Raw genomic sequence first — 72,089 nt, 5'->3', positions numbered from 1 at the left:
AGGAAAGAAATAGTGCCTGTACATTATAACTATTGTCTGTGAAAATGAGGATACAGAAGGAAGCTAGGTATTTAGGGGTGGGACCACGAGGAAAGGAAGCAGAACCAGGAACCCAACTAGGGAGAGTTACTAAGGCACCCCAACTGGGTGGGGAAGGAAGGGCACTCAGGAGAGAAGCATGAACTTAAAAATGAATGGATATTGCTAAGACAGGCAGCATGCAGATAGCCAACCACAAGGCATGAAAGCACATAAACCAATCCAAAGGATGTTGTTAAGGCAGAACTCTTTGAAAAGACCAATTAGGAGCTAGCGAGACTACCCACCCCACAAATTAAAAGGCACTCACTTTCTCTCACGCTCTCTCGCTTCTCCCTGACACAGTGGGTTCCTGATGTTGGTTCCTGTGGCTGGGGAGCACAACCCTGCGCCCACACGGCTTATGACCATGTGGGCCTCCGCACATGGACTATTAGACTTTAAGTAGCTTGGATACTAAACTGCTCCTGACCATAACGTGGAAAGGAAGCTCCGGACACTGGGCTGCTCCATCTCCCACTTTCCTTCAATAGAAACTGGTTACTCAAGGTTGTGAATAACAGGAGATGGAAATCATTATGGACCATCCCAGAGGGTGCCTAACCCTAACCCCAGTTATGTGCATTCATGTTAAGTTGCTTTGGGTACTTTTTATATTACAAAAGACTTTTGAAATATGTCATTTAATTATGATTTTAAACTGAAAGTAATGGCTATCACACATGTTCTGCAGTTTTATCTTTTCCAAATATATGTCCTTCAACTATATATTCTTACTAGCTTTAGAAAGTTTCTTAAGTTGAAAATAATGAGTATAATTACTTAAATTTTTATAGTAACTATTTTTATCATTTTTACCATGGAAAAATTGAGGTTAAAAAAAAAAAGAATCTGACAAACATAACAGTGTAAATTCTGGAGCTAATGAAATACTTAGCACTGAAGTTATGTAGCATATGGTTATCCTAGTCACAAACAGAAAAATGTGTCTGTATGTGCCAGTTCTTAATTACCAGATCATTAACACTCAGGTGTCAATTGCTGGTGGCAAAGGCAATACCCAAATGGCCTAGTTTCTGTCATGCACAGTGTAATTAAATTGACCTCAAGTACTAAAGCTTGCAGGTTGCTTGATACTATTTGGACACTAATTTCAGGCACTGTTCAAAATAGAGTAATATGATGAATAAGCCAATGCAATGAGAGAAAAGCACTATCAGGTTTTAAATTATATTTTCATTTATAATTATAAGCTTAAAGACAATAATCTACATGAAATACAAAAGTGTGTGTCACATATTTGATTTTAACATCGTTGATCTAAAATTTTATTAGTCTCACCCTGGCCAGGTGGCTCAGTTGGTTGGAGTGTTGCCCCTTACACCCCAAAAAGTTGCGGGTTCAATTCCCAACCAGGGCAAATACCCAGAGTGCAAGATTAATGTCAGGGTCAGAGTGCATATGGGAAGCAACTGATTGATATTTCTTTCTCTCTCTCTCTCCCTCTCCCTTCCTCTCTTTATAAAAGCAATAATTTAATCCTTGGATGAGGATTAAAAATAAATAAATATATAAACAAAATTTTGTTACTATCAAGATAAGGATGAAGTTGTTACAAAGCAAAAGTGAATAAATTACTGTAATAGTTGCAGTTGAGGAAATTGGAACTACATATATTTTGTGATTTTATTTATTAACCAGAGGCCTGGTACACGAATTCGCGCATGGGTGGGGTCTGGCTGGCCTGCCCTGATGGGGGCTGATTGGGCCAGGCTTGCAGGGGAGAGGGGACCTGGGAGGTTGCCTGGCCAGTCCTGCAGTGCACATCATAGCAACCTATCGTTCCAGTCATTTCGGTTGCTTGAGATACATATATATATATATATATATATATATATATATATACACACATATATATATATATATACACACACACACACACACACACACACACACTAGGGGCCCGATGCACAAAATTTGTGCACTGGGGAGGGGTCCCTCAGCCCAGCCTGCTCCCTCTCACATACTGGGAGCCCTCAGGGGATGGTACACTGATGGCTTAGGCCTGCTCCCCGTTGGGAGTAGACCTAAGCCGCAGTCTGGCCTCCCTTTGCGGGAGGCGACCGGGCTGATCAGGAGAAGGCGCCAGCCCCATCACCCCGCTGCTGCAGCCACTGCCAGTCACCTCAGCGGTCAAGGTATTTTCATCAACACGGACTCCAGTCCCTTCACCATGAAAATATGACAACTTTCTTTAAGCATTTTCAGGATGTGCCTTTCATAGGATATGACATTTCTTTCCTTATTTTTCTTTTTATCCTCACCAGAGGATATGTTTCCATTGATTTTTTTCCCCTTCCCTCCGATCTGAGGTTCGGCCCCTGCCCAAGCCTAAAGCCTCCACCCCAGGCTTTAGGCTTGGGAAGGGGTCCCCCCTGATTGCAGACTCAGCCCCTTCCCAAGCCTAAAGCCTCCATCCAATGGCTGGCTGAGAGTGACCTGGGTGCCGAGGAGGCTCCCGGGACCCAGGTATGTATGCAAATTAACCGCCATCTTTGTGGGGTTAATTTGAATACTCACTCTGATTGGCTGTGGGCGTAGCAGAGGTATGGTCAGTTTACATGTTTATTATTATGTAAGATACACACATACTAGCAATAATCTCACAAACTCTCATTAATCTAAGAACAGATTTCTTCATAACATTTTTATTTGGACTTTGCTCATTATGTCCAAAGCTCATTTTCCAGCTTCTAAAGTGAAAGAGAAGGTAAATTCATAAATTGACCTTCACTTTTCTTAAAACTTGACTAAAATTAAAAAAATTAAAAAGGGGAAAGCTCTTTGGAAGACAAATAAACAAGTATGGAAACAACTGTGACAACTTTTTAGAAGTTGGAAGTAGATCAATAAGCTCTAATTGACTTAATATTTAACCCTTAGGTAGGAGTTAAGAGTATGAAGAAGAAACCTGATTTGTCCCACAGAAAATTCCAAAGGTTCAGGAACTGATAAAACTTAGTTCTGAAGTGGAAGTAAATACAAAAGTAAAAAGAAGGGTCAAAAATGTCATTAGGAAGCAATTAGACTTGCAAGTTGTTCTAATCAACTGTGTGCATGTAGGTGATCCGTTAGACATGTAGTTGATCAGGTAATCAGGATTCTCTGGTTAGAAATTAGAAGATATTAACATACAGATGCCTAGGTTGGAACACAGTAGGTACTGTTTGATCTGAGATCAACATACCAAGAAAAAGCTTTGGATCCTGAGTCTCCCAGCTATCTTTCCCCAGTTAGCTCTCAGAACGCAAATGCCCAGGCTTATATTTCCAGGAAGAAGATCCAAAGATACTTCTCTTGGTATCTAACTAGCACCAGAAGAAAAATATACCTAACATATTAACATTGGGTATTCCTTAATGAAATAGTTCAGCCAGATCACTATAGAGACAAAGACTCTCAATAAGCCCTTTACACAAGCACAGAACTTCCTTTCAACATTTTAGAGTACTGTTCTTAATTAGGAGCCGACAACTATCACTAACTGCTTGGGACAGCCACACGGATGTGATTTTTAATTATACACCCTAGGAGGAGCCTGGGGATGAATCATTGTGAGGTTTGCAGAAAAGGAGATCACAACCCAAGAGAGAATTAAACATGGCACCCAAGTCACCTAATAAGAGTTGTTCTGGCAAGGGTAGCTGGGGTACCAGTTGTGTAACTGTTGGCCATTGAACCTTGAGTCATGGAAGCAGCACTCCACAAGCTCAACACAGTTGCCAAGTCCCCTTTCTGCAGGTGGAGTTACACCTGGACCCTCTGACATATCCCACCTGCAAGGAGGATATTGCCTTTCCTTTTCTTAGTCCCTTGGCAGATACCACAGTGCAAGAGGAGGTCACCCATCTCTCAGATCCCTTGACAATCTGGAGAGCCCCTTGGGAGCAACTGAGCTTTGAACATTAATGTGAGTTTATACACTTACTGGATCATATTGATTGCCGCCATTAGGTATGATGGAGCTCACTAGAATGTTGCTCTTTTTCATTCCTTAATGATATCTCTGATAAATGGCAAGACTAAGGGTCAGCACACATTAGACAGACATCTTAGCATTTTGTACATTTTTTTTTATATTTTATTGATATTTTACAGAGAGGAAGGGAGAGGGATAGAGAGCTAGAAACATCGATGAGAGAGAAACATCAACCAGCTGCCTCCTGCACACTTCCCACTGGGGATGTGCCCACAACCAAGGTACATGCCCTTGACCGGAATCGAACCATTTTGTACATTTTAATAAACTCTCGGTGTGCTGTGTAAGATTGACTCCTTTGAGGTAAAGGACTCTCAGAATCTCTGGCCGCACATAAACCTAAAATATAAATTCAGGCAACAGATGGCACTACTAGGGTCACATTCCTTATCCCCCTCAGATTTCCAGAGATTATTCATAGTGACCAAAGCACTCACTTCACTTCTCAAAATAGACAATGGTAGGGTCAGGAAGAAGGCATTTAGTTAACAGATGGTTGATTTCATCTCTCTGTCTAGTGTCAGATGTGTGTTCTCCATTCAGAACATAGGATGGAAATCTCTTTGTCACCAACAGAGTGAATGGTTAACAATAAAAATAACCTTTTTCTTACCTTCTTATTTTTCTTTCAGTATTTGACTAAATTGATTGAAGTAAATTGAGCTAAATTCGGTGAATTTATTAGGTGGGATGATGGTAAGATGATTTTGTGAAGTCAGGTAACTCAGACCTATTCTTGGTGAAGCAGCAGGTTAAGTACGATTTCTCTGAGGAATGTACTCATATTTGTTTGGCTCTAGTTTTGCTTATTCACTGCCAACATAAAATGTTGTTAAGAGGAATAAAAATGCATACATTACAACAACATTTCATTCTAAATTTAAAGTATGGAAGGACATTCCGAGCTGTCATTAGTATCTTAGGCCAAATCTCATGCTGCCCATACAAGAGAATCATCCTATGGACAAACACGTGGCATAGAGAGAGCATTGAAATTTAAAAATATAAAGTTAAGTTCTAGATGCTATGACTTATTTGTATATTTTTAAGTATAGTTACTCCTAGGATTTCAACTTAAAATAAGACACAGAGACTAGAAATGTGAGCCTGGGACAAGTTGAAAATTCAGAGTCAAGAGAAAGGGTTTGGGTAAATGTTAGGTTTATGCTTAGGTTCTTCCATCATCTGTCTGTATTCATCTAATTCTTCACAGGTAAGATTAGGACCAGAATATTTTCAAAGCCCTGTTCTGTACTAAATTTTTATTATTCTGTGGGTCCACCTTAAAGGCAGCAACATAGAAATAAGATTTATTGCTAATAAAGTTTAGATGGTAGTTGATAAATACAGGTCTAACAACATGAAGGTATTAGGATTTTTTAAAAATTATTTGCTGAAAACATATTTTGAACTCAGTTAGAAAGGGAAGGTAAATAATTTTTTACAACGTATCTTTTAATTATTTTTATTTACATTTCTTTCTCTTCATTATGTAGTACCATGTATGTGTCACAAAAAAAGGTAGAGGGTTTAACTTAATATGTCCTTTTTAAATTGGTCAAGACCAATTTTGGCATATAGACTAGTGAAAGCTTCACAATGAAAAAACACTTTTAAAATATTTATAACTTACATACTACATATTTATAAAATTAATTCCAAATAATTAATAAAAATTAAATGGTAATAATCATCAATTATTACAGAGAATAAAGTGGAATACAGTGGAGAGACTCTTAATTAACATAAGAAAAAAATCTAAAATTCTCTGTAAATGTTAAGAGATGTATAATGAAGTTCATGTCCCACTTGGATAGCAAGCATAGTAAACTTGAGTGATAAAGAGAAAATTAGCAAACCCTTCTACAAATAAAGTTACCTTCCTCACAAACTTTCCCCCTTTTTTTATGTTGTCTTATTAAAGGCAACAGGATCCACTCAGACAAACCACAAATCCCTCATGGTAATTTCTCTCTGTCTTTGTCATCAGTCTAATCCAGGGGTGGGGAACGTCTGCCCTGCTGGCCTGTGTAAAGGCTTCAAAATCATTTGGTCGGGCCCAGCCAAGGCATTAGAGGTGACTTAATGAAATGTTTGACCAAATATAGCAGGCTAATTTTTAAGTTGACAATTTTGTATGACCTTCGAATGATATTATAAATATCTAAATGGCCTTTGGCAATAAAAAGGTTCCCTACCCCTGGGGAGAGGAAACATATTCTATTTGTCTTCTGAAATGTCTCTCCATTTTGTCTCTCCTCCTCTATTGTTACTAACCCAATCTGTAAGTTCATTTTGCTCCTTTGCTACCTAGCTAGAGATGTACAGCAACTTGGTGTCTTTCCTTATGTCAATTTCTCTTCTTTCTTTTTTTAAGTTTATGAGTTATCTTACTAAATCTATATTAGATAATGCGTAGATATTTGCAACATGTATTTTCACATTTTAATCGTTATATCTAACACTGGAAAAGCCTCTTCTAGGAAGAGTGTTAAAATAAATATTACATTTAAACTAACTGTGCTATACCTAAACTTTAAAAATACCCAATACAACTTGTTCACTCCATGTAACTGATTTGCAGTTGGAATCTTGCTTCCCACCTCAGTAACAATGCCCTTCACTAATCATAACAGTACTGTGACCTTGTCATAAAGCTTGATGACATGTTATGCTAATGTCAGGTAATTCCACATGATCTGTTAAGGATACTGCCAATTTCCCCCCCTTTCTGGTCCCTATAACTGCAAGTACATTATCCTAGGATCATTGAGACACCTTTGAAATCAATATTATTTGCAAACACTAGCATATAAATCCATACAGCTTTGTCAAAGAAATATTAGAAATAAAGCAAATTTCTATGAAGACACCCCAATGAGTGAGTTTGGTATTACTATATTTTTAAATGAAATGCACATATCTCTTTTCTTTTTAACTCCTTCCTAGGAAATACTGTATCATTTACTTCATTCTTCATATTCTAACTAGAATTAACTGAATTCTTTTATTTTTATTAATTTTCTCCTCACTTTAACTTACGTAGGGTTATGACTTCATGGACCTCAAAAATCAAAACTGCTTCTCAGTCTTTTAAAACTTATTGAAGTATGAAGGAAGATAGCAATTGTATTCTTTTCTCTCTCTTATTCCTCACTCTCTTTAATATGACTTTACTTGGAATATTTTATTATAGCAATTATGTTGTCTCTTTGTAGTCTATGCAGCCCAGTAATAAATGAGGATAGTTTTCACACAATGTCAAAAGAAATTGATCACTGATTGTCTAAATGTAGAAAAGCCCAAGCCAGCTTATTGATGATCAAATATTATTACCTTCTATCTAGGCACTTTCATATTCTAAACACTAATTAATAGGAAGCCACAGAATGTGTTTACCTATGAGACTATTCTTTCTCTTCAATTATTTCTCTACATGAGTCTCTCGTGTCAATTAATACCTGTAACCATCTCACCATCTCACTCTCTCTCTCTCTCTCTCTCTCTCTCTCTCTCTCTCTCTCTCTCTCCTCTCATCAATTTTGAGAGAAATGTATTACCAGAAAACTTGGGAATTGATTATTTACTTCATTATTAATTAGTAAATATAACTAAGAATAAGAGAACTATTTTAGAATAAAATTCAGAATTTCAGGTGTAGGCAGTTCAAATATCAATTGATTTTCCCCTTTGTCATTTTTAAGAGAGGAGTTAGTCTCACTGATAAGAGGAGGGAAGGGTTGGTGATTGTGTTCCAGTTCAGGGGATAGCAATGCTAAATGTTCCTCACTCCCAGGAAGATTGGTTGAGATGTTACCTAATGATTACCAACAGCTGTCAAAGAGGACAGAAGTAAAAAGAAAACAAAAAGTATCTTTATCCAACCAATATTCTCAATAGAAATTTTTACATCCTATCTAATAAAAGAGTAATATGCAAATTAACCATCACTCCACAACAAAATGGTGGCGCCCATAGCCACAAGATGGTGGCACCCAGTCCTCTCAGCCCCACTGGAGTCCCCCATTCTCAGGGAGGGCTGCAGCTGAGAGCCTGCAGAGTAAGCGGCCTGGCGGAATGCTGCCCAGAGGCCCTCCTGACCCTTTATAAAAAATAAAAACAAATTCACTCCCCACGGCCGGATCCCCTGCCAGCGGCAGCAGCCTGGGCTGGGGTCTCAGCCTGGCAGGGGCGCACACCCCCAGGGCACAATCGTCTCCCAACGGCGGCAGCCTGGGGTCTCAACCATGGATTCACACCAGCCAGGCAGATATGGAGGAATCTTAAATGTTTCTTTTTAAAAAATATATATATTTTATTGATTTTTTACAGAGAGGAAGGGAAAGGGATAGAGAGCTAGAAACATCGATGAGAGAGAAACATCGATCAGCTGCTTCCTGCACACTCCCGACTGGGTATATGCCCCCAACCAAGGTACATGCCCTTGACCAGAATCGAACCTGGGACCCTTGAGTCTGCAGGCTGATGCTCCATCCACTGAGCCAAACCAGTTAGGTCTGTCCAATATGCTAAAGAAAAAACCCTATCTAATAAAGAAGGAATATCCAGGGGAGGGCATTTGGGGGTGACCAGGTTGTCAGGGGAGGGCAGTTGGGGATGATCGGGCTGGCAGGGGAGCAGTTAGGCATCGATCAGGCTGGCAGAGGAGTGGCTAGGGGGTGATCAGGCTGGCAGGCAGAAGCAGTTAGGGGCAATCAGGCAGGCAGGCGAGCAGTTGGGAGCCAGCAGTCCTGGATTGTGAAAGGGATGTCCGACTGCCTGTTTAGGCCTGATCCTACTGGGATTGGGCCTAAACAGGCAGTCGGACATCCCTCAAGGGGTCCCAGATTGGAGAGGGTGCAGGTTGGGCTGAGGGACACCCCCCACAGTGCAGGAATTTCATGCACCGGGCCTCTAGTAAATTAATAAATGTCCTTTAAAATATAAATGCTCCCTAGAAACACTAACTTAGTCACAGATTAATATGAACTAACTCATTTTAGCTAATGAATTTAAAATTTAGATTTCAAGATGAAGAAATAAAACTTTCAATTAATTAAAGAGAAAAGAGAAAAACATTTTAAATTTTTGAACAGTCAAAGGGACGGCTCTAGAGAACAAGGTCTGATCTGCTGAGCTAAGAAATGAGAATATCAAGAATTCTGCAATTAGAATCATTTTTAAAAATCTAATTCTATTGAGCAGATACAGAATACTGCCCAAACTCAATTTTATAATGTCATATGCAAAAAAAATATGTTTCTGTCAAATATGCACTAATTCCAACTAACATTTATTTGCATGGGAATGGGAAGATATTCAGAAAGCACATTGGGGTCAAAGGAAAAATTCAGATCAATATGTCCTAGTGCAATCATACATGTACATGTTTCAATAGTAGGGAAAGAGGGGAGATGAGGGAGATGACTAGAACTCAGTGACTGTGAGTTGTTTCTCGGACTCCACACCAATAGTAAGTAGAGAAGCAAAGGTGAACTAAGCTGATCAGTGCATACCAATGTCAAGCCTATCATTTTCGGATCAGCCCTGCTTACAGACAACTCTAAAGCAGTCTGCAATTTTGAAAAAAAATTTTTTCTATTTGTAGACCATTTCCCATACTTCCGGTAACCAAGGATAGTGGTAAAGTCATGGCAAATAATATTAATAATATAATATACCACTTATTGTGTGTTAGCATTGTGTTATGCATTTCATGTGAATCAGTTCACCTAATTCCCACAAGCATTCTACAAGTGCACTTCTCCATATTTTACAAATGTAAAGATTCAGATTCAGATGAGAAGTGACTTTTTGAAAAGATCTTTCCTGTCTTTCCACAGCATTAAATAAGTTTAATTTGAAATAGAGATCATATGGTGCCATGCTTTTCAAACATTTGGGGAAATGATTCACAGTAAGAAATATATTTCACGTTGTGACCTATTTGACACATGTATCTGAAAAAAGCTTTATTTGCTTCTACCATAAATTATGTTTTAATATAATTTTATTCTACATTTTTTTTCTTTTGCTTTTAGGTTATTTTCTTGAAGTGTTAATTTGTTCTCATGATCCTCCTGTTAGGTTTGACCACAAATTTTGATCACTTAATTATTTTATAATGTGTTATTTAATATTTTTCTATAATTTCTTTAGTTCCCAAAGCAAGCTAGAATTTTCCTGAAGGAAGATATTATTATGCATTATTACATTCCATCGCTGTTTGACTTTAATACATTTGTAATCTGATAAAATTTAATTGTACCTTTGAAAATTCAAAATCTTGGTTAATTAGAAGAGTTCATGATGATTCCCAATAAGAGTAAATGTAAGGGGCAGGAGGTACAGGTCTACCGGGGAACCAAAGCGACTTATAATTATAACCATTAATGTGTCATTGAGAACTATCATATCTGATTGTTATTTTCCACCTTAACGTTGGCTTTACTGGTATTAGTTGTTCAAAACAAGAGAAATACCTAGTCTTCTCCTTTGTTGCTTTATAAAGTTAACCTCTATCCAGATATGTGTAGTTTGAACTTAAGGAAGTCAGTTTTACAAACCATGCATGGGATTGAAAAGCACAATATTTCTTCTGTTGCCTTTCAGCTATTTCAGAATGTAAATTAATATAAGTTCATTTAGATTATTTTTACATTTAAAAAACCTACAGTATACCTTAATTTATATTTTTTCTCAGGAAAATAATACCCATATAAATTTTATTTTTTCCCATCAACTAAGTATGAAATAATTTGTTTCTAAAATTTTAGATAAAATGTTTTTTTCTTTTATTTCTTGAAGGCACTCATATTCTAGGTACAACCTCTGCATTAATCCTTGTAGACCCTCTGTCTACAAGTCAAAAAAGTTAAAAGGAAAATATAACATCAAGTGTGATATATATGTTTAAAATATTCATTGTGGGTATCATGAGAACCATATGGAACTAAATGCCTACTTTCAAAGCTATAAATATAGTGAAATCCTTTAAACCTAACATATGTTGCTTCAAATGAGACTCAGTTTTGAACAGATGTCCCCTTAGACCTGTTTATTAAAACTAAAATTACTATATCAGCATAAGTTGTTTTTAAACATTGGGCCATATTTTGCCACTGATTTTTATTCTAAGATCCCACCGACGTCAGTGGAAGATCCATGCATGGAAAATTGGTATAATATGTATCCTAGTTTTATTTATTTCATATGTATACAGCAGTATAAAATAATATATTACATTTACACTCATTTTACTTATGTATTATTAAGCATTCACAGTAACAAACACTATAGTTAAGATTTAAACTCATCTTTTGTTATAATACCCTGTTTTCACTCACAGATAACTGTCTCAAAAATGTGTTTAGAGCAGAAATTCCCTGCATACTTTCAGCTCAAGGATGAATGGATGAATTGGACGTCTGAGTTCTATCGTTCAGAAGCTTTTGAGTCTCATGTGAAAATTTAAAAACATTTTGCATCGTTAATGCAATCTTTTCACGCAACTCAAAAACATCTGGAGTGTAAAACTTCAAACTTCGCATGTGACAAGTTTTCAAGAAATAAAAGCCAGTTTTCTAACTTTACAAATACTTAAAAATAACAGTGATTAGAAATACATGCATGCACACTAAAGGTATTAGAATTTTAGTCATATTATTGCCTGCAATACTACCGGCACCCATCTACCTGCATTCTCACAGAATGCTATCGTCTAAAATCTACTCCAATTTTAGAATTTAAAAAAAAGTACTCTACTGAACAGTACTTTCACAAATTACTGTCTAAGGATTTTGTTTGACTTGGCAGAGGGCTATTCCTTAAGTGTTAACAATATATAAAATAATTTTACTACTCCATGGCATGAAAATATGGAATTTTGTCATTTTCTGTTTTTCCTTGTTAAAAATGAACATAAAAAGGATGTTAAGTGCAAAGCCTTTATCACTACAAAACTGGAGTTGAAAAAGATAAAGAAATTGCAATATGAAATATATAATATTTTTAGAAAAATCATCAAGTATACCAATGTTTAAAGTATTTTTTTAGTTCCTCGGATATTAAAGGAAACATAGAAATATGAGGGGGAGAGAAAAATCACGTGCAGTGACAAATATCTGTGTTATTTGTAATCAGTAACTTGAATAATTTTTTATATCCTGCTTAGTAATATTTGAAAAATTTTGACTTAGTAATTGTTTTAAGGATGAACTTTACTTCAGTAAGTAACTTTTGCAAGGTAAAAAGATTCAATATAATGCACAGTTATTGAAGGTGTTTTGTTTTTTTTAAATCTTCTTATTGGAGAAGCAGGAGGATGTTTCTATTATAAAAGATCTGACAGTAAATTATAACACTACTAGGAAATAAAACAGGAGAATGAGTAATTAAGATATTGAACTCTTCTATATTTCTTAATTTGCAATGTTTGATAAAGGCATTGCATTTAATATCTTCATAAAATAAAATATACATATTTCCTTAATACTCCCCCAAAGAGATGATTCACTTTTAATGAAACAGACATCACTATATCTGTAAAGTAATTCTGTTGTGATATTTAAATATTTGACTTAAAATGATTTCACATAATTATATTCACAGTTAAAAATTAGAATTTTACATGTGGCTGAAATATTTCTAGAAATTGTCATTTGACATACCATTGAAACATTAAGACACTGTTTCCACAGGAAAATGTTTTGACTTTTTACTACTCTAAAACTATGTTAACAAGGAGTAAATATCATAATTATTCTTTTCTGAAATAAATTATTGATGAAATACTGTGTTATAATTTGGATGTTATTTATTTGATATATATATAAAATTATGAAAATTTGATATTAGGATGACTAGAGTAAATAGAAAAACTATTGTACAGTTCTTTGCATGTGAATCTAATAAATGCTTATTTGGAAACCTTAAATTATTGGTTGGTTGCATTTTCTATTAAATAGTCCCTTTCATTAATATGTGACATTTTAGCCAATGTACTAAAATCATACCTTATTCTGTTGTAATTTCTGACTTATTCCAGATGTAGTATTTGATTAATAACCTAATCAGTTAGAATGTCATGTTTAAATAATTCTATTTGTCTCACAATTAGGTAAAAGTTTTGTTGTTTTTGTTTCTGTAGCTTTATAATAAAATGAAAATTAGTATTACTGATTAATATGATATATTTAAAAACTAATGCACAAATATATGATATAAAAAGCTGGTTCAAAGGATATTACATACAATGATAGAAAGGGCTAAATAATTAAAGAAAAAAATAAGTCAAATGAATTAATATAGCCATTATATATGAAGTGAGTATAACCTTATTTTCAATGCACATAATAAGGCAGGTGGATTTGGGTTTTCCACATAATTGTAAAATGATAAATGAAAGTTTTTAATTAAAATAGGGTGATTCAACAAAAAAATCATTTTCTTTTTAAAAAAGCAATTGTAACAAACACACTTTTTTAAGTTAAATTATATAGAAACATATTCTTACTAAAATAGTCCATCATTCCAAATATTAATGTAGTAATGCCAAATTTTTGATAAATTTTTACTGCTGCACTTAGTGATGAATATATGTGCTTTTTGTGTCATATATGATGAAATAACTTTATATTTTTAAAGGGTCCCGAAAAGACTGGAACAATGCACACATTATTTTGTTATATAATCTGATTGTGATTGACATAAATATCTAATTCAATGACAAACAAATAAGTGATACTAAGATATCACTCAACTATTCACATCAAGGACCTATGAACATATGTATGCTTTTTAATGTTAAATCTAATGAAAATATTCTCATTTAACTGACATAAAATGAGTTGGAAAACATTTATGTATACATTAACATAGCATAGCTCAAATTATCATTGAAAATAAGATTAGTTAAAAATTAAGGGAAATGTTTCAAAGAGGGCCTGTAATTTAGATTGGGCAAAGCTTTAGCTATAATGTTGAAGGTTGTGTGTGTGTGTGTGTGTGTGTGTGTGTGTTTAATGAGAATCTGTGACAATTCTGTTCTTTGTTTAGAAGATTATCTCACATCCTCTAATTTTTCTCATTCTCAATTGTATTTTAATAAGCAATAAACAGTAGAAAAAAGTGATATATGTAAAGGAAAAATGTATCCTACTGAATTTAGTAATTAACCTTTTTGACATAAAGTAAAAGGCAAGCTTCAGTTTTCAAGGCTGACACATGAAGAATTTTCTCATTAATACAACACTGACTACACTTAAGCTATAAAATTTTCACACGTAGGATAATACTGAAACAATAATGTACCACGTTTCTATCTCCAAATTTATTAAATTTGCTTTAAATTTAGAGATTCTTTATATGTTATAGTTATTCATGACCAGTTCAGAGATTTATATATCTCTTTATGTTCTTATAGAGTTATAAATAGATTTTATATGCATGTGTTATTTGAAGTCACAAAACTATGCAAAACTATGTAAAATAAAATTCTGCGTGAGTTCTATGATTGAGGACTTCTTAAAATAGTAATCTTCAATAACATATTTTACACCACAAAATGTACAGACACCCAGTGTTTTTCTTCTAACAACAGATACAGATGAATGTATAGAGTCTTTATAAAAGTTTTAAATGATTCTAAATTCAAAGCCATAGAAATAGAATCGAAATAATGTAGATTGTTAGGTATTTTGATAGTACATGTTCAGTGCTTCTCTGATAACATCGACAGCTATATCTTTGGCATTGAAAATTCAGTACAAGTTCTAGACAAAATTTTTGTAGCTTAGAGCTTCTTTTTCTTTTAAACAAGGAAAAACAGGATTGAATAAGATGAAAACTGGGAGGAAACTACTAATGCTTATTTTTTTCTTAGTAAGTTCATCTTTGGGACCCTGAATTACCTTTTTTTACTTTATTGTATGATGTGGACTGTATGAATCCATTTAAAAACCAACTGAGTTGTACCACATTTTAGGAAAATTATATAATATAATATATATATTTTATATTTATTTAGAAGCTTTGAAATAGTACAGTAAACACTTTGCAACACGGTGTATAAACTACAGAATGTCTTTGATAATTTGTGGGTCTTCAGAATACAACATTTTTTGTAACCCACAGGTGAAAAGAACATAATCACAATCTTTCTTGTAAAGTTGGAATAGTTTGGGGAACACTTGATCACACAAAAATAATATAAAACAGTCAAGTTTAAAACAGTGATATTGCATTTATAATGCACAAATTTCCTTTATCCTTATGACTGGCTTCTCGTGGTGAATATAAACATCTAAAGGGCTCAGTGACATTTGGAGAGAGTAAGATATATAGTGCTGTAAACAGGCACACACTGATCGGAGAGGCAAAATCAGTTGCCTAAAGTTTCTACAGTTCTGCACATTTCAACTCATTTCTCAGGCCTGCTGAGAGCAAGTAGGTCCTATGATTGGCCATGATGACTGCGGAGGCAATCTAATACTCAGTTACACACAACTAACTGGATGGCCAAGATAATGAAGTTGAAAAGTTGATGCTTTTGTTGGTCGACTTTGTGCAAATCATGCTGCTTCAGGGAAGTCCTGTAGAATTGACTAGCATATCCTTTTCCGTGCTGTGAAAAAGAAAAAAAAATACTCTAAGAAAATGAGCCTGACTTTGGGTGTTTAAAATTGAACATTACTGTAACAGACACAAATACAAGGGAAATGACTTGTATCCCCATAGGCAACCCCCCCAAATGTCAAAATATTTCAGTGTTACCTTGGTTTTCTAATGATTATAGTCTTTCTGTTGTTGGGCTTTCTGCAGATGACATTTGTAACATTTTTACAGATTGGTTTTGCATGGGGAATATATACTTTATAAACCAGCCACCAATTATGTGAGATTAACTTTTTAAAATCATGTATAAATCAACCCCCATTTCACTATTCGCACACAATCAGAATATTAAAAAATGTGTGGCTCTTATACTAGAATATTTATGAACAACTTGTTATATATATTATTTAATAAATTCTAAGTTATATATATTAAATCAATATATGATAGAAAATACTGTACTGAAAGTGTTTATGTAGTTAAAGAAGTAAAGAATGATTCATATGTTCTGGGTTTATTTTATATCATTTTTAAAATATATGAAAATCAAACCTTTTTATGGCCTACGATTTTTTTAAATACATAAACTTATTCCCTGAAATAAATCAGTTTTCTCATAATGAGGAAAAGGCAAAGGAGAGAAAAGGATATTATCAGATTTGATCCAGTCTTACAAAATGTATTATATTCAGACTCAATCATCCAGATTTTATGCTATTAAGTATTATATACACTTATAATGATAAAGGCTATTTTTCCCATCTATCCATAAACTCTGTCATATTTGACCATGAGCACAATGAGAAGAGTAACTTGCATCCTTTAGATCAGTATCTGGCTCATCATGGATGTGTAATAAAAATGCGCTGAAAATCAAGATGGTTCAATTGTGATAAAAATCACATATGTGTATATTTCCTTAAAAATTAATAACTTAACTAAATAGAATAACTGAATTGTTTTAATATGGTGAATTGTTGGCTTTTATATTTTTTAAAAATGTAAGCATATGCTGATCAGTGCAATTCCTTCGGAGAGGAATTGCACTGATAAAGGAATTTCCACTCATTTCAAGTAGATTATCTAATTATATATTTTCCTAATTTATTTCCCCTGCTTTTCTCATTTATTTTTACTCACAAACTCAGTTTCAAAACAGACTATCAAACATTGCTTCATCAGTTCACCTTTTAGCACAATGATAGCAATTAAAATTGTGGACGTCAGTCACCATCTTAGCCAGAAATTAAAGTGCAAATGAGGAGATAGATGCATGTCCTGTGTAATAACCAGTATTGAAAATAATCAGAACATATTTTGTTTTATATCACATAATATCATGAATTATAAAATGAGTTAGCTAAAACATGGGACCACATGTAGCTATTATAACTTACCTGGTCATAATGCTACATACAGAGAATATTCTACTAGCAAATAGGAACTTTTATAAAAGAATCTTTTAAAAGAATCAAATCCTATTTTTCAATGACCTTGAATTCAATTCCTTGTTTCATGATAAATGAGTAGAAAATGATTCAAATATATTTTGTTTATGTCAATCAGAATTGAAAATAATTTGATAAATTAGAATAGTAAGCCACCATAGAAATTCAGGTTTATAAAATAAACTGGAACCAATAATTACAGTGACAAATTAACTTGTACTCCAAACTGATCAATTGTGTGAGTGAAAGAGAACACTGTAACAATTATACAAGGTATAATCTTATACTTTCCTAGACAACCCAGGAAATATGGTCGTCCTAGAAAGAATATTGCTCTTTTCAAAATAAGTTAGAGCTATTACTTACAGGTTGAAGTTTTCCCTTTAAATAGTATGTGAGAAAATACTGATTTATAGGAAAAGTCATTTAGGTAGTTCAAGGAAAAAGGAACTAAATGAATACACTAAAAAGCTACATCTTGGTATAAATGCAGAAGTTAATCAACCTAACACAATTTTAAATCTGTAAAATATTTCTAATTAGGTGAAAAGATTACTTAGGAGAAAAGTTACTAGCATCTGTGTCATATGTACATTTGACTTAGAATACAAAAAGAAATTGTGTTACTAAAGTGGTTCACAATTATAAGAAGACAGAAGCTTAGCACATTATATTCAATATCTTAAATATAAACATAAGCTTAAATGGCATATATTAATGACTGCTTAGGGTTACTGTGTGCTGCTTTTATTCCAATAGTTGTCTGAAAAATATAATCACCTTTTATCAAATTTACCTCCTCCAACCACTTTGTTAATTCAGGAAGCTAAATCTAAACAGGTCAGTACAAATTAGAATGGGGAAGGTGATTTCCTTTTTACAGAAGCTGATTTGCCAAATGTGAAGTACTGTCAGATAAACTAGAGAAAATGAAATGTGATATTATTACTAAAGTCACATTCACACACATTTTCTTTCAAGGTTCTTAAGGAGTGAGTTAGAATATTGAGTAATCATTATTGTTTTGGGACTGTATGAGTTAATAATGGACAAGTAACACACAAATATTATTTTTTTAAATCAATGTTATTACATTTTAGAGTCCATGCCTCTGACAGTTATTCTACAGTTTTAGCTAAGATGACTATGCATTTGCTGAAGCATTTCAGGCTGTAAAGAGTGGGTCAAATATGTTGAGTCTCTCTGCTTTCTAATATATTCTATATGCTTTGGAATTAACAAAGTCTAATTGGAGAATTCACAAATGCATTTTCCCCTAGCTATTCATTAACATAAGTGGGGAATTGGTCACTTGATGTGGATGAAAGATTTTCTTTTTGGTCAAATCCAAAGTAATAAGAAAGAGACTGTTAGTATTCCTTTTTACCTCTGTTCATTCACTGCATTTATTCCTCATAGTGAGTCATATAAATGCTACACTTAAGACATTTATCTTACTATCTGAACTACAGATAAAAATCACTCTCTGTGGAAAAGAGATATTCAAATATATCCCTTCTTATAATTTAGCATATATATGTGTGTATATTTAGTATGTATATTACATATACATCTAACATTATATATAATTTTTAAGAAAGTTTCATGATGCATATGTTGCCTTATATTGAGGAATCCTCTTATTGCCTTTGATAATCTGTAAAGTATGATGTTAAATCATGGAACTTTTAAACATTCTGATGAATGACCAGAAGAATGACTGTAAACATGTATGTTGCAAAACAATTGTACAATTTTCAGTACTGATATCCTATTTATATCATGTATAGTAACATAATAGCCTGGAAAATATATTGAGATGACAATTTAATAATTTGAATATTCATATTCCTATGCTTGCATAGCAGGAAGCAAAAGAGCCTTTATACTTTTTGACAGTGTAAACTATAGAAGCTAAAGCAATAAATAAAGCTTGTGAAATGATCTAATCTATTTCTGCAACTGAAAGAAAGAACGGCCTTCAAACATCCCGGTGACTGAGACTCTCCAGCACAGTGAAACACTTCAGGGGCTGAGATCAGTAACGGACTCTGGAGCTCATCCACATTTTAATGAGCCTCACATCAGGACACTTCTTCATATCTAAGGCGAATCTGGCAAACACGAGTTTAAGCCCATTACCCCTTGGAGAAGTCAGAAACACCTGCTCTCTGTTCCCTGTGAAAAGCAGATCATAACTGAAAGACAGAAACATCACGGGGTTCCTTCTAAATAGAGGACCCACAGGTTTTTATAAATTCCTATATGTGTGTGTGTGTGTGTGTGTGTGTGTGTGTGTGTGTGTGTGTAATGGAAAACTACCTTTTCACAAAGGCAATGGTACATTTACAACTGGCTCACCAGGAAATATCTACTCTGAATTACTGTGGCCATGTCGACTGCCACAAATACTTTTAACAGTATAGTGTGATTAGAGTAACTCAATTTTGTTCAGTTTAAAATTATTTCTCTCTAAATAATTATATTAATTAAGAGTGCTTTGAACTCTACCACAAAAACCAGTGATAGTGTATCAACTCCTTTAATGAAACAATACATTTTGATTATTATCATTATCTGAATTGACTTGAGTAAGATTTCCAAAGACACAGAAATCATGTATTACTTCTCCATCGAGACATGAGAATTGGCAATATCTTTCTAAAACACTAAAAAACATTAAACTCTTAAATTATTGGTTTACAAAACTTGCTATGATATTTCACTTGTATAGAATTCTATATATTGAAGAGATCTATTATAAACATTTCTAGAAATGTTAAAAATTGTGCTTTAGAAGCTTAACATTTTCTTTTTCCTAAGGAGAAAAATAAATAATAGGATGTAGCCCTATCTAGAACACTTTGGCCACTATGCCAGGTTCTCTTTGATAAACATAACCTCCTTGCCTCATAGTATCTTAAAATCAAAATTGGAGACTGTATTAATTTTTAGATGCTCCACTCCTACTTTGGCATATATTTAGGAAATGAAACTCTAATATATATTGCTCTCCATGTTTATAATGCCATAGAAAAAAATTCTGAGATTCTGTACCATAATCCACTAAGCTCTGATTTGTTCCAAAACCATCTGAAATCACATCTTTCACATAGCAAAGGAGTACCCTTGTAATTTATTTTGGAGACAATTCATTGTAAGTATAATAAAGTTATATGTTACTTTACTAGTGACAAAGATACTTTTATTTAAGTTATTATCTAAGATTCTAAGAAGATAGCCCTATGTTCCTTATAATTGGTCCTTATTTTTTCCTTTGATAATTATGGAGCAAATAATATTTACTGATATTTAGATACTTGTATTTCAAGTATTTTACTTCAAAACAACATTATAAGGAGATCAAATTATTTACTTCCTGTAAGGTTGGAAGTAACATTAGTTTTCAAAGCAGAAGGCAAGGAAGATTCCTGAATGGGATTGGTTATTCCTATAAGTATAAGAATGTTGCATTTGGAACAAATGATATCATCATATCACAATATTAGACCAACTACTAGTTAACTAGTATTAAAACCAAACATGAATTCTAGCATTGAAAGATAAAAAACAAGAATAAATATGTAAAACCTTCATTTAAAAACTACATAGCCATGTATCTAATTTATTAACTACTAATAGCCTATTTAAACAGGGATAATGTTTCAAAATAATTTAACCAAAAGTTTAGATAATAAAGCCATGAAAACAAATGGGAAATCTTTTTGGTTGGTAAATAAAATACTTATAATTTATACGTTTATTTTCAAAAAAGACACATGAAACATAAACAACTTAGAAACTGTGTGCAAAAGCATGGCTATTTATTTCATATACTTGATCTGATTTCCCCGAACATACTACAGAAACTTCATGTCAAAACAAACAGATTTAAAACGGGAATTGCTGGCTCAGTGGATGCTGACATGCTGACACACTGAGAAGTAAAAGCTGACCACTGTTTTTCTGTATTGAGAAAAACACTCCCACACTAAAGCAGGTTAGAAACCGTGACTATACAGGCTTCAATAACACCTTGAGAAAGGTTGCCAGATAAAATACAGGATGGCCAGTTGCATTTGAATTTCAGGTAAATAACTGATTTGTTAGTATACATATGCCCCATGCAATATTTAGGTGTCATGTACTATATTTGTTAAAACTGGCCACCTGTCCTCAAGGCAACACCATAGGTGACATGCTAGTTACCACTGAGGCAAATGTTACCTGTTTTCTAGAAAAATGTTGCACTATATTTTCTAATAATTTTGTAACACTATAGTTTCTGTAATAAATGTCATGCATATTTCTACCAAAAATATTTTAAAATAAAATTTCAGAATTCAAAAGGAGATAAAGAAATAAAATTATCTAAAATATAAATTTATATTCAATGACTTATTGCTTAAATATCATACATGAATACATTTTTAATTGTTATTTAAATTATTTTTAAATTTTAACCTTGTTTGGAGTGAACTATTTGCTTTTGTGAGATAAATATAACATACTAGATAAAATGTTCACTCTTCTTTGCATAGTAAACATAATTTTAAATTATTTATTCTAAACTCTAACCCTACAAATACATTTTAATTTTAGTAATATCCTAGAGACCTCTTACCTTTCAATTTAATATAACATCTGATAATTAGAGATTGAGCACGGATAGGCAGTGAATCAAACTCAGTTTTAAAAACGATCACAAAAGTGCTAAATTGTTGAAATAAGATTATATCATACTGGTTAAAGTTTAAATTCACTTTAGTTATGTTCTAATTAAGTGGCGAGATTTAGAGCCTTAAATATTTCTATTACATTCCAGAATTTTAAACTTTGTGTTTGATTGGGTTCATCTTAATTACTGTAAACATTTAATCATATAATAAAATAAGAGTATTTGTTATGTTAGATATGAACTATCTATGAAAAATATAATAAGTCTAGGAAAAAGTTAAAATTTTAAGTAATCAACCTTTGTTGGGGCTAGTAAAAGATTCTGGTTAAATAGTATTGGCAATGTATTTTTTATATATAAAATACCTATATCATTGTCAAAATATGACAAAATACAAACCCACCTACATATATTATAATAAAGTTATCACCAAAATAATCAACATTTTATATCATTATTTTTTAAAGTATCTGAGATTCTCATTAGATACCATGAAGCCGTAAAAAAAAACATACATATCTAAGAAAAAACATTGAAAATAATGTATTGGATAATCACGATGAGTAAAAACCCCCTACTCTTAAAAACTTACAGGAAAAGCCCAGAAACCTAAAGGAAAATCAGATAAACTGCCCCTAGCTGTAGTTACCCTTATCAAAAACCTCCTGCCCATAATCAGTATCTACAATGATCCCTTTTATGTTCATGGTTAAGATTACCTTACACTTGCTTAAGGAGTTGTTAAAGCGAAAGTGATCAATTAGAAGAATAAAAGAACTAAGGCCAAGGTCAGAATAAAAAAAAACATAAAAATCATGGAAGGTTGAAAGATGATGAAATCAGGGTGGAGTATGTTAGGAGTAGAGATAGCTAGGTTTTGGGTGTTGTTTGTTTTGTTGTATCATTCAGAGATTACTATAATTATATTAGTTTAATAAAGAGAAAAAAAATGCACTTGCTTCCTTAGTTTCAGGATGTTTCATTTACTGACTCACTGATGTTGTCTATAAGCGTTTATGGGTGTTTACTTTTCTCCAGACAGCGTTCTGGGACTTGAGACTCTAAAATGAATACACAGGGATTCTCTCTAAAAGATTTAACAGTCCACCAGGCAAACAATAGTTTTACAAGATATTTTAAAACATCAATCCTGTATAAAAAACCTAAGAGAAGTTACCAGAAGAATGCCTATTATCTCTGTGTGGGGCGGATTCTCAAAGGTAAAAGGTACAGTCCTGAACGATGAGTGAGAGAGGGCCAAGCAGAGTGGTGAGGAGCGTTCCAGGGAGATCAGAATGTGTCCAAGTGCAAAGGCCTGGAACATGGGTGGATCAAGAAGCTTACAATTACTGAATGACATAAAGCAAAACTGTAGGCAGATTTTAAATTAAAAATAAAAACTTAAAACAAGTAAAAATGTAAACATTATTGTGGCACATGATTTCGAGAATGCCTCTCAAAAATTTTCAAGGGAATAATGAAGTCAAGTGTCTATAGATACAAATAAATACTCTAATTATTTGACGGAAAAGCCTGGTGCAAAATGAGTGGGGTCTTTGCTAATTCTGGTAATAAGCTAGGCGGAGGAACACGAGGGATAATGCACGTGAGTCTTCTCACAGAGCCCAGAGTGGTTCCAGGGTTTGTACTTTACCTATCTGGAAATAGTTTGCATTTCAACACCCTAAATCTTCCAAATTTAACAAGACCTTTTTCACTCAAAATGACTGCCTGGGTGTTTGTGGCTGATAATTCAATTCTAAGGATAATTGTGAAAGGAAAGAAAAAAAAGGGGTAAAATGAGCTGCTCAGGGAAGTGAGTGATTCTGTCCCATTATCTCAAGCCCTGGGTAGTGTCAACAGCATTAAAAACAAAAACAAAAACCTAGAGAAAAACATGGAACATTTTCCCTGCAAATTTTAACAAAGAAAAAATAAGGCAGATATTGATCATAAACTAATATTAAATTCATTGTATAACTGTGAAACTGAAACTACTTAAAACAATAAAATATTGCTTTCCTGTTAATTCTTTCATAGAGAGACATACAAATAAAACTCACCCTATGAAACATCTGGTCTGCAACTCACAGAAATGGTTAAGACACAGGGATGATTTTAATTATGGCATTCAAATAACATATTTTAAGTGATTAGAGGTCAGGTATATTTGATCAAGACTTTCCTATCCCAAAATGAATAACCCCTGCTATCTATCTATCTATCTATCTATCTATCTATCTACCTACCTATCATCTATCATCTGTCTTAATCTACTAGGATTTTCAGTTATCTTCATATCTCCTTTTACTTCCAAAGTTCTTAATTTAAAAAAGAAAGTACACTTTTTCCTTTTAAAACTAATTCCTTCCCAGCACATAAACTTTATTATTGTTGTTAGTAGTAATAATAGTAGTAGTAGTGGTGGTAGTAGAAGTAATAGTAATAGTGTTGGGAATACAATCTTCTCCTAATTATCCAGTCTCTAGATCTGAGAACCATTCTTGATAACTGCGTTCTTCACCTTTTTTTGCTATGCTTAGATTTCTAATACTATAGATATTTTTTCAAAATTTCTTTAATAATAACCCTTTAGTTTCATTGGGTACACAGGCCTTTATGACCACAAAGCTTGCCAACTGAAATACTTTACTAGTAAAACAAAAACAAAATTACAACCCCATACAACTAATACTTACTGATTTCTTTCTGAATAGCGCCCAAATTTGTTTAGCCTGGGATTCAAGTAGTGAATTGGTTACAAACGCTTACTCTCCGATGGCTTCAAATGAAAGCCTGGATCTCCCTTGCTAATCATGAGACCATGGGAAAGTTATCTATTTTCTTAATTCTATAATCTGTAAAATTTAGTAAGAATACCTATTTTGTTTGGTTATTGTAAGGTTTAAAAGGATTAGTATCTGAAAAGTTCTTAAATATTGCCAGATTCATAACAAGTTCTTAATTGTTGGTAATACCAACTATTTACTGCTGGTATTATTATTCAAAACATGTCTTAATCTATCCAAAACATAACTTGCAAACTTAAAGTTCCACTATTCCCCTTAAATTTGTTTTTATAGACTTGGCAACTTAGAATCTTCACCTCTCCATGTTAATTTTCTCTCTAATGCCATACTTCTGTTCAGGCAATGTTGTACCCATAGGGGGGCCTTCTTCTCCATCACTTAAAACTATGTAGCAGTGCTCCAATTTTGGCTTCAAAGTAGACTTTTATAAATTCTACCTTGATTGCCCTCTAATGGATCCTTCCCAAAGATAACCAGACACATCTTATTCTAGTAAAGTAAATATCTTATTCATTGAATGAGAAAAACTTAAAAGTACATGGAATCATTGAAAACTAGCATATTTTGATAAACAGAGAAAATGCTTCATACAGTTGACATACGGTGACAGAAGATGACTTGACTTTGGGTAGTGGGCACACAATGCAATATGTACACTTGAAACCTATATAATCTTATGAACCAGTATTACCCCAATAAGTGTAGTAATAATTAAAAAATTAAAAAATGATAATTCTATCATATAGTGTTAATTTAAAATGGCAGAATATAAAATAACATACTCTCTATTTTAATAGTTATGTTGCAATAGGCAGACTGACAGGGAAGAAGAATAAGAGATGGGTTTATATCTTAATTTCACCATTTTCTGGCTACTTACCCTAACTTCCCTCAGTAAGGTTTCTCATTTATAAAATGAAGATACCAGTAACTGCCTGAAAAAATTGTTGTGAAAATTAAATGTGACCTGTAAAGAATATGCTGGGGACATGGTAAGCACTCAATAAAAATACCTTTTGAAAAGCTAAAAAAGACAAAAAGACATTGTAATTTTATTCATAGATATGTTAAAAACAAAAACAAGTTTGTTTTAAAACTTAATTTCTTCTATAGTTGGAAGAAACTGACATGAAAGGCAGAATATAGAAGACACACAGAATCAAAACACCATGAGAATTGCACAGAGTCTAGTGAATAAACATTATCAGAAAGTAAAATTTGGGCAGTTTTTTAGGCATTTCTTAAATGGGCTTTTGACATCATTTGCTAATTTTATCTGACTTTGAGAGACAAAGGTTCAAAAATATAGATATAAGGCTGACTGTGACAATCAAGCTTATCAGATAATATAATTTTATTGAAGAAAAAGGAGGAAGAAGATATATGAGCTTCTGTTTAAATACTGATTTATGGCAGACATATATATTTCGTTTAAAATATAAAATATAGAAAGACCCAATTTTCTACACTAACAGACTGTTTTCATTTACTTTGTGTGATGATTTGAGGGCATCAGCGACCCTCAGTTGGGAATATCAGAACTCTGAGGTAACAATGTCCCGTCCAGGGCCAGAATTTCCACTAATAGACCAGTACAACTGTCAAAATATATATTAAGTCAAATTAAATATGGCCATTTGTATCACTTTAAAAATTTTGGGCTGAAGAAATATATTTTTTAAAAATTTTCTTCAATCATCATACAATGTGCTGCTTCCTATACTAAAATAAAAACCTGTTGTTTCAAAAAAGAGTATTTTTGTCAGCTTACATTTACCGTTTATTGTACATAATCAAATATCATCACTCATTGTAAATGCAGAAGTAAAATAATGAGAATATAAAATTTAAAATGTATCAGCAGGCTTTGTGACTTTGTGACAAATCATCATAAAACAAATAAAACGATATTTCTAGGCATTACACCTTTGGTTGTGTTATATCTATTCCATTGGTTTCACTGATTAAAAAAAAAAAAAGGAGGGGGTGGACTAGGGATACTGTTCTTTTAAAACATGTGTGTTAAAGAATATATACTGCAGATGTAAAATAGTGATATATTTTGAAAAGAACATTTGGAGTCTGTTTCTCCCCCCTCCCCTCCTCCGGGGAGTAAAAGAGAGCGTGATTAGTTCTATTTTAGCCCAGAATTTAAATTTTCTCCGTATCAGGATGATGTCATTGTTCCAATTTTAACTGAATATATGGTTGCCTTGAACACTTAATGGGTGCTTCCTTTGGTCCAGACACTCACGGACTTAAATACGTTAAATAATTTAATCTCCACAATGAGCTTTTGAGGATGTATGTCGCAGATGAGGAAAATGAGTTACAGGAATGTTAAAGAAATGACCGAGGTCAAGCCGCTGGTAACTGAATGGATGGGTATTGGAACCCTGGTAGACTGGCCCATAACCGGAGGTCTAACTACACCACATCACTTCTACCACATCACTTCTCCGACATGAGGGCGGTAACAAAGCCCGTTGCCAGAATTCTGTAGTAGGTTACAAGTCCAAAAGAAAGTAAATGATATTTTCTTCTGAAATTAAAAATTCTAAGCTATTTTTAAGTCAAAACAAGTACAATCAGTGATGCTTAAAAAAACTTACCCTGAAAATAATGACTAGAGTGTTTTTCAAGTATTTACTAAGGACATCACAATCCAACTGAGAAGCAGGTTGTGCTTCATGTACATCATAAAGGGGGTTGAAATCTTTTCACTGCTACTGTAATATGCCTGAGGTTGTTTTATTCATATTTTTCAAAATTACCTTAAAGGAGGGCTGGTGGTTTGCATGAGGTTTGAGGCAGAGGATATTAAGAATTAAAAATGTTTTTGCGTGTTTCTATGACAACTAGGGCAAGTTACACTGAAATGACCTGATGAGTACTTTCATCTGTGCGGGAGGTACAATATCCTTTGATTAAATGAGGATGAGTGAGGCTATTTGTGATCACTAATACTGAAGTTGATCACATGCCCTTTTTATGCTCAACCAGTATTTCTCATTTCCTTGTGGATATCTATCAGGAGCATTTTGATGCTCCTGAGGGATTTTGATCATATTTTCACATCAGTCTGCGATATGTTCATGAGCCATAATTATTTTCCGATACAGTAAGCCTTGAGAACAATTACATAACCAAGTTCCAGGGCAAACAACACTGAAGACCAATGTGCATGCTCAACAATGAGCATTCTTTAATATGGATCACACTGTCAGTAGTTTTTAACCACCAAAGGCAGCTGGTTAAAAACTTTCTTTCAGTTCTGAATTACTATGTCACTGCTTTGCAATAAACATTAGTTTATTGCAAACTAGAAAACTCTGAAACTAGAAAATTACTGAAATGTATTAATCTTTAAAGATTAAAAAAGAACATAAATTTAAAATTAACTTTTAAGCAATAAAATATGCCCTTTGTAAACTACCTTAAGTGTTTTTATTTAAAGCCCAAATAATGTTCCTTCATAATAGATATATAAGCACACATTTTATAGGTGTTATGGAAACATAATTTCTGTGAAAAATTCCTACAAAGCAAACAATTTAAGTTCTCAAAGATTATGTTCCAGAACTCAAGGTCAAGTTTAAGTGTGAGAGATGAAAATTAAATTTTTCAATGTCAGGTATTTCCTAAAAAAAATTCTAATGTAAGCCTGCATTTTTAAAAAAATTACCTTTTCTAGTAATTTCAATCATAGACAATATTTTTGAGTCAGTTACCAGTTAAACAAGATATTTGTAGTTAAACATTTTAAAATATACTTCTATATTAGTACTGTAAATGCTGCATGAGAATGATAGATTTTTATGGAATTAAAATATGCTATCTAATTACTGATTGCAAATTGGGAATCGAAAAAGTGAAAAAAAAACACAAAAAAGAAACAATGTCTTGCTGTTATAATTTGAAAAATAATTATTTCCACACCATTCTATAATATAAATTAAACATAACTTGAAAATGTAAATTTTCCAAACCCTTAGCTTAATTCAGGTTCAAAAAAGTTAGAATGTACTGTGTTGTCTAATACTAAACAACCCCTTTGCCTATATAAAATTAGTTATATTTATATAATAATAAAATATTAATGTATCTAATTCTAAAATTATTTACTATAGCCTGAAATTCATAGAGCTTATTTCATGATCCTTGAATGATGAGAATAATTCTCACTTTGTAACACTGGTTGTGTATTTATGAAATTGGTTATGTCTTATTTCATCTTCTCATGCCTATAAAATGGGCACTCAGTAGTAGAATATTATTATTATTAAATTTAGCATTAATGTTTAGCTAACAATTATTTTCCCTTTCGTTTTATTTTTAGCTGTGCGATTAATTTAAACTTTCACATTACCAAGTTAATACTAATTACATTTTAATTTATTCTCCAAAATTTCAACAAAAACATAATATTCATATATATCCTGCTTATTAAATCCTCCAAAATAATTAAGAAAGCATGTATTACTTTTAGGCTTAAGGAGAGTAAGCAAATTGACCTTGAATTATTAATGATGGCTGTTTCATTTTTGCTTAATTGTAAGCCATTTCACAGTATCTGAGAAAAACCAAAAATTTTCCTCAAAATTCCACAGAGGATTATATAATAACAGAAGTAGAAAATTCTTATTATAAGAGAAATAAACCAACACAGTAAAGGGACGATGCAATACTTAAATAAAATTACACTTTTTAAATCTATAATTATCTGTCTTTCTTTTATAAATGTTATCATGGATAAGAAGTCTTACACCTTCAAGTTGTAATCTATGTTTTTAATAGACAAAATCTGTTACTTATACATGCAAAAGGCAATTTCATACCCAGCTTTTGCACTCTACACATTTCCCCAAGTTTCTTCTAAAACTATGATTTCTTCATTTTTGTTCCTGGACATTTATCATTCTCTGCAAGTCAATGTGTGAAGGGGAAAAAGGGTTTAAGAAACCAAATTTTTTAATTTTCAAAATTCCAAAGTAGAGAAGATAAGTCACCCACATAGAAACAGGAAGGAAAGGAAATATATAAAAACCAAGGCTTTCTTGGTGGTGGGATTAAGAAATACTAATTGTTAGTTATAAAATAAGATTGCATGATGTGAACCACAGCATAGGGAATATAGTTAATATAACAACTATGTATGGTGCCAGATGGGTTCTTAAATTATGGGAGGGATCATTTGTAACCTATATGAATGTCTGTCCGCTGTGATGTACACCTGAAACTAATACAAAAATGTTTGAATGCAAACTATTAAAAATAATTAATTAAAAAAATTCCACAAGGCTTTCTTAATTGCCTTTCCTTCGTCCTCCAGTAAAATTAAGCCTCACTCCGGTATCAGCTCCAGTTTTGGGAAGAGCGTCCTTCGGGAAATACATCACAGGGCTAGTAAGTCCTATTCCTCCGCATCACAGGGCACAGGTATATGTTCCTAGTTTGTAACGTTATGCTTCTAGGTGAAGTGTTTCCTCATCTCTCAGGAGCAAATACCAATGCTGAGGGCAGTACATTTTCTATAATGTGTACTTTCAATCTCTCAGGATGCAGTATAGATTCATTTTCTCTTTTCTTTGCTCTCAGTAAAGACAGATTAATCACTGTCTATCTGTGTAGTATTTGTTTAACCACTTAAGATTTGTTATGTCCCCTCCCACTTTTCTTCTCAATTTTCCCTTCCTCGGTCCTTTTAAACTCTCTTCAGATAAGCTCTTTTCCAAAATTTTAATCTCTTTATTTTATTCAGTTTCTTTTAAGCCTCATAGTCTCCAATTTCTGGCAATCCTCTAATCTAGGCTGAAAGAAATGTGAAATACAGACATTTGAATTTCTCTACTCTTTTGTTATAATCTGGTATTCTAGTTAACATATTGAAATATTTGTTTCTATAAAACACACTAAATATCATATTATGTTTCAAACGGTAAGAAAGATATAAAGACGATTATCAAACACTTCTAAAAGACTAGACTTGAGAACTCCAAAGATAATAAGAAAAATTAGATCCAAGGAGAACTCATCCATACTAAGTTGTCTTTTTAGTTTACGTGCTGGTACATATGGGCTCCGCTAACTGCTTCCTTATATTACCAGAGAGAATAAATGGCTAATAAAATTTAATGAGACTCAAATATACTCACTATTTCATTTAGTCAAATTATATAAATTTTAAAAGCCCCCAAAAAACTAATTTTGGTTAGAGGCCAGAATAGTGGTAATTGCTTGGGTAGCAGTAGCCAAGTAGAAGGGGGTGAAATTCTGGACTTAATGAGATACTTAGTACTGTTTGGGCTACTGAACATACTGCCTAGTTAATATTTTGGTCAGTGATTATTCAGGCATTCTGATTTTGTGAAAATTTCTTGAGTTATGCATCTATGATTTTTGTATTTTTCTACATATATATTATTCTTTAATAAAAAGTTTAAAAGTTAGTTGCTATCTATGAACCTTATTTTTTTAAAAAATATATTTTATTGATTTTTTACAGAGAGGAAGGGAGAGGGATAGAGAGTCAGAAACATCAATGAGAGAGAAACATCGATCAGCTGCCTCCTGCACACCTCCCACTGGAGAAGTGCCCGCAACCAAGGTACATGCCCTTGACTGGAATCGAACCTGGGACCCTTCAGTCCGCAGGCCAACGCTCTATCCACTGAGCCAAACCGGTCAGGGCTATGAACCTTATTTTAATCATGAGTCAACAACTTAACTGTAAATATAAATAATACTTATGAGAAAATTATGGTAATGTGAATAATAAGGAAAGAAAAAAATTAAGAAGAGTATTATTATTATGGTTATGCTAAAAATAAACTTTATATTTAATAAACATATGCTGAAATATTAATAATTAAACAGTAGGATCTCTGAATTTACTTTAAAATCTCAGTGAAGGGGGAGTTGTGTTAACGTTTGGATGAAACAAATTTGCAAAGAATTAATCATTGTTTAAACTGGAGAAAATGGAGAGTTTATTCTCTTTGTGTTTTGTACATACTTAAATTTTTCAAACTTTTTAAAAAGTATAATTTAGAACTAAATATCATTCTAATATTGTTCTCTATTGTCATTGTTCTAATAAAAAAGTTGAGATAAATCAAGATATATCTACCAAAACATATCTAGATTTCATGATGTCAATATAATCATCTGCCGAGTAATTAATTCTGTAGCAAATAAACCTTAAAACAGCACTATTTGTGACTTGCAAAGGGATTAGTTCTGGCATCATGTTTATTAATGGTGAAAAAAAAAAGGTACAAGAGTTTTATACTAATTTTGTTTTTTATTTTTAAAAATATTTTTATTCATTTTTAGAGAGAGAAGAAAAGAGAGGGAGAAAGATCAATGTGAGAACTGCCTCATGAATGCTCCCTACTGGGGATCTAGCCTGAAATCAGGGCCTGTGCCCTGACCTGGCATCCAGCTGGCCACCTTTCACCTTTCAGTGCCCGGAAACATGCCCAACCAGCTGAATCACACTGGCCAGGGCAAGAATTTTAAACCAATTTTAAACTCCAAGTTTTCTACACATTTTCTAAGAATAAAATAATAGCAATGGTCAAACTGTAACATTTACTCTCATATCTATTCCTACCACCATTTTGATTAAACCTACATGTGAAATATTTTATCTTACATACATCATCAAGTATATATCAAAACAACCTATTATATACACTTTATCTACTGTTGCCATTGTTGAATCAATATTTTCTTTCTACTATGTGCTGCACTTTGAGTCAAAACCCAATGATATGTTTAATACGATATGAGAAACTCAACTTTGACTATTTCTTTAATTGGGGTGATTCAAAATTTAATCCAGGAAATATATGTTTGATATTGATTTGATTAATGTATTACTTCTATGTTTAGGTCTTTTCTTTTTTAAAACATGTGCTTAAAATTTTTGACAAAAACATTTGCAAATATGCTTTTCATGAAATAATGTAGTCATTACCTAATTTTCAGCTGCAATATAGTTATTAGACTTGAAACATTTGATAACCCATTAAAGTCCTATTTCCAGTATGTATATAATATACCATGGTGTATCCAACAATATTACCTACAATACTGGGATCTAGTACAGAATTTTGGCTAATGCCAACATTAAAAGGAGAAAAAAGCCCTAGTGATTGCAACATTTTTATAAGTAGTAAAAATAATGTCTTCCTCATAATACATAAACACTGGAACTGAACCTCTCTTTCTTCTAAAGTGTCATGCCTAATTTTGCTACCTATGCATTATCAACTGGTCCTCAAAAATAGAACCAGTACCTTAAAAATTAAAGGAACAGACTAAAATTCTATTTCTTATCTGTTTATCATCAAGCACCATATTGTCATGTTAACAGCTTCAGATAATGAAATAGCTATTAGTTAAATAAACTCACTCTTGTGGTAAACATAATCATCTTTCTCTGGTAATGAATAGATATAATTTAATTAAATTAAAAACATAATGCCTGTATACAGGATGCAAATATGTGCAAATGTGTCCATATGATGGAATCATAAAAATAGAACTCAGAAAACATTTATAAACACTTGTTGAACTCAATGACTCAAAAGCTGTCACTGGTAATTTAGAAAAGTCTGTGTACAGATTATAGAAATTTTATTGAAATGAAGTTCATTTATAATCTTTTCAATTCTTGGAGTTAAAAAATGTACTTCTAGGACAAAACATACTTCTAGGACAAAACATACAGTTATGCATCTAGGCATAATATATAAATATCAAGTGTTATAATGTCAAATGTAATGTACCAATTATAGAATCAGAAACAAACTTCCGATTTTTATTCACAAAATTTCTACTTTACCATTTGTTTTTATCTTTATCCATTTGTATGTAATTACATTTGGGGATTTTTTTTTTTTTCAAATCTCCTCTATTCTCCCCATGTAAACTGATGTAGATAATTAGGGATCACCAATTAGAGGTTCTTATTGGACATCCATATAAAACTACCCTGGTTTTTATTATACTTTGGGAAACATTTAATTGACTCGTTATGCTGAGGTTAGTCTTTATTCAGTAGTATTATTCAATCTTGAACCTCGCAGACCAAAGCAGTTTCCAAGCTATCTTGTCTAAATGACACCATCTAATTTCTATTAAAATAATTTCAGAAGACGCATACTCATCCAAAAAAAGTCTGGCACAATGAGTATTAAATGATGTTTAATGATATTTATAAGCAATTGAATCTTTATATTCCAGACTATTTACAACTTTATAACTTAATGAATTTAGGCCCATAAATCTTGAGTTTGATGAGGCAGGAAAAATTCCCAAGTAAATATTCCTTTTCAGTGAATAATTCTATTTGTATTTTAATTGCTAATCTTCCTTTGTTAGGCTCACATGATGGACAAATGCTTAAATGAAGTTATTTCCAATGTGCAAAATAAGAAAGAGGATGGAAATGATCTGTAATATAAAATGAGGTATATAATTAATATGTGAAATGTTAACTCAAAAATATGCAAAGTATGCATAAATAAACTGCTTTAAATAATAGATGAAGACCCACATACCAAGGAGTGTAAACTAGTAAATAAAGATACAAATTACCTTTATCAATGGTCTTTTCTATATTCCCCTAAAAAATGTACAATAGTTTATTTAACTGTAAGTATCTCAATGAAAACTCAATAATGTAACTAGGAATATGCAAATAAATAACTCCTGCATTGGTATTAAATAAAAAATAAGTGACTAATTCAGGGGTAAGTATATAATTATTGGTTTAATGAAAAATGGAAGCTAAAATGTGAAAGTTCCTAGTAAATAAAATACGTTAAAAAAAAAAAGATTGTCTCACAGACCCTGTAAAAAAGGGATTAGTTAAAATTCTAAGAATGTCAAGAAATACAAAACAAATTTAACTCTTTCTTAGGATATAAAATAAGTTCTTGGAACAAATCAAAAGAAATTTAAAATCTCAAAGTATTAAAAAACTTCATATTAACTTCATATTTTACAAAATACCCTAGTTAGGTGCATTTTAATATTTTGAATGAGTTCAAATGCTACTTCTCACAAAAAGTAGGTATTAGCTAGAGAGAAATACAACTAATTTAAAACATGTTTTAATTTGAAGAAAAAAAGAAAGTTTCCCTTGACATATCAAAAAGTGTGTGTGTCAAGGGAAGTATGAGGACTGCATTAAAGATATTTTGTGTACTTTAAAAACATTTATTTATCCTTCATTCAAAATTATTTCTCATCAATAATTATTTAGCACTTATAATATATATAACTGGGTAATCAGTCTTAATACCCCAAGAGAGTATTGATTACTACTAGTTCTAACTTACCCAAAGGCACAAATTTTTAGTGAAGTGATGTCACAAAAGCACTGATGTCTGAATAAGTAAAACATGTTGCCTACAGACATTGCCAGAAGTGCAAAGTTCTCTGTTTCACATTTGCATCTTAGAAAAGACTTTATAGCTTTCACTTTAAATCATACTAGTTGAGATAAACCATTAACCAACAACTAATGAATAAGAAACAAGGTAACATTATTATATCTCATTTATCTAAAGTTATAGGGAGGTTCCAGTCAGCTGCTGAATCAGTTAACTGGAGTAATTATATGAAATGTGAATAGGTGAACTATTTCAAAAAATTAAAATATCATAAAATTGAGGGATCATTAAATTATACAGTAGATACATAGAGAATATAAACTGGGGTTGGGTACTTTTTTATCTTGAATTATAATTTATTCTTGCTCACAGAGGTGAGGAGAGCAAATGATTTTGATTATGAGAGATTAGTTGTTAATTCATGAGAAAAGGAATTCAATGGAAAAATTGAAAGACTGGTGTTATTCAAAGACCAAAGATTTGTCACAATGAGATACACTAAAAAAGTGAGAAAATCAGTTGTTTATGAATCTAGATATATACTTATAAAGAAGAGAGAACAAAAATATCAGAAATAGGTAATTACAAAATAAATTGCACATCTTGTGAACAGACATAAACGTATCTGCTGGAAAAAGACAAAAATCCAGAAAAGGTGTCCATCCATTTAGTGATGTATGGGTCAATGAAACAGAAATGTTGAAAAGGTCATGTATAAAAATATGTATTTGTGGACTTCAATATTTGATAAAGTGGTATTATCTTTATGACATTAGAGGAATATACAAATCTCAGAGAAAACACTACAAAAGAGTATGTAAATATGAGGATAATGTGTATCAATAAGACATTTTATTTTGAATTCTATATATGTTCTTGTCACACTATTGAGTTCAAGAAATCATGAAAACGTACAGAAGGCAGCCTGAGGTCATGAAGAGATCGGAAGAGATGTAACTAAACAAAACATGCTCTACAATTTCAATCAAATAAAAACTTCAAGTGCTCTGTAGAATTAATATAGATGCCCAAAATAAATTTCCCAATTGGAGGTTTAATAAAAACAAAGTCTAGGTAAAATGTCAGCAATATTTTAAATGCAATGTTTTGAAGTTCTGACATCTTTTCTTATGCTATGACATGGATGAGTAGCATTGAAATTTCAAAAAGGCTCAAAAGTAGGCAAAAATAAAGTGAGGTCAGGAAGCAGATAGCATGATATTTTGGCACACATGGACTAGTCTAAATGTGGTATGCTTTGAAGGCAGGAAATGTCATGGATTTAGAATTTTAAAAATTAGTATGTCAATGTATTTTTTCTCACTTTATTCTTTATAATCTATTATTGTATGACTTTAATAAATGAAAGATTTTCACAAATATATTTTAGATAAAATTTCTTTGATTATTTCTCTTATGATTGTCTTCAATTCTTCACTTCTTTGGGACCATGTTTATTGACAAAAAAATCAACAACTTTTCTAATACTTATACCATTAGTTCTGTATTCTTTAGGCTGATTATTTACTGAAAGACGTGTTTATTTACTGACAAAAGTCTTATAAGATCTGATTAAAATCTGAAGCCAACATTATAAGCAAGAATGATTGAAAAATAATATTAAAGATGGTTTAACTATTGGTTTTTTCTAAGTTATATTAATAACTTTTACCAGTTATATTCTTAAATTATTTTTGTTCTTATTTGCTGAGACAATCCAGATTGTTTTATGTATGACTTATTGTGTCATTTGAAAGACTAAGTTATTTTTAAAAACATGTCTATAATTCTAACTCTTCAATTCATCATCATAAAAATAGGATATTTTTAAACCTCAGAGACTAACCATGGGTGTTGGTTAGGGGGTAATGGGGAAAAAAAGGGACTTCTATAATACTTTCAACAATATACATTTTTTTAAATGCTGAGGATGTAAAAAAAAAACCACATACAGTCAAGTAGAAGGAACATCATAAAGTAACATAGGAGACAGCTCATAAAAAAGATATCTTCTGAAAACAAAAGTTAAAGTAAGATTTTAGTATTTTTATTACTCTAATAAAAATTTAAGGTGAGGATAATCTAAAATTCATTAACATTTTAAGATAAATCTAAACACTTTGTTGACTTTATTTAATGATAAATATATTCTACGTGTTTAAATTTCTTTTCTCAATTTTTAAGTGTGTCCCTTTGGTACTTATCAGAGTATTAGCAAATGACAACATTGTAACAAAAATAAGAGCATGTTCACTAAGTGCTCATGACTGAGGAGCAAGTATTACGAGATGAGTTTTCAAAATTACTCCTTGTTAAAAAATAGGTTCTTTTTCATTAAATGCATCATGTAAACTCTCATGAATCTTTTCTTTAAACAAAAGGAAACATGACTGTATTTAGGTATGCGGTTATAAACACAAAATACAATTTTTTAATGCGTACTTTTGTGTAGAAATTGGTTTCCTGCCATTTTCAATTTTAACCTTAGCAATCAGAGGTATAGAAATGGAAAATTATCTAATTTGTATTATTAAGAATGTCACTATTTTCCTGTCATCATTTCATAAATGACAGCGGTAGCCTCATTGAGCTTTTTTTAGAGCTTTAAGTATACAGCTACTGCTCTTAACATCAAAATGTACATTATGGTCATTACAAAACTAAATGTAAGTTTAGCAAAAGGAAAACTGCTACCTTAATAATTATTTAAACATTCTGATTAAAGGCAAATAATTAGTGTCAATTTTTAGCTTCTTTAATTACATAAGGGATGTGCTTTTCACTTTAGAAGATCAGGGTATTTTCATTGTCAATGATAAATGATACATCTTTTAACAACTATTATCATATGAATTTGGAGGGCAAAATGGTCAGGAATGGTTTTGGATTATAGTTTGCATTATTAGGTTAAAATTGACTATGCCTATTAAATCAGAGCCATGATGTAATTTTAAAGATAATGTGTGAGTCTAAGAAGACATGAAACACTAGAAGTTTTAAAAGTATTCAGACATGATTAAAATAATATGAAGAACTAAGGACAATATAAGTAAGAGCAAAATAGCTATTGTTCTACTTATTTTTCATCAAGGTCACAATTCATCCTATCCCCTAAATTTTGAGTAATGTGAGCTGGCTAAACAGAAAAAAATAGTTATTGAAAACTAATTTATTCTAATATATATTTGGATGATATGCAAACAAATGCAATTTTCTTGATAATATAATAGACACATTGATTGATTTCTAGCAACACACATAACAGTTAACATATTTCATAATCCCTAAAATCAGACTTCTAAACGAAAACACTAGATTCTTAGGAATTAGAGAAATTTTCATTAAAATATAAGTAGCATTAACATTTGCATTAATAAAATTGTTACTGTGGTACTTGAAATTAAAAAAGAAAAACTAGTCAGTGGAGAAAGACATTTGTAAATGCTTAAATTTTCACTTCTGAATGTAAAACTTCAAAATCCGTACTCATTAAGAACAAAAGAAGGTGAATTGATTTTTTTCACTATATTTGATGCAGACTTACCAATTGATATATAGCAAAAGTAAATATATGTATTTATTTAGAAATATAAATTTGAATTACTATGAAGCATATGCTCTTTGACTTTTTGTGTTGAAATCATTGATAATGTATCTCTATAATGTATATTATTAATTTAAATTGAGAATATATTGTTTAAAATTTGGAAAAGCTTGTTTTTTGATAACAAAATTTAAAATCCAGAATTCAGTTTGAGGGGCAAAGACTGCATAATAGTCCTCCTTGCTTAAAATTTAATTTTAGGCTACTTTCAATCACTAGTGTGTGTAGATATGTGAGTTAAACTTTAGTACTTTAGCATTCAAATTGCATCTTCATTATTCAATTAGATGTTTCAATACTTTCCGTAAGTATTTGTGTTTCCCTTGTATTTCATAACTCTAAAAAATAAATCAAAACAGTTATCAATTATTTGTAGGGAGGCACAATTCTTTGTTTCTGAAATCCTAAATTGCTATATCATACTAGGGTAATTACATTTCTAAATAATTTGAAAAGCTGAACATGATCCTTCATTAAACAACAGTTGATCTTTGTGGCCATCACAATGTATGTATTCAATGGCAGATATTTAGTCATATGACACTTGTGTATTCTTATTATCAACGGCCAGAATAGTAGCCAGATGCTCGGTGCATTCAATCCATGCCTTTCATATTTATATTCATAAGGACTAACATAAGTGTTCTTCTACCTTTAAGTACTTTTTCTTTTTTTCCTTCCATTTCATCTGCAATCTATCTCATCTTTTGTTTTGAACTTGTGGTTCCAGGGTTTATTTATTTATTTTTGTACTAGACAATGAAAGTAAGAAGACATCATGTATGATGGGTGTGCTATACAAGATAAACGTCATCTTTTGATTGACTAGTTATGAATTGCATCCTCACGAAATATTAGTTCATATGGTTTGACCAAAATATTGTTATCAGTAGCAATTATCCACTAAAAGACTCTTATGTAGTAGACAATAAATAGTATAATTGCATTTCTAAGATCCTCAAAGAAAATAAACTGCAGAGAATCTCAAAGCATTTTTATTTTTCACAGTGGTTGTATAAAATAAACCACTTAGAGAGAATATGGTCCCAAAATTGAAAGAGATGAGTGAAATTATCTGTTTCAATGTTAGAAGAATCTATTATTTTAAATAAATGAAGAATATTGCTATATTGATATGTTCTCATCACGTAGTGCCTCGGGTTTGAATCAGACTTGAATCCACACCAACATATTACTTACTCACCCATGCTGAATGGTCAAAGTAAAGGCTGCACTGGTTTCTGAATGTAGGGTGATGTGTTCGATGCTACTGTGGTAAAGGGTGATTAAGCAATAATGCTGGCATCCATAAGAAAAGAGATCGCTCAGAGACTCAAATGTTAAGAGATGTCTTTCTGCCTTGATTAAGCCCTTCAAATAGCATGGAAATCAAGAAAGCAAGAGAGGAATATTCAAAGGAAATACGAAGAGCATTTGAAAAATGTTTTCAGCAACATCAAAACTGTGGCCTTGGATTGTTGTCAACAACCATGTCCTAGCACAGAAACCCGTCTGCCTGTTCAGTATTCATTTTCCCATAGGAAAGTGCTGCCTGCATCCAGGAGTCACTGGTACCCTTGTTTCCGAAGACCATCTGAACTCTATTTTTACTAAGAAGAATGACGTGTTGAACTTTATTCCCTCAAAGGGAACAGCTTGATACAGCCTTTTACAGAATACTTACTCAAATATGGTGGTTTGTAAGGCGCTCGTGTAGTAGACAGCAGTCCCTCCAGCTCCTTCCTCTCCAGAGTGCTGTGAAGGGCCTTCTCTTTGCCAAAGGTGGAGAAGGACCGCTCTGCCGCAGGCTGCGCCTCTGGAGCTTCAAACACCTCGGTGTCTGGAACGGAGTCCATGCCAGGGACGTGCAGATTGCTGCGATAATCGGCTGCCTGGCGTCCATCGGAAGGGACAAAAGAAGGCATCCAGCACCGATCCGAGTGGCCCAGGGCTTTACATTCCTCGGTGCAGTTGGAGAAGAGATCCATACCTGTGAGCAGGGGAAAGAGAGACTGCAGATGTAGGATTCACCAGCGTGGCCCGCTGCAAGCCCTGAAAGATTACAGGCAGCACAAAGAGTAATGTCTGGTCTTCACCATTTTCCTGTCTTAACCTGAGAACGGCCCCAAATCTCTTCGTATTACTTTGTTAAGGATAAGGCTTTTGGCAAAGAGGTGTCTGGGACATATGTTTCTAAACTACTCACTGTATTGGGGAAAACATATTGGCTCTAAATTTTTAAAAATAATTTGGAAATGGTGAGTAGAAAGAAAATGAATACTTTTAAAAATCAATGGTGACGTTCATAACAGAAAAAAAAAATTGTGTTACGTTTTCATAACCCGCAATCTCTCATGATGATAAATCATCTGACATTTTTTTCTTAGAAGTAAAATTGGAAAAAAAAAATACGCAAAGCACGAAAGTTGATACTTAGATTTTGAAATCTGAACATGAAACAAAAAAGTGAAATTCAGCAGAAAACGGGCATGCATATTGATAAACCAGTAAATAACAAGAATGAAATAAGATTTCATGAGTGGCCAAGAACATGCTTCCCTAGGCTCCCGGGAAATTACTTCCTAAAAGGTAATGCTCCATGACACTCTAGTAGCCCATGTTACTACAAACCACTTATCATTTACCAACTTAGACAAATTCAGAACAAATGACTGTAATTAGTGAAACCAAGGTAACCAAGTGCAATGGGAGTCAACTGCAGATACTATTGACAAGTACCTTATTACTTGTTCTATACTGGAAAGAACTGGCCCTTGTCAACACGCAGTTTGCTTACTAATCCTAGAATACAGCAGGTCCGCGAATAATGTCGCATCATTTCATTGTAATGTCAATGAGATGTCATAGGAACTTAACCCTTTTTTTTTCTTATCAGTTGGCCTATGCTATAACTGGTTTATTATAAGTCATTTCACAGAAATATCAATGATGTTAAGTGAGGATTTGCTGTATCAAGATTTCAAATTTCAAGTTTCATTGTCTCCCATAGATTGACAAGACTATTACATATTATCTGATTGCGGCTTGAAAAATCTCATTCAGTTTCTTAAATAAAGCATAACGATTTTGAGCCCTATGGAATACTATTTGATATTCAGTTTTATAATTAGCACTAATGCAGAAAAGCAAGTCATAAACCAAAATAGCATTTTAATGTTTTACTAAACATAGTAACACATTTATTGAATATGTCTTTAAACACGGTCAATTTGAAATAACCAGAGTAGGACTGGCTGTATGTAAGAAACTCAAATGCATGCCTGGTCTGCATGGGGTTTTTCTTGTTTGTTTAACCAACAGAGTAATATTTATTTAATGAACAGACTTGATTGTTTCTTTCATAAACATCATAAGTGATTTGAGTTCTTGAGCAAGTTTTAGGTTTTAAATTCCTGATGGTATTCTGTCACATACTAATTTACTTGTTTGCATGTATATGTTAACATCTGTATATATAAAATAAAGAGAATAAATTTTTGAAATTACTAACCCTATAGGTTATCTATGAATTAAAAGTAATTGATTACATAAACTATGTTGAAGGAAATAACACCAAGCTTCTTATCACATATGAATCTCACTTTATAATGACTTTTTAAATTTAAATTAAACATAATGCAAAGTCTAACTTCAATTATAACATTCCATTGACAGTTACTGTGCATAAGCCTGCAAATAAATTACTGATCAGTGAACTGTTGAGGAACAAAAACGTGAGCTGAAGCCAGGATAAGGTCCACATGTAAGACATGTCAGTGTTTTCCTAGACATCAGAGGTCAGTTTTTTATCCTATTTCAGCTATGTAGAGAGAAAAAGAGAAGAGGGAAAGGAATGTCCTTGATGCCTTGATATACCAAGTAGGTGGAAGCTAGAGAACCAGAGAGATTTGTATATTGACACACTATACTATAAATGCTCCCTATTAATAATGTGCATGGTGGGGGGGGGGGCTTTATTTGTAATAGATGGAACTACCATTAAGACTAAAATTATTATATTATTATCAGAAATTATTTATTTTTAAAAATAAATTCAAGTTATATGGAATTCAAAGTTGATGGAATTATTCAAATATTAAGATAGAATTGTATTATTGGATCCTGATCAAGTTGGATACCTTATGCAAAATTTAGAATTATTACAATTTTTCATCACATGACTGAAAATACCATTTTAAATATACGATGAGACTACTAACAATCTTTCACATATTTTGAGAGCCTGGACCCAAGTATTCCTATAATTATGCATATAATAATCTTACACAGAGAAATTTGAATAAACTGGTCTCTCAACATCATTATGCAGATGATTATATTAGGAGGAAGTTTTAGTAGAATTTGTTTTTATGGGTAGTTTATACTCAACTGTGCCCATTTTGTTCTCTTGAAGTGTATGCTGTTCTGCCTCTTTTAAATATTAGAAGCTAGTTAAAAGTCCCTAAGATGATATAATAAAGTTTTCATGAGTTGAGAACCTGTACGGATAATACAACATATGCATAAAAAGAACAATGGTGGAATAAGATAAAGTTTTTTGTTGGAAGAATCTTACTTGACTGAAGGAAAAAAAACAACAACACTTGTAGAGAATGTTCTTGAGAAATTTGTGAACTAATCCTTTCAAGTAGAACTACCATAGTAATAACACACAGCTTTCTATAACTAGAAGGAAAGACAAGGTGTCACAAATTATGCACAAATATGTTTTACCAGTTTTACTGGTAAAGCAAGTGTACACATTACTTATAAGAAAAATGTCATAATTTTAATAACACAAATAGTACATCAATAAATTTAAAATAACTAATAAAATATTTATTGAAAATGATTTTTTTCTTTTTTATATATAGTTTGAGAAGCAAAATTTTCTCATAATCAGTCCTCACCTTAGGGAGCCATTGAAAGACTAACATTATTTTATCTTTTTTCATTTATCACTAGCTCTATTAAATATTATTTTAATGACCAAGTAGGCAGAGGTATATTTAAGTTTTGTTGTGATAAATGACTACATGATGCAAGGAATGCCAGGTATTTTACCATGTGACATTGTAAAATGACATAGTGACATTCACATTGCCTGGGGAATTTTTTAATGGCTCAAATTGAAGTCCCAAGGGAAAGTAAATTTAACTTGATTTTTTTTTTTTTGTTTTTGTCCTCATTCAAATGCCGTTACTATAGTACCCATAGAACTTGTATAGCAGAAAAGTGCAGAACAAGCCTCAGTTTTGAATTTATGGTAGTTTCTAAGAAATCTCTTTCCATATATATATTTATATCTTTTTTTCCCTTGCAATTCCTTCTCCTACTTATTTATTTTCTTCACTTCTCAGAAATAATCTGTTCTACAAGGCCTAACAGCTGATGTGATAGACTGCCTGTTATGCACAGATATATTTAGACAAATTTTAAAATATGTCTTTTATAACTGGCAAGTAATTTGTCCCTTATAGTTGGAGACAGTGATATTACCACTGAGAACAAATTATAATTTCAAAGATTTTAGATTTGTATTTAACTTGTACTGTTTCCTGATGAATGTAATAATACAAGACTATGTGTACATTTCTCATGCACCAAGCCTTCATAAAAGATGTTTATTATTTTCAAATATGATAAGTTAATTTTAAAGAAAATCAACACTTAATTTTTTTGAGGAAATTTCTAGTCTTCCTTTGACCACATAACACTGGAAACTAAGAGATATTAATTATAACCATAAAAATTGCTATAATTTTTAGGATAATGTGGTTTGGAGGCAGATATTTATCAACATAAATGAAACATAAAATTCAAAACATGTCCATCATAATTTTTCTCTACCTATTTTTTCAAAATGTTTATATTTTTTTTCCATTTTCTCTCAATATTTTGTCATGTATTTTTCTAATTACAAATCTTTGTAGCTCAGACTTTCACCACAAACCTTAGTGAGTTTTTGCAAACAATGGTGTAATTCAATTTATTTATAAAGCCAAAAACTTTGCCAGTCTCTAAATTCTTGGAGTTTTTGGAAAGGGAAATTTACATTTATGGTAATTCAAGGATTCTCTTACTGATATTAATACAGTTCATGATATAATTTATCTACTAGTTTATAATGATAATTCAAATCATTTTTTAAAAATTTATAGCCAAAATTTGACCATGTATTATGTATCAATCTCATAATAATTAGTTAAGAAATAAATACATTTAGATGCTAAGTTCCCTCATAACTGAAAAAATTAAGAGCAATTTGACATTTTGAGGTAAACCATAACAAGTAACATTAACAGAATCACTTATTAGGGTTCTCCTCTTCAATATATTTTTTCAGAAGCCACAATTATGAAAAATAAATTCATAGTTAATTCTAGTATTATGCACATTGAATTTTAAATTAAAAAGCAACTTCTTACAACTTAATAGATCGCCTTAGTTGTACCCCCAATAATATTAAAATGTTTAAGGATATACAACAAAAAATGTTGTACCAGTAGTCTAAATGAGAAAAAAAAAGCCTATCTCTTAATCTAATGATAAAATAAACAAAATTGAAAATATATTTCTTTTAAAATCCACCTTGACTTTCTTTGGCTAGTTCAGCTGTGATTAATCAGTTTTGCTTCTTGTGATGATTTATGCATGCATTTACCACATCTCCTTGGACTTTTGCCATATCTGACCAATACATCAATAGTGCACCGAAAAAGACATGGAAAGCACCTTGACAAGGCTATAGAAAAAAAAAAGTCCCACAGAGCAGTTGTACATCTGAGGAATTTTACACAGGATCCAAGTGCAGTGGAAAGCTGAAAAAGCTTATGTGATTCTCTGTGCGGCTGCCTCTGTGTTTAAAGCCCTTCTATGAACAAGATTGTGACTTCAAATGGCTTAGAAAGAGGACAAGTGGGGGGAGGGGGAGAACAAAAAAGGAAAACTATTCATAGAAGAATAAATAGAAGGCATATCTAAATAAGTGCATATATAGTAATGTTAACATAGAAAAAGAACGTGGGAATAAAGAAGTTAGGAAGTTTAAACAGGTGAAGCACTAAGCCAAATAGTGTATGAAATGCAGTATGGAATGCAGTGCAAACTAAAGGAGAAAATTCAGATTTCTATATCTTTCCAGAGTTATTTTCCCTTGATAATCTAACCTTTTCCCCCTTAAAATCCAGCTGAGTGAGATTTGCTTATTAGTACGAAATGTTTTAATATCCTAAACCTGAAAATGCATGTGCTTTGAATATTTTCTAAATATTGCAACATTGGAAGATCGTTAATACCTGGCTTTTCAATGAAATGAAGTGGGTATACTGAAATGGGCTTAACTTATAGAAAATACTTTAGCTTTTTTATGTGGGTTTATAATACACAACATCAGTTTGACTGGAAAAAAAGCATTAAGTAAATGCATTTTAATTCTCTGCACTTAGGATTGTATACTTAAAAAGAAAACATTCAAAATCATTCTTACAATGAAATTAGACATATTAAAACTGACTGCAATTCAGCACACAAAGGTGCCATTACTTTTAATAAAAGTGTGTAGTTCCAATTCTGAAACAGCTATTCTTGTGCCCAGTATGTAGTGGCTGCCCTCTAAACTGTTAATGAAATACACAGATTGTAGATTCTGTACTACTTTTACATGTTTAAAAACATAAGGATGGGGGCGGGGGGGAATGGCCATTTTGATAAAGAAAAAGAAAAACTGCCTTACTTTTAAAAAATGTTTTTCAGAACATAGTTTAGTATTTCCATTTTTCTTTTAATGCTTTGACATCTCAAACAATGGAAAGAAACATCCCAAAATGGCAACACCGAGTGCCTGTGAAATAAAATAGCTACTGGAAGTTGCATGGGCAGGAATATATTCCCACCCACCTTCCAAGTTCAGTGCTTTTTGCAGGTGTTTATTCATTTCTCTTTCTTTGGTTAGGTGATTATAGCTCATTATCTCTGAGGGACTAAACTAATTGAAATGTTTATTGAGATTGGAGAGCCCCAGGAAGAAAAAAAAAAAAGCAAAAAAACAAAAGAAAAGAAAAGAAAAAAAAGCAAAGTGGTAGAGTTGGAAAGGTATAAAATGCATCCCAGGGAACATTCAGCAGATACTCAGTTTTTTATATTCAAGATTTTGTTTTAAAAGTTTTAAAAGGCTGACTGTTAAGTTAGACACTCCGAGAAAAGAATAGGAATGCACGATTCTAAATGTACAGCTTCTTAAAGATAACAATAAATCATATGCCATATATAGGCCAAAAGTGAAAGGGACTTTGTACTCCAATATAAACTTCTGGCAAGATCTGGTTTGTTGTCAGGTTCCCAGACACTAAATAGATGCTCTGTTCACTTAGCGTGAAGGCCTGCAAGGGGCAGGGACCTCCGGGGATTCTTGGCAATTCTCAAGTCTCATTAGGTCTGCATATTAATGACTTGCAGCAAAATAAAGAGACCCTTGAGCAGCCTTTTTGCACCTCCTCCTGCCTGTGTTTCCCAAGCCTAAGGCGGCCTCAGACACAGCAACATTAGCCCAGTCTTAGGCTTGCAGCGGCCACTGCTGCCAGGCGACCGCGGGGCGTGTACTGCCCTTTGACACACTGCCTCAGCCCCATTCAGAGGGCCACCAAGTGTGTTGAGGAATGGGTGCTCTCGAGGACCAACGCTGCCTTGAAGACAAGGACCCTATCACTCTATGCTTACATCATTAATCAAAATAAAGCTCAAATCGCAAGCCAAAGAAGTTGAACCTAGAGACGATCCAATGATGGACATTTTTAGAAGTTACCAAAGTTGACTTTCCATTTTCTTATGTGTCAGATAAACACAAAACTTGATCAGAAAATAAAAAGTAAAAGAAAACAAAATTAACAAGCACCCTTTCAGTTGAAGTGCAAATGAAAGGGAAAGAAAATCCAAACTCTATGAGATTATTTTCATTATGTTAAGGTACACATTTTATTTCTCTTAAGTGTTTCCTTTATGAAAGAGTAATTAGAGTTCTCAGGGTCCTATAAAATTTCAAGAATAAATTCATATGGAAAAACTAAAGCAAAATATATAAAGTAAAATGAAATATATGAATCCCATTGCGACCATATCAGTGACTACCATTAAGCCCACATATAAATACACATGGCATCCAACATTTTGACAGGTCATGGACCCTGTTGAAAATACAAGGAAACCTAACATACTTCAGGAAATACACACTATCAAATGTTTGCTAATGTTCCGAAGCCTAAGAACCCAAGGTTGGAAATCCTGCTCTCGGCCTATTTATGACTTTTAATCACCATCTGTTCTCACATTCACTACTTGGTGGCATGCAAAATGCACTGTATGGAAAGAAATGTGGGTTCCAGTCCCAGTTATCCACTTAGCCTCTTGTGACCTTGTACAGGTCAATCAATTTCATTCATCTTCACTTACCTCATCCACAAACAAGTCTAATAATATCTTAATTGACTGAAGACTGGGGACTGGCCCAGGTGAGAGATCTATGGCTTTTTGCATGCATTATAATTTCATTAAAGCACATTACATAAGGAAGAAATATTTCAAATTCTAATATATTCCACAATGAATTTCTAACTTTAACTCTCCAAAGGAACATTGAATTTTTATAATCCTCTTTGAGTATACAGTTATCAACATAGGATGGCACAGTCCTTTTCTGTAGAGGTAGCAACATTAAATTTACCAAAAAAAATTTACCTAGGACATCATCTTTTCTAGATTTTTTTTTTTAACTATAAAAGCCAGCATTTAGATTGCTCTTTGATCACACTTACCAGCTGACTGGCCACGGTTGGTGGCATCGTGATCACTATCTCCCTGTTCACTGTCTCCATGACCACTGTCCTTAGAGCTTACTATGTCGGCTTCCTGGAATGCAGAACTAGAAGTACAAAAATGTGAACATTAGAATAAAAAAGGTGAAGTTACACACAAAACATTCTTCTGCCACCACATGGTCGCAGGTGGCGCTGCAGATTCAGAGACCTCTGAGTTGGCTTTATTTCTGCATAAAGCTTGTTTTCATAAGCTGAAGCCTAACTCTTTAAAATTGAGCATGAGCAGTCAGTTTGAGCCCTGTAAGGCATGTAAAGCTTAGGCAATAGAAATTCTATGATTGGGGCTAAGCATATGTTTATATCATTTTATACAGCAGGTGTGTATATATACCTGGAACAGTTAGGAAGACCATCAGAAACAGTGTAGGGGTGAAAACTGACAAAATATTCAAAAATATTTAGAAACTTGTATATAACAAGATACCCATATTTTAATGTATTAAGTAGGAAACCCAACTTAATTAGTATTTATGTCCTGCCTTAATTGGAAATACTTTATATGTTTTATATTATATTATTGAATAATATACCTAATTCTTGCTTGCAATAGGTAGTAGATTGTCCATACACCAAGCTAGGAAGTAAAACGTGAGTCCATACCTGTTAACTCGGCGAGGTCTGTCAACTAGATAGCTGAGCTCTGCTCGCTGATGTTTAGTCTAGAAAAAAAATAAATAAATCAAGAGCCTTTGAATGCTAAGGGTTAACTAATAGTCTGCTTTTGAGGTTAGAAACTAATTCTAGCTTAAGTAATTGTGTACATTTTTATGAATTTCTATGTTGTCCTAAGATCTCAGCCCAATTGCTGGGTAAGGGCACGGAGATATGAAAAGACACCTCAGTCTAGATTTTCAGTAAAGGTTAAAAAAATGCAGGTATAAAGGGCCAATGTTAAATGTGTGGGTGTTTTTTAGGACAGAATGCAAATGACCTCATAGCTGGGGCTCATAAACGATTGTCTAGAACAGAGTCAACCTAGTTATACTCTGTAGTCTTTCTTACAATGGCCTAAAAAAGTGTTTAGGTGTATACTGGTTGACACAAGAAAAACAGCACGCTCAATAAGCAAAAGTTTGGATGTTTTATGGAATTATTTTGTTGTTTATTTTCAAAATGTGCTTAAGATACAAATGAGCTGTACAAATATTCATGAAAGTCAATTAATAATATCTAAGACTCAAATAAATAAAATAACCTGTCAAGAAAGGAGTTCATAACTTTCCCTCCCGCCAAAATCTTTCCCCTTCCAAAGGCCCTCTGCATCCTCCTCCCACCTCCACCACCCATACACCTCTTCTGGTCCAAACTTTCTTTGATATAAATCAACTCCGTTCCCCCTTCTCCCTCCCTCTCTCCCTCCCTCCAACTTTGCCACTTCTCCATCTTTTAAGAATAAATCAGAACTGACAAGCCAAATCCTTTGATGAAGAAAGCCAACAGCAGTGATTTATCAAAAACAGTGGCAAGAAGGTGATTATTAGCTAGGAGATATATTTAAGACAACAATTGTTTAAGCCTTCCGTTTAGTTTATGCTTACAGGGGCTTGTGCCAAAGCAACTTCATTCAAATTCACACTGTGTGGGCCTTCGGCTTCAAGAGCATCTGTAAATGCTGTCCAGAACAGAACTGAAGGCTTTTCTGCAACCCGAGTTCAGAGGACAGGAATCTGATAACTCGTTCACTACAACATGCATTCGAGTTTAGACAACTGTGCAAAGTTAGACAATCTATAGCTTACTTTTACACGCGACTGAAAGCATCGATAAACAGGGCAAAACAATGAACTTTATTAACGCCTGAGACAGACGCAAAGAAAAAAAGACCTTTGCCAGTGCCAGCAAGTTCCTCCACCCCATTTCCCTCTGTCCCCGCCCACTTGCCCCTTCATTCCCAGATTTCTGAGAAGGGAAAGGACCGAGAGGGGGTTGGAATTTTAAAGCAAAGATGCCAGAGGGAAGAAAGAAAGTCCAAGGTGGCAAGGCACCAGGGGTAGGAAATGAAAATAAACGTGGAGGGGTGGAGCGCAAAAAAGAAGGGACAACACTTAGTTTAGATTACACACAAAGGGGTGGAAGAGGGTGATCCCCCCCTTGTTACCCCCCACAAAGATACAAATAAGCTAATATCCTAAAAATAAATACACAGTGCACCAGAAATAACAGGGGCCAGGCTAGAGGAGACTTTCAGATGGAGGAGATGAGAGATGGTGGTCCTTGCGCTTCAGCCTTACCTCGTTGGACAAAATGCTTCCGTTGGAGATGATGTCGGGCTGCTGGTCAGTGTAGCCGGTGACGATGGCCCCGCAGGGGTTGTGCTCAGTGTCCGTACTCCTAGAAGGGCTGCAGGGCTTAAGGAACATCAGGTCGGTCTTGGCGGACTCAGGGGTCAGGCAGACCTGGTAGCAGTAATTCTGGTTGTGGTGATGGGAGCCAAAGCCCCCGGACTCTTCCACCGGCACCTGGGCAGGGTTGCTGGTTACGTTGGAGCTCTGCACCAGCATGATGTCTGACTTGCTGAGTTTCTTCTTGCGTGCCCGGGCTTGGCGGCTGCAGCAGGTCGAGCCCCCATTGCCACAGCAGCAGCAGCAGAGGCAGCAATCGCTGGCCAGACACGTGTAGATGTTGAGCTTCTTCTCTTTTTGGCAACGCACCGCCAGCACGATCATGGCCAGCAGGAAGATAAAGGACACCGAACCCAGAGCAATGATGAGGATGAGGGTGAGGTCCAGCGAGGTCTCCCCGCCGCCAGAGCGGTTGGGGCGCTGGTGCTCCCCAGACCCCCCAACCCCGCCCCCGCCCCCGCCCTGGGGCTCGACAGCGCCATCCACCAGCTGCACCACCAGGGTGGCGGTGGAGGACAGAGGTGGCTGCCCGTGGTCGCGCACCTCGATCACCAGCTCGTAAGGCCGCTGGGGGTCGCGCTTGGCCGGCACCCTGCGAGCTGTGCGGAGCTCCCCGGTGCGCCAGTCCATGCGGAAGAGGTTCATTTCGTTGCCCCGCACAATGCTGTAGGTGAGCCGGGCGTTCTCCCCGTCGTCAGCGTCCACCGCGGCCACTCGAGTCAGCAGGTAACCCGGCTCCGCCGAGCGGGGCAGCACCTCGCGCGCGGGCGTCCCGTTGCGCCCGGGCAGGGGCGCCACGATGGCAGGGGCGTTGTCGTTCTGATCCACGATGAGGATGTTGACGGTGGCGTTGCCAGCCAGCGCCTGGGGGCTGCCGGCGTCCCGCGCTTCCACCTGGAAGCTGAAGTCCTTGAGCTGCTCGTAGTCGAAGGAGCGCAGGGCGTACAGGTAGCCGTTCTCGGAGTTGATGGACACGTAAGTGAAGACACTCATGCCCTGGATCTGGCACTCGAGGATCGAGTAGGCTAGCTGGGCGTTGGCGCCCTCGTCGCGGTCCGTGGCGCTCACCGCGTAGATGTAGGCGCCCGGCACGTTGTTCTCAGTCACATACACGTCGTAGACCGGCTGGTTGAACCGCGGTGCGTTGTCATTCACATCTGACACTTGCACCTGGATCGATTTACTGGTGGAGAGCGACGGCTCGCCCCGGTCCCGAGCCACCACGGTCAGGGTGTAGGAGTCCCCCGCCTCTCGGTCCAGAGGGGCCTCGGTCACGATGGTATAGTAATTCTTGAAGGAAGACTTGAGGCGGAACGGCACATCCCCTAGCAACTCACACTGCACCTGCCCGTTCTCCTCTGAGTCGCGGTCGGTCACGCTGAACAGAGCCACCACCGTGCCCGGCGCCGCGCCCTCGCTCACCGCCTCCTTCACGGTGCTGAAGCTGATCTCCGGCGCGTTGTCGTTAGCATCCAGCACTCGCACGAGCACCTTGCAGTGCGCTGGCACGGCGTTGGGGCCCAGGTCCTTGGCTTGCACGTACACTTGGTACACCGGGCTCTCTTCATAGTCCAGCTCGCCGCTCACCTCCAGCCGGCCTGTGCGCGGGGAGAGTCCGAAGAGCTCCCGCGCCCGGGGAGAAATGTGGCTGCTGAAGGAGTACACCACCTCGCCATTCTGGCCCTCATCGGGGTCTGTGGCGTTGAGCTGGATCACCAGCGTGCCCGGCGGCGAGTTCTCTGGTAGGGACACAGTGTAGACGGGTTGGTCGAAGGCGGGCACATTGTCGTTGGAGTCTAGTACTCGGATGGTGAGTAGGGCCGTGCCGGTGCGCTGCTGCTGGGGGGGCAGGCCCCCTCCTCCGCCGCCTCCCCCTCCTTCACCTCCTCCTCCCCCTCCTCCCCCGTCCACCGCGGTCAGCACGTAGCGGTGCACCGCTTGCTGCTCTCGGTCCAGCGGCTTCTCCAGCACCAGCTCGGCGAATCGGTTGCCATCCCCCTGGGTCTGCACGTCCAGGGAGAAGTAGCTGTTGGGGGTGATCTCATAGTCGCGCAAGGAGTTGGTGCCTACGTCCGGGTCGAATGCGCTCTCCAAAGGGAAGCGGGTGCCTGGCGTGGCGCTCTCGGAGATCTCCACGGTCAGGTCCGGCTCCGGGAAGGAGGGGGGGTTGTCATTAATGTCCAGCACTTCGATCTCCACCCGGAACAGCTCCAAGGGGTTCTCCAGGAATACCTCCAGGTGCAGGACGCAGGAGGGGCTCTGCTTGCAGATTTGCTCCCGGTCGATCTTCTCGTTCACGTACAGCACCCCGGTCTCCAGGTTGAGGTCCAAGTATGGGGTCCGAGAGTTGGGCACCGTCTGAAACCTGCGAGCCGAAAGTTTTGTAATGTCCAGGCCCAGATCTTCCGCGATATTACCCACGAAAGTGCCATGTTCCTGCTCCTCCTGCACCGTGTAGTGAAGCTGGGAAAAGACTCCTTCCACCATCCAGAGCAAGGCAAAAAATAATAGCACAATCATCTCCAAAGGGAAAGGAAGCAGCTTCCCGCAGCCAGCCAATCACCTCCCCCACCAGCACGAGAAAAAATTTAAATACAAATAAAAGTGTTCTGTGTGTGTGGGGGGGGGGGGGGGAGGGATCCTGTGGCTTTCTGTCCTTAAAAATCTTATTCTTTTTGCTTCATTTTAGGGCTTCCCCCAGTTCAGCCTCATTTTTCAATCTTAGCGCAGGAAGAGTAGCAGGCGTCCCCTTTCCTCATCTGTAATCTTCCCACTGACCAATTAATAAAATAATAATACAATAATCAGCGTCCTTTATTCCGACAGTCTTGGCGCAACGCGACGCTGGCAAATCCCAAGGAGGAAATTTCGATATTTCAAGACTGTCCTCGGTTTGTCTTCCTGCTGATGGGAGGAGAAGGAGGAGGGAAAGAAGGAGGAGGAGGAGGATGAAGAGGAAGAGGAGAAGGAAGAGGAGATGCTGCCGGCACCGCTGAACATGCCTCTTAATGTCAACGGCGGGCAAATGCAAAAGGGCTCAAAAGCAGGGAGAGAATTTTGTGCCGGAAAAGCATATAACGGCTCTGCAGCATAAAACTTTCATTCTCTTCATTTCTCCGGATGACTGTTCTAGGCATTTGTTTTTTCTCCTTTCGCTCTATTTGTATTTTTTGGCTTTCACAGTCTTGTCTCTCTCCGTCCTCATTCCCACCGGCATTTGACTCTCTGTAGGTGCGATGAGCGATTTCTTTCCTGCCGTTTCCTTCCCAAGCCTCTTTCCCTCTAAGCTGTCTCTCTTCCTTCCAGTCTTTTCCCTCCTCCGGCTCAGCCTCAGAGCCTGTGATCTTGGCTGGCAGTTTCTGAGCTCCGAGCGCAACGCTCCTCTGTTTTTGCGCAGCGCCCTCATTCTGCCAACCAATCTCTGAGGAGCACCACCCACCGAGCCCCGGCTAATTGGCCGAACTGGCCGTCAAGCAGGCGCGTCACCTGGCAGCCGGGCGGGGCGAGATAGAACCCGCGCCCAGGCGGTCGCAGTGAGTGTGAGTGTGAGAGAGAGAACCGCCCCGCAGGTCCCGAGGCGCTTGCTGGGGACTCTGTCGCGGAAAGTTCCCAGTCCCCAGCCGCAGGGAATGGAGAGGGAATAGAGAGGTTTCCCCGTTTGCATCAGCAATTGCGAAATCATAATAGCAACAACAGTAGCGGTATCCTCTCTCAGGAGCGGGGTTTCCAATGACGCTCACATTCTTTTTCCTTTAAGGTATTTTCCTTGCTACTGATGGTGGAAATAAATCACCGAGAACGGGAAAAAGTTGCAGTGTGGCCATTAATCGGCAGGGGTGACCTAAGTAAGGAGCTGCTCTGGCAGGGACAGGCAGGGCCTTTAAAAACCGGATATAATATGGCCTGTGTCAAAGTGAGCGTGAGGGTCTTCAGGGACCTCCTGGAACAGGCGTGTGGGTCGGAGGTGGGACTCACCCCAGGAGGTCAGGGCTGGCCGGTACTATGGACCTGCAGACTCTACAGACTTACCTCCTGCCGTCTTCATTGCAGACCCACATGTTCTTACAAAATAGAGTGATTCGTCTGGGGACCTCGCTGGAGCTGTGAGCGCTTTGAGCCAAGACTGAGGGGCTTGTTTCATGTGAGCTCTGCCTCCAGCCTAGCGAACGCTCGACGCCTGGCTTCGGGCACCCGAGCACCGTCGAGCGCTGCAAGGAGCCTGCGGTAGCCCTGCGCCTCTCCCCGCCAAGTGCGACGCGGCGGCGGCGGCGGCGGCGCGCACAGGCTATTTATTTTCCGCTTTATTTCTGACAATCCAAGATTCCCCCGCCCCCTCGGCCCCGGTGCTAGACCCGGGCGCCAATTCTTGCCCAGCGATCCTTGCACGCTCGCTGCATGAGGACAGCGGGGCGGCTGAGAACTTGGGAGTGGGTGGGGGTGGCGGGGTAGACGGGGTGGAAACGAGGGCCCATGTGTGTGCTTCTGCGGGTTTCGGCCAACGCTCTGGCACCTTGCCGGTGCTCCAATCCATCCTCCCTGGCCACGGCGCACCGCTCGGTGTGCGTCCCAGAGGAACCCCCACCCCCACGCTCGGGTCCCAAAGGAGATGCGCTTGGCGAGCTCTGAGTGCCCACTCGCCAGGAGCCGGGGCAAAGCGGCGCGTCCACACACCCAGCTCCTGTGAAGTTAAAATACAGCGCGAACTCATCCATGCTAGAGCGAGGATTGCATGTCAATTCTCCAACAAAAAATATTCTTAAAACATAGTTCTATATTAAGTAATGGGCGGCAGGGGGTTGTTGATTCACTACAGCAGCCCCTGTTCAGTTTCCTTCCTAAACCACGAGATAGGAGGGTCCCTGGTGGCTTCCTCGTAATGAATGACAGAGTAACACCGCCACGACCTGCGAGGAAAGGAGATGCGTTGCCTCGACCTCAAGCTACGTTGCCATTCCCGCCTGGCAGGGAATTAAGGACGGCGATTGTCCATGGACTTGGTTGCAGATTGAGCCATGCCCCTACCAGTCCCGCGAGTGCGTGCCTGCTGCCCTGCCCCCCTCCCCCCTCCCCCCTCCGCCCTCCCCCCGCGCCCCTTGCCCCCAGCTCTTTGGTGGTGTTGGGTCCCGCCTTTGAGCGGTTAGAAGGAAAGGATGCCAGCAAAAATGGCTAATCCCTTTTCAGCTGCAGTAAATTGATGACTGGCCAAAGCCAAGTGGAAACCGCTGCAGTTAAAATGGTTTTAGCGTCACGTCTTGCTACTGAGAATGGAGCGGCGCTTTACCAAAGGACCTGTGGATCAATGAGAAGGAGATTATAGTTTATCCGAATACGAATATGGCATTGCGCCTGTACTTTTACACCCCCACCCCTTCGTTTTCTTTAGAACTGCGGGATTGAAATGACAGGTTTTGAGGTCTTCAAGCTGACTCATCAGAATCCTGGAGCATTTTTTTTTTAAATGACGGTAATTTTCTCATGTTTTCCTATGTACGTGCGGAAACACTTGTATGTGTGCGCGCGTGTGCGTGCGTGTTTGCTTGTGAGAGCCCTGCGGCTGAATGACAATGCAGATCCAGAATTTGGGGAAGAGGTTTTTGTTTTCACAATGCAGATGAAGTTTGAGCAGATTTGGGGCGTTCGCTGAGAGCCAAAGGGCTTCCTGAGGTGGAGAGGAGGGTGTGGAGAGATGGTCAGATTTGCCTGTAAATAACCGCTACATCCACTGTAACGCTTGAACCGCTTTTTATTTTTTTATTTTCTGGTAGCAGATGTGTTTGAACCAGGACTCTCTCTGCAAACGTGGGTTACAAGCGCCTCCTAGCGGCAAAAGTAGCATAGGGCAAGCCAGAGAAATTTGCTTGGAGCTCTCTCTCGGAAGGGCTCGCCTGTTGGGGGCTCTGCAGGATTTCTTGGGTCACAAAGGCCGGTGAAGGCGAGGGTCCGGGACCTGCAGAGGTCTCGCCTCTCTGACTTGTAGTCTCCGAGGTACCCTCGGAACCGGCGGGGTGACGACGGGGTCTTCTGCCAGAGTCGCCCGCTTCCCTCTGGGTAACTCCAGCCAAGGGCAATTGCAAGAGCATTCTGCTGGGAACCAAGATTCAGAGAGTGGGCATTGATAGCCTTCTTTACCTCCTAAACCCCAAACCATTAAACAGCCCCGCCCTGCCACCCAGCAAACAAAACAACACTTTAAATTTGCCGTTTGAAAACGCCTCTTAAGTGTAACTGTTTTTTTCTCTCCCTTGCTGTGTCAATCAAGCAGATTCCCCCCCTCTCCCTTTTTTCTTTTTCACTCTCTTTGGTGGACCCAGAATTGAGTGAGGCCATGAGCATATAAATAGCCTCGGAGGTAGTTGACGAACTTTGAAGTGCAGGATCTCATATAATACTGTGTCCCTGGACACCCCATCACTGGGCGGCAAAGGGAGAAGCAATCTCTAGCGAACATAACCCTGCCCCCCAACTCCCCCGGTGGCCCCTCTAGGAGGGCCGACCATCTGGATCAAAACAAATGGCATTCTAAAACAGAAGGGGAAAGTGGTTGCTATTTGGAGGGAGGTTATCAAAATCAATTTTCATAAGTCTTGGTGTATGAGAGTGATAAGGCACCTTCGTCTCTTTCATTGGCTCTAAGTGCAGCAGAAATGGGGGTGGGGGGGGGCCTCTAAGGATCCCACACATGCGTTTTATATTCCTAGTTACAAACTCTGAAACTAGGTAACCAGGTTGCTTTCTTCCCTACCCTTTTCTAGGAAAGGCGGGAGGGAAACCCGTTTGTTAACCAGCGTTTGGATAAATGAGTGTTTGCAGTGACTTAACTTGACTTGAAAGCAATTTGTTTCTAAATCCTCTTGTTATTGCAGTGTGCCCAGAGCCTTGAGAGAAGACTTTTTTTTTTTTTTAAAGAAATGGAAGACAAAAAATTAAAATTGTCAATAAAGAGTATTTCAAACTCCAGGCTCATCCAGGATTGAGCAGGATGGTTCTGGGCACTGGTCATTTCCAGCAAGGAGAGTGCAGAGAGCAAACGCAAAGGACCTGGGCTGCATTGCATCTTTTAAGGGTAACCATGCAATAGGTTTGTTTGTGGCAGTGTAACCTAAGGCGAGGTGGGAAGGCAAAGCTTTGGAGCCAATACCACAGATGGTTAGCTTTTATTCTGAAGAGTGAGTGTAGCCTATGCTATTGTAAGCTTTCAGGTAATTCTTCAGTTACTGTGTTCTAAGGCTTTGAACCCACAGAGAATAAACCAACCATGTTTTGGGGGGATACTGAGAATACTAAATATTCCATGAAGTTTTATTTGATATTCAAAGTAGAAATGTTCTCTATTTTGTTTCACCTAGTTAACATTGGTGTGGCTTCATGCTTCAGTGTCTTTCCAAGTGATCAGACAGGGCCAGCATTTTGTTAAACTCTAGACAGTGAATTAAAAGCACTGATGAACTGAAGCAGCCCTCTAATGCAAAATGACAAATTGCACTTAAGCAATACATGAACAAGAAAATGATTTATGGATTTTTACAATGGTCTGAGCAAATGAAAGCAACATGAATTATACATCCTAATGCTCATAGTATCATTTTCTAATAGTTCTGTTTCAGTCCAGATGCTAACTCTCACCCTTCCTATAAGAGATATTGATCAATAGGAGGTCTAAGAATATTTTTAAATTAGGCAATGGTGTTTGATACTGCTTGCAAATATATATATATTTTTCTTGAGTATGGGTAGGTGGTAGTGATGAACATTGAACATACTAACATTCCTGTTATCTTTTAGTGATAAATAAATAGTCCTTTGGGTTTATATTTTGTTCCACACCTTCCTTCAGAATCAAATAAATAATCTGATTAAGAATGACAATCTTTATTACATCATGGCCTCTTTTTCTATAAATCAAAATGCATTACCTCATCTTACACTTTTCTTTCATTGCTTTGGATATTGAAAAATCTGATTTTCCAAAATGTCTTTATCCTTTTCACATTTATTTTATCCTGTTTTGTTTTTCAGAACATTGTTCAATTCCATAGTGTATTAAATACACACTTGAATTAGTAAAAAGGTGATAGCCTTAGTTGTGTTTTTTTTCCCCTTATAGACAAAATACATCTTATGGCTGTTAAATTATAGAAGGAAAATCAATCAGATAAAATTTTATATGGTTGTTTTTGCAGTCTGAAAAACTTTTAAAAATCTAGTTACCTCTGTGTTATGATAAGTGAATACTTCTATCATTTTTATTTAACCATCTGTGGCTTTTATAACTAAGCATTTTGGAGTGTGTGTAGAATTTTAAGTGAAGACAGTGTCTTTACTGTATTAATACTCAACCACAGGAAAGTTCTAATTACCCAGAGGCCTCTAGAGTCACATTATTAGGCTTACTCTAATTATCCAGGTTTATAAAAAAAATATATTGAATCCCAGCTTCTGCTTTTGACAGCATTAATAATCACTCTTACTGAAAGATTACTAAAATCAATGATGTGATTAGATTGTAAATAAGAACTATGAGACATCACATTTAAAAAGCCAGTTGCTTTGTTAACAGAGGTGATGTGTGAGGTTACTGATGAGGTAGAAATGAAGCTTTGAAATTAAGGTTGATGTAGAACAATTTCACAAATTAATTGTAAGCCCTAATAAGTTTATATGAGTAAGAGAAAATGAGTCTATAACTCTTTTTTTCATCCTCAGTGAGCTTGTTTTTTATTGATAGTGGGTATGTTTCTTATAGTAGCAGAGTAGTACTAATGTTTATCTGGGAAGTATTAATTGTATTCTTAAGAGGAAGCCCCTTGACTTTCTAAATACATAATGAGATTACCCAAATTCTAAGTAGGGTTACAAATCATAGTGTTATTTTATGAAGAGTTTGACAATGTTATTGGAGACAGACCATGAAAAGAGTATCAAACATAGCTTGAGAATTTAATAGTAAACAGAATAGATAAATAGCATCAAAAAAAAAAGTTTTTCTTTAAGTTCAACTGCCTGGTTAATAAAACTCTTTATATAAGAAACTTGATTTTTGTGATCCCTTACTTAAATGTCTTGAAAATGCTATACTGTAAGATATTTGTTTTATTGAAATTTCTAGTTTGTTTTTTAGGTAAAAGTGACTAACGTCTTTTAAAAAGCCAATGTGCACCAAGCATTTTTACATAAGTTATAATATACCCCCCATATCTATAGGTATTATTATTCATCTTAAAATATATTTCTATTATATTCAATTCCAGAAGATGTGTTTTAGTAATCTGTATTTGAGAAAGGCTTTCTTAAGTTGCTTATTTCAAAGAAATCTTACCTGAGATAGAAAATCCACTGTACATTACAAGTGTGTTAAAAACACTTTATCTCATACAACTAATGAAATGCATTCCTTCTCTCTACAAAAACTCAAAAATGATCTAGCATCTCATGATTTTCTCTAACTTTTATTTTATATCCTATGTACTATGTTGAGTGGATAAATACGAATAAAGTAAGCACAATAGTCTTTCGGGATCCACGGGGGATTGGGTCCTGGACCCCTACAGATACCAAAATCCATGATGCTCAAGTCCCTTATGTAAAATAGTGTAGAACAATGCAAACAGTTGTCCCTTCACATCTGAGGATTCCCAACCTGCCAGGTTGGTTTAATCTATGGATGTGAACCCAGGGAGATGGAAAGCAGACTGTATATTTATTGAAAAATATAAGTGGATCCTCGTAGTTCAAACCCACGTTGTTCAAGGGTCAACTGTACCTTGACAGGTATTCTGAATTGGTTTTTTCCCCATTTATTAGGTCACAATGACAAGCTAAGAATTCCTCTATGATTAGAAAATTAGATCATCTGAGTAAATATGGCTCCAGTGGTAGTACATCTGCTGTCTTAGAATCAGAAGATGTAACTTGGAAGCATGTTTGAGGGTTAAGTTAAAAAGACCCTGAACAGTGTGGCTCAGTTGGTTGAGTGTCAACCTAAGAACCTGGAGGTCATGGTCAATTCTGGTCAGGGCACATGCCTCAGTTGAGGGCTCAGTCCCCAGTGTGGGGTGGACAGGAGGCAGCCGGTCAATGATTCTCTTCCATCATTGATGTTTTTATCTCTCTCTCCCTCTCCTTCCTCTCTGAAATAATATATATACTAGAACCCGGTGCATGAAATTTGTGCATGGGCGGGGGGGGGGGGTCCCCTCAGCCCAGCCTGCACCCTCTCCAATCTGGGACCCCTCGCAGGATCGGGCCTAAACCGGCAGTCAGACATCCCTCTCACAGTCTGGGACCACTGGCTCCTAACTGCTCACCTGCCTGCCTGCATGATTGCACCTAACTGCCCCCCCTGCTGGCCTGGTCACCCCCAACTGCCCCTCTGCAGGCATAGTCGCCCCCAACTGCCCACCCCTGCTGGCCTTGTCGCCCCTTAGTGCACCCCCGCCAGTCTGGTCGCCCCTTACTGCACCCCCTGCCGGCGTGGTCTCCCCCAACTTCCCCCCCACCAACCTGGTTGCCCCAACTGCCCCCCCCTGCAGGTCTGGTAGTCCCATGCAGCTTGTTGCTCAGTCGTTTGGCCACCCCTCACTAACCCCCTTGCCAGCCTGGTCACCCCACACAGCCTGCTGCTCGGTCGTTTGGTTGCCCCTCACTGACCCCCCTGCTGACCTGGTCGCCCCACGCAGCCTGCTGCTCGGTCGTTTGGTCGCCCCTCACTGACCCCTGCCAGCCTGGTTGCCCCACGCAGCCTGCTGCTCAGTCATTTGGTCGCCCCTCACTGACCCCCCTGCTGACCTGGTCACCCCACACAGCCTGCTGCTCAGTCATTTGGTCGCCCCTCACTAATCTCCCTGCCAGCCTGGTTGCCCCACACAGCCTGTTCAGTTGTCTGTTCGGTTGTTTCGGATGTTATGGTCACTTAGCCTTTTATATATATAGATATGAAAAGTTGATTGACTTGGTTGATTAAAAGCAATGTCCTGAATTTCAAGTCAGATGGGACACTGTCTGTCTTCTTATTCGCAGTTCTTCAAATATCCTGAAATGGAGGTCTGTCAGTTCAAAAAAGGGCTGTGGGTCACCATAGTACATTTTCTTTTCTCTTCTCTTATTCTCTAGCTTTCTTATTCCATAACACACACATGAAATTTGTGGTTTAGATATTATGGAGTTTGGAAATACTTATGTAATTAAGATAGTAATTATTTTATACATATAGGGTTTAGAGTAACCTTGTGTGACTTTCACAGGCTAGTAAAGTTGGGATTAATTGGCCAGAATAAAAAGGTTTAAGTATAAATGTAAAGTATATACATGTACACACATGTAAGAAAAAGGCATAGTAGTTAAACTGTGATTTTGGTGTAAGAAAATACAAATGTATCAGCAACAAAGGAGAGTTCACACAATCTTAGGATGCTGTATGCAGACACTTGCTTGGTTTGCAATGGAGAAGTTCCATTTCTGTTATGAAAGCAAAGGGTTAGTTGTTCATTTTATACACTATACAAAAATGAATTCCAGGTGGACTTGAGCATTATTTAAAAACATAAAACTATAGGATAACTGCATCTATACTAGTATCTGGCAACTTAAATAAAAAGATAAACTGAGGCAAGCTCAGATGACCAGAAATTGCGTTTATTTGGGAATAGCAGAGGGATTGCAATTTGTAGATACTAACTGTAGCAAGCTCAGGCGAGTCTGTTGAGGGCTTGGGGTGGGCTGTACTTATGGGCAAGGAGTGCAAAGAGGGGGAAGTCCAGCCAGAGTATTAGCTAAGCTCATTGGCTTGAGGATAGGGAGAGGTACTTGGCCGATGTTTATTGGTCAGGAGAAAACTTCCAGTTTTCCCTAAATCAGGCAACTGAGGGAAATTGGTCTCTCAGTTGTTTGAGGGCAAATGCATGAGATTCTTCATTTCCTATCCTCCGGCTCCATTTTAGATTGAGATCCTTTCATGTATCCAATATGTTGTCACTCCAGATATATTTCTTAAAAGGGCTTAACATCACGCTGTTCAGGTTGACTCAAGGCAAATAAAGACAACCACCACAACAACTCCGAAAGCAAAAAGGAAAAAACCCACCACCACAGCAGCTCCCAAGCAAATATCTGAGGGACAGCAGAAATGGGAAGCTCTTCCCATGACACAAGTACCGCTCCTGGGACTGCTCCTTGGGTAGTCCCTGGCAACTGAAACCTCTGGTGATGGGAACGGATGGAGATTCTGGGAGGGGAAAGCAGGCCTGAAAGTTTCCCACCTGTCTGTTTTTGCAATGCGAGTCCCCTTTGACACTGGTGTGGAAAGAGGTGCAGTTAAGACCCTTAGCCTTTCAATACATACCTCACTAACAGGATTTTTAAAAAAATCCAGTTTCTTGGTGTTGAGGTCCCAGAAACCCTACGAAGAGGATTCTTTTAGTTGGAGAGTCCTTAAATAGTAACCCATTTTTCAGATTCCAATTGGAGAGGGATTTTTGGAACAGTGAGATTTATTTCTCTAACACACACAGATAGTTGGAAAACTCTCTTACTGGTTGTTTCATGGTTATTTCTTACAAAAATATACAGTATAATATTTTAAAGTTTTTTGCTTCATCGCTTATTTATGTTTTAGTATATTGCTCCTTATCTAATTAACTACATCTTTCTTACAATTAAAATGTAAAAGAATTTGTTTACCTCTGAATGGCAAAGAATGAACAGGTATGAGCCAGAACACATAATTTATTTACTTAAAAAATCTATTGATCTTTATCATGATTCTTTTTAATAGTACATCAGAATTAAGCTATGTTGAAAAGGGAAAATTTGTTTGCAATTTAAAAATGAGTGTCCCTTTAACTAAAAATGCTCCTCTTTCTCCTCCTTAAAGTTAGTAGTTTGGGCTTAGCTTAGTACTCTCATAATTTATGTAATATTTATATGTTTAAAATAAGGACATGCATGGGAGCATGAGATCTGATTCATAGAACAGAGACAGTAACATGAACCCCTCTTTATTTTGGTGCTCTTAAATTTTACCTACACATGAAGCAGCATTTTCCATATATAGGAAGAAATGTTATTGATGTTCTAGTTTTATTTAACTCTAATAATTATGAATAAAATGGATAAAGAAAAAAATTAAGGTTATGGAATTTAACATTATCTTTTTAATATGGTACGACAATTTTAAGTTGTTGATGCTCATGCAGTTTCTGCTGAATTTTTACTGTGTTTATGAGTATTTGTGAATTGTTTTCTTATATCTCAGAAGAATGTGTTATATTTCAGTGATTTATAGGTGGCAGTGTACACAGCTAAATTCCACATTTTATTACAGGTATAAAGAAGATATTTCAGTTGGTTAAGTTTCATATTTAAGCTTTTTGTCATTCTAGCCCCTATTTTAAACTACCCCTCCTTTTTATTTTTAATCTAAAAACATTAAATAAACTCCCTCAGGTAAGAGCTTGCTCGTGGGAAATATTTTGAATATCATATATATTCTGAAAGTCTTTTTTTTTTACATGTTATTAAATAAAGATGTATTGGAAAGAGTATAATATTGACTAAACAGCTGATTTAATATTAAAATCAGAATTTTAAAGCTGAAAGGAATTTAGAATTACATCTCAAGCCAGTGACAAAGAATTTTTTATTCAGTCTGTTTAGATTTTCTGTTTTCAAAGTTACAAGCAAATGTGCTTTGGTTGCCTGGTGGTAAAAAATGCAATGCTTTCTTGATTTACTGTCCTGAGGGCTGATATCTAGCCTAAAGAATGCTAAGTACAAAATTGCTATTCTTTAGGCCTGATATCCACCGCGAATGCAGGATAAGAGATTGTAAATGATGTAGAGAATAGAATAAACCTTAGGTTGATGATCAATAGCTGTACTGTGACATCTCATGGAGAATAAGAGCATTAGGCATCATGGTGGTCCAATGACACCATTCCTTCCAGAGGCTTTTACAAAGTGCATCCAAAGGTTTTCTGAAGGTTACTCAGAGACATACGGGGGAGCAGGGGTAGGTGGTGCAGGGAGAGCGGAAGTGAGAGTCAAAGAGGCAAGTAGGTCCAACTCTGGTGCCCTCAGTTTTCCTGATGTTTTGTTTTATATATTGAACTTTTAAATGGAAATCCTTTTATATGATTCAAATTATTCATCTGTTGAGCAGCAATTGAGAACTGAGTAGATACTGACACTCTCCCAGGGTCAAGTAGATAATTGTCAGGGTGGGGCTGACATTACAGAATACTACCTCTGATAAGTAAGCAGTCCTTACTCTGTATTTGTTTTCTCCAGAGTGGGTTTTTTGTTTGTTTGCTTTCCTTGTCCTGTTCGCCACCATAATTTGTTTATTCATTTTAATGCACTCAATTACTTTGCAATTCTTGGCCCATATGTAGCTTATAATTTTCAAATAGATATGCTCGCTTGCAAATGCTCACATTAATGCTGGCCAATTGTTTTGGGATCATTTGATTCACTCAAGCTGATATATAAACATTATTAATTCTAAAAGGAAATAAGCAGACAAAGAAATTCAGAAAGAAACTATTTCTTCAGATTTTTTTTTTCTGTTCTTTTTCAAGGTCAGTAAGATTAGTTCTCTAAACTTGAACATTTCTTACGTCCTTTCCAATACATTGTATTGGTTTTTGATATGATGTACTCCTCCAGCATTCAGAAGTCTGAACACTCTTAAGCACTGGGAGTTTAAAACGGGCATAAACCTGTAGAAACTGAAGGAGCCAGTAACTAAAAGTATTGGGCCAAGTTCCTTTTAAAAATAAAGCAAAACCATGAAAATCTGTTAATATAGGAGACTAACCCCAAATCTCCTTTCTGGGTTGGAATAATGCAACAGACCCCAGGTTATATCCTCCCTATTTTTGAATAATTTACTCTCCTACATTGCTTCTGAGTCAAATAGCAAGTTAAGAATGAGTATATTTTAACCTGAACATTTGACTTATTTTGCATATTTGGCTAGGCCTATGGGGAAAATCATTTATTTAGGTTGTGCTTGCATGGACGGACCTATATGATAATCTAGATTTCAGACCCTTTACTTTTATGAACTCACATTTATTAAATATAGGGCCCACAGAAACTAATAACTGGTTAATGTCCCATATAACTTTAATTTTAAATAAAAAATGGCAAGAAGTTTCGGTTGATTAATTCAAGAAACACAAATTGAGCACCTACCATGTGCCAAGGGGCTTAGGATTTGTTAATGAATACACTAGACAAACGTCCTCACCTTTGTTTTAGTGTTTTTATGTGTGTACAGGCAGCAAATGAGTGTCTTAAATAAGCAAATAATCTAGTATGTCAGAAGGTGAAGGTGCTGTGGGGAATAGGAAAGGAAGGACAGGTTAAGAGACTTGCTTAATAGAAAATTAAGAACTTTCCCCCCTTTGAAATGTGTGAGGGTTATGGAACTCAGACATGAAGCAGAGTGGGTTATCAGTGACTGTAGTTGCTTTGCCACCGGAAGAGAAAACAAACACAACTTTAGCTGTTCTTTTTTAACTCTCCCTTTAGGAATTGCTTTAAAGTAGATTTTCTCATTAGCCACTAAATTGAATATCTTCCCATTAGGCAATTTGCCCCAAACACTAAATTAGTGGGAGGACCACTAAAATAACTCTGTCATTCTAATGGCAAGGTTTTTAAAGTAAACGGATGTCTGGGTATACCGGAGGACTAGCTTTCCTTTTTTTTGTGTGTGTGTTTTTTTTTTGGATAATTGCCCTTTTTGGGGACAGAAACATAAGGTAGTAGTTAATAATCTGTCAGTGGAGGCAAAATTTTTGGTTTAGGATATTGAGTTCCCATGAGTTCAGAGGACTCTCTTGGTTGCATTCACAGAACCCTTACCTTTCATGGGGAAGAACTTAACAATAATTAAAAAAAAGAAATGAAAAGCAAAGGAAAATGTAGTTATTGTCAGTTGAACATGTAAGTTTCACATGGGAATTGATGACAAAGAACTTTGTCAGATGTGACTGCCCCAAGAGCCTGCTTCCATTGGCCTTTTGAAAAATTTAATTCATATTCAAGGTAGAACGATGATGCCTAAACATGCCAAACGCCATACAATGGGCACTTCTGGAATGTGCTATCAGCCAGTGGCATAGACGTGCAGCCCACACAGACTTTCCATGTTTTTCCTTAACTTACCTAGTTGTGTAATTACACGAGCGGTGGTCTTCCAGTCATGCCTGTCAGGCTGCTAGTAAAACCTGTAACCACAAACGCTCACACTGGAGGACCTCCTCCTCTAAAATGGTTTGTTTTATGTTACCGGCATGCCCATCTCCCAAGCTTATTTATGTATTTGCTTACTAACTTCGCGCATGTATTTATTCACTTATTAAAATTATGAAATGAACTTCTATATGTTTGGGACATTATGCTAAGTACTTACAGACATTTTTTTCTGGATGAAAAGTTTTCATATGAAAGTTGGTCAAGTGATATAGCCAGTTCAGGACCCAATGTGAGAACCACAATCTAGTTTTTCTTAGGTTATGGCTGCACATAGATTAGAAAGAGGAGATTGATGATAGTGAGGATATAGGTAGAAGTATTACTAGGTTTGCAGGTAGAGAAACAGAAATCTGAATGACTTTAGTTAAGTGCTAGGTATTTGATATTTATAATGATAACAAAGAGAAAAGGTTGTATGTTGTTGCCTATATTTTTCCCAATGAGGTAGAGACATTTTTAATACATTTCAGAATCATTTCAACAGAGTAGTTCACATTTATATGAAGTTAATAAATTACATTAATGATAATAACTGTACATTTATAGATGTACAGTTTGTGAAGTTCTTGATTACTTATTTTAAAAGTTCTTTTATAAAAATCATTTTGTATGGCTTATTTTATTTTTAGTATTTGATGGGTGAATGACACCACTGCAGATTGGACTCAATCTATTTTTTTTATTCCTCCATATATATTTAGCCTACTGGTTTGCCATGCAAATCTGTTCTTTTTTTTCTATAAAGAATTTCCTATACTTTATAGATTTGCAATGCAATTAATAAATATATGTATACTCCTTTTAAATGTTTAAGGAATCACATTTAAATCATTCTCCCACCTATATAGAATGAGCTCTACTCTAATACAACATATATAGAATTATCTTATACATATTTACTTGTGGATGTCTTGTTTCTGACTTCATTTCATCACATAATGTTGGAACTATGTTTTAGTGTTTTGTTTTTAGTTTTATATTTTAGCTTCTATGGAACGACTGCTAAATTTCATATAAAATCTTTCTGGAAGAAATTAGAGTAATTAAGAAGCACAAAAGTACCTATTCAATTAGCCTACTTGTACCCTCAGAAGAATCATTAGTTGTAAAAAGTCTGAGGAAGCTTGTCCTTAGTTAATTGAATAAGAGGGTTTTTCACCTTTTTATATTTCTTCCCACTCACTCATTTGGCTTAGTTTTGTTCACTCTAAAATGACTCACTAAAAAATTTCAAACTCTATACATTTGTCTAGGACTAGGTAATATTTTGTTGAAGCTTGTTAATCTATGGTTAAATCTAGGGTCAATATCAATCCTGTTTGGTTACCAGGCAGGCACTGAATATATTTTATGATAAAAAACTATTCAAATATGAAAACATCTCATTGATCTTTAAGAGTAAGGGATTTATTATGTTAACATTGATTGAAGAGTTCAAAGTGCAGATTGAGTGCTGCTTAATCTCCCTTTCCTGTGAATATTGCTCAGCCACAGGCACGGAGAGCTTGACTTACATATAGATCCTTCCTTCCCCAGATAATTGTAGTATTTACAAAGATGAACTTTATCTGTTTCAGCTTAATATTTCTTTGAAAGGGCAGTCCTAATTTGGAAGCTACTGAATAAAAGGCATCATGCCTTTAATTACTTTTTAAAAAGAACCCGATTCTTTCCCCTTTGAGTACTCTAAATTAGATTAAACATTTGGGGGAGAAACAAAGCAGAGGGGAGTTGTCAGTGGAGAAGTATTCTGCACACAAATGTTAGCTACCATTCCTGTCATGGAAGAAAGGAACCTAAGAAAAACAGCAGCTGCCATTTCAGCTCAATAACTCTGGTTCCTCCTAGTGAAATCATTTTGAGACTGCTGAGTAGAAATAGTTTAAAGGTCTATTGTAAAAGAAATAAGACTTTTATTCCTTAATTAGACTCTTCAGAGACTATCGTGACTGCAAAATTGAATAACCTTTTATTCCCTGGTTATAGTTAAATCCTTAAGCTTGTTCGATTTCCTGTACCCCGTGTGATTTCACTTTAAGGTTTCACCTTTACACCAGGTGCATATGCATGGTACCAGGCCAGGCCTGGCATGTTTTCATTTCGCTCTCACTTTAGTAACAAAGCAGAGTAACTTCTCTTAAAATTAACACGTGACAGGGGGATAGAAATTGCAGCGCTGAAGTCTCCTGATCATGTACAAGCAATGGAATGGAGGAACAGTCTGTGTATGTATTTCCTACCTCACCCTTAGATAGATAATGAAGACAGTTTTTCTTTTTTTGCCTTAATATTGATATTTTTTATGATGTAAGATATTGGCTTTTATGGAGATTGTTTTCAGTGTTGCTGCTTTTGAGTTGAGGTTGATTCAAAGGCAGCATTTATGCCAGCATTTCCAATTTTGTTATATAGCATAATGTATGGTAATGTCTATCATACACCAATTCAGAGTTGATTAATTTAGAATTTCTGAAAATTTGAGTCTCATATTAAACTTTTTTGACATAGTGAAAAAGAGAGCATACTAAACAAATAAATACTGTTAAATATTGATGAAAAAGTATATGTATTTAGAGGTCAAGCAGCTTTCAAAATAGTTGAAAATGTTCAAAGCATTATTTTTCAATCACCTTGATATGGCAGTTTCAACTCATTTATTGATTATAGCACTTTTCTTCCTAAGACATATTTGGTTGTTTTAGATCTTAACGTCTTTCAGATTATTGTAGTTTCTTAAAATAACTATTTTAATGTTCTCAATGTAATAAAATTAGCATATATTTTCACCAAATAGTACAATGTGTAAAATATAGAGATCTCTGCTCTTAGCCTCCCCATTCAAAATATCTAATCACCAAGGCCAAGCACAGTATTGAACTTTGTAAGCTTTTTTTTTTACTTGTACCTATATATCTAAATAGCTCATTCATAATTCTATTACTTGATCTCTCAATTTTGGAATATCCTATCTAATAAAAGAGTAATATGCAAATTAACCATCACTCCGCTACACCCTCAAGCCACTCCAAAAGCCACGCCCACCAGCCAATCAGGAGTGAATATGCAAATAAACCCAACCAAGATGGCTACAGCCACAGAGAGCAGGAGGGAGGCTTGGGTTTCCCCGGAAATGGAGGAAGCCAAGCTTTTCGCCTGCCCTTGCCGGCCCAGGCCTCCACTCAAGGCTACAAAGTTTCAATGATAGAAGATACATAAATCCCAACAGAAATGGCTGCTGCCATGGAGCAAGCAGAAGGCTTGGCTCTGCTCCAGGCTACAAAGTTTCAATTATAGAAGATAAATAAACCCCAGATACCAGGGCCTCCGCTTGGGTCACCAAGGGGGCGTGGCCGGCCTGCAAACCACCACAGGCCCCTCACCCAGGCCGCTCCACGCCCCAAGGGAACCCCCACCCTGATCTGGGACACCTTTCAGGGCAAACCAGCTGGCCCCCACCCATGCACCAGGCCTCTATCCTATCTAATAAAAGAGTAATATGCATATTGACCATCACTCCAACACACAAGATGGCTGCCCCCATGTGGTCAAAGATCCTGCCCCCATGTGGACACAAGATGGCCACCACAAGATGGCCAGCAGGAAAGGCCAGTTGGGAGGAACCAGGCCTGCAAGGGAGGGCAGTTGGGAGGGATCAGGCCTGCAAGGGAGGGCAGTTGTGGGCGATCAAGCTGGCAGAGGAGGGAAGTTGGGGCGACCAGGCCTGCAGGGAAAGGCAGTTGGGAGGGACCCAGGCCTGCAGGGGAGAGCAGTTGGGGGGACCAGGCCTGCAGGGGAGAGCAGTTAGGGGTGACCAGGCCTGTAGGGGAGGGCAGTTTGGGGAAAACAGGCTGGCAGGGGAGCAGTTAGGCATCAATCAGGCTGGCAGGGGAGTGCTTAGGGGGGATCAGGCTGTCAGGCAGAAGCAGTTAGGGGCAATCAGGAAGGCAGGCAGGGGAGCAGTTGGGAGCCAGCAGTCCTGGATTGTGAGAGGGATGTCCGACTGCCCGTTTAGGCCCAATCCCATGGGATTAGGCTTAAACGGGCAGTCGGACATCCCTCGAGGGGTCCCAGATTGGAGAGGGTGCAGGCTGGGCTGAGGGACACCCCCCTCCCGTGCACGAATTTCATGCACCGGGCCTCTAGTATATATATATATATATATATATATATATATATATATATATATATATATAATGTCCCAGAACAAATTAATCATATTGATGTGCAACAATACATTTCTGTAATTAAAAAAGAATATACTATTGAAACCTGAACCTGGATGACATGGCTCAGTGGTTGAGCATTGACCTATCACCCAGGAGATCATGATTCAAATTCTGGTTAGGGCACATGCCAGGGTTGTGATCTCCATCCCCAGTGGGGGGTGTGCAGGAGGCAGCTGATCAATGATACTCTCTCATCATTGATATTTCTATCTCTCTCCCTCTCCCTTCCTCTCTGAAATGAATAAAAAATATATATATTTTTTAAAAAGACCCACTTTAATCTAGGATGGTCTCTAGAGATTTTTATCTTAATTACATTTGCAAAAATACTTATCCCAAGTAAGATCACATCCTGAGGTTCTGGGTGGACATATCTTTTTGGGAGGACTCAACCTGCTACAATAAGCATGACCAAATTTTTAAAACATGTTAAAATTGTGAAATATAACAAAAGTACAGAAAATACATAATATTTAATATACAATAGTGTTAATAATTACAAAGTGACCATCTAAGTAACCACCACCCATTGATATGTCCTAGAACATCCCCAGCACTTTGAAAATGCCTAGATTTCTTTAATGATCATCTCCTTATCCCTGTTCACTAGAATTATCCTGATTTTACAGGAATTACTTTTCTTTAAAATGTTGTTACTCATGTAGCAAAATAATACAAATCTACATGTTTTTTAATTTCATAGACATTAATCATGATTACATAGTTTATTTTTTATGCTTTTTAAAATTAAT

General features: G+C 36.1%; 1 protein-coding gene across 2 annotated transcripts; it reads right to left on the bottom strand.

The window, feature by feature from the left end:
* Positions 1-15,102: 15,102 nt before the first annotated feature.
* PCDH10 (protocadherin 10) lies at positions 15,103-53,479 on the bottom strand. Of its 2 annotated transcripts, none has more exons than XM_080673998.1 (5): positions 50,741-53,479; positions 49,110-49,168; positions 48,447-48,553; positions 40,322-40,627; positions 15,103-15,701 (listed from the first exon to the last, which is right to left on the bottom strand). In XM_080673998.1, the coding sequence occupies exons 1-5, from the start codon at positions 53,369-53,371 to the stop codon at positions 15,682-15,684; spliced, it is 3,123 nt and encodes a 1,040-aa protein (XP_080530124.1). In that variant the 5' UTR covers positions 53,372-53,479; the 3' UTR covers positions 15,103-15,681. The 2 variants fall into 2 exon arrangements, with proteins under 2 accessions (XP_080530124.1, XP_080530123.1); XM_080673997.1 differs by lacking the exon at positions 15,103-15,701 and adding an exon at positions 33,824-34,089.
* Between the last annotated feature and the right edge of the window lie 18,610 nt (positions 53,480-72,089).

The sequence above is a fragment of the Plecotus auritus genome (assembly GCF_963455305.1).
Source record: "Plecotus auritus genome assembly, chromosome: 6".
In the NCBI taxonomy this organism is placed as follows: Eukaryota; Metazoa; Chordata; class Mammalia; order Chiroptera; family Vespertilionidae; genus Plecotus; species Plecotus auritus.
The sequence above is the reverse complement of the archived record's forward strand: the minus strand, read 5'-3'. Positions and strand labels throughout refer to the sequence as shown.

Excerpts from the sequence above, each read along its gene's own strand:
- PCDH10 (XM_080673997.1), bottom strand. The coding sequence starts at position 53,371 with ATGATTGTGCTATTATTTTTTGCCTTGCTCTGGATGGTGGAAGGAGTC. Across the intron at positions 49,169-50,740 it reads GAAGCATTTTGTCCAACGAG|ACTAAACATCAGCGAGCAGA; the intron begins GTAAGGCTGAAG and ends TTTTTTTTCTAG. Across the intron at positions 48,554-49,109 it reads AGACCTCGCCGAGTTAACAG|TTCTGCATTCCAGGAAGCCG; the intron begins GTATGGACTCAC and ends TTGTACTTCTAG.